Here is a 72089-nt window from a genome sequence, read left to right on the forward strand (position 1 = left end):
CCTTCTGTTCTGTTTGGACCAGACGGTACTAATCAAACGTTCGGTTGTAATCGAAGGTGGTGACCACCTATGTATCGATTTTATCTGTGATCGAATACTCACTCAACTCCAAATTATGCCCATTTTCCCACCAGTTAAGGTTAAGAAAGTAATCGAAAACTCACAATTTTGTTGAAATTTTGGTGCTCGAAATTTGATTGCTAATTGATAAGTGGTCGTTCAATTACTTCGATAATCGAATTTATTGATTAGTACCGTCTGGTTTGGAGACCCCAAAATCATTCCACCTAAAAAACCATTCCATAATAAAGTAGCTGAATAGCTGAAGTTAAAAAATGCATTAACAGAAGGGAGGATACCAATGGAGACTGTCCTGCCCTTAGTCCTAGCGTTTAATTAGAGACTTTTCTCCAATTTATTAGATCCAATGCATGAAACTATAGTACACTGAACGAACTTTCTAGCACAGCTTTTAAAAAAAATTGTGTATTGGTATTGGGGCTGACTGGCTGGGCTGCGGCATTCAGCAGAAGGTAGGCTGCTGCCAGCCTCCCCCCGTCCTCCCTCCCCATGCGTGCTGCCTGCCCTTGTTTGCGCCTTGGGCTTGGGAGAGTTTCCTCACTGCAATTTAATCTTTTACTCCAATAAAAGTAAATCAAAAAGACAATAGTGCACGAAGCATAAAAAGGAATCATCCCGCCACCAAGCCATTATCCAAAATAAAGAAGTCAGTCCACAACAGGAGCCTCCCTACAAGAACCCTTCTCACAGCAGCCAAATTCCTTACAGCCAGGCACATCCGTCCGCCATTTTGTGTGAGCTTCGCGGCATATTGTTTCACTTTCGATTTGATAAACTTTGGGCCAATCGGGTGCTTTCATTTCAAATATTACATCATCTTTTTACTCTTCGGAATAGGACCTTTCTTCCCCTCGAGGGAATACTATACATGGTCGGAAGTCCCAGCTCCGAGGTACCGAGGTTGAGATTTTTTTTATTTTGGTCACGTGATCGTTTCGTATGTCAGTCAGGGAAATCCCTCAATTGCGGTAGTAAATTTATACTGCAATTGCAGTATGAACGTCAATTTTACAATTTTCATATACCGCAATTGCAGTACATTCAATAATCAGAATTCAAGATTCAAGGAAAAAACAGGCAATTTTTGTACATAATTGATCATATCTTTTTAACGCACAGACAAAATATTTTTTCCGTAGATCAGATTCTTTTAATAAAGAAAAGCTTTCTTCTCGTACGATTTTTTATAGTCGATGTTTGTTTATCTTTGTCGACCAGCACTATATGTAGTCGTTATAAGCCTTTGTAGGCTAAACACGAATGAAAACTACCGCAATTGCAGTATACCGCAATTGAGGGATTTCCCTGACTGTATGTGCAGATTTCGGCGGGAAACGAGTTTGCTACTTCAGGACTGAGCAGAAAATAAAAACAAACTTCATTCTATCCTTGGAGATGAATCAAACAAGATGGCTGAACACTTTGAAACTGCTGAGATAGTCGAAACTGACTTTGAATTTGATGTTTTGGATCTCGAAGAAGATATTTCCATATTTTTTGAGGTAGTAGACGAAGCTTCAGCATCTAGGTTGTTGAGGGCATGGTGGATGAGATCTCAACGAGTGAAGTCGTAGAGAAAATGAAAAACCACCAGAATTTGTGTGTCAGTATTGTGAGAAGGTCACAAAATCCAAAGGCACATGCATGCACAATATCACTATGATAACTACTACAGCTCAAAGTACCTCAAAGTTAGATGCTAGCGCTTTGCATGACTTGGTCTAGAAGGCTATATCTGGCGGAAAACGTAAGATACAAACCTCCGAGATGTGATCCTTATCTCTGATCCCGTCTTTCTCTTTTCTGACTGCCTGAGTTTCTGAGTTTCTCATTTCTGACTGAGTTTTCATACCTGTCAATCATTTGACCATCAATTTCGACCAGTCTAATTTTCGCACCGAGTGGGTTTCGAACCACCACCAAAGAAAGACCTTCAGATCCGGAAGCTAGCGCCCTATCCCTCGAGCCATCGCCGCACAGCAAAATTACACAATTCATAACATTTTATACCAAACTGGCAAAATACGGGGGTAATGTTATTATAATATGGGTAAAAGTACCCATTTTTTAAACCTGACTGAAATTCGAGCCGTTACTAGCAACCCTGCGGGGCCCAAGGCGCCGAGTATGCACCCGGCACAGTGACAAGCCGTTACTAGCAACCCTGACCTAAACAATCCCAAACAGCAAAACCCCCGGAAAATTTAAAATGTCGGAATGAGCAATAGCCGATCACATTTTGGAGGTTTGTCTTTTATGTTTTCCATATCTGGCTGGGTCCCGGTCACCAATCCGTCCCAAGAAAATCTGAAATTTTTCTGAAAAAAAACTTAAAATTATGAAATAACTTTTGTATCAAAATGATCCCCTACCTATGGGTTATCAATGTCTAAGTTTGTCGGGCAATTGCTCAAACAGTGTAAAAGTCTTATGGAGTTTGAAGACCGGCTTACTTTTTTAAACCGTACGAAACACCGGCTATAGGTACCCTTATAACTTTATAAAAAAGAAGATTGGAAACTTTTTTTTGTTGCAGATATAAACCATACCATTAGTACCATCATATATAACTGTGAAATTCATGATTTAATTGCTAGTTCAGAAATATTTCTTGAATTTAATTCATAAAAATTGGAAAAATTGATATTACAAGTCTCGTAAATTTATTTAGTCTAATAAAACTAAAGATAACCGTACGAAACATTTTTTTTGTAAAACGCGCCAAAGGCAATGAAGATGAAAGAAGCTCTTCAGTCTTGATGTTTTCTGGGAAAATGAAAAGAATTTAAGGTGGAAAACTAGATTCAAATTCTGATAAATGAAATTATTTTTTATAGCTAAAATAAAAGAGATAATATCATGCTGCTAAAATATATTGCTGAAAAGAAATATGATTCCAAAATTTTTAAATTAAATCGAAAAAATTAAAATTCATCACAGTCAAATTCAAATAGACCTTTTTTCAAAGAGGCCACCCTGTTGAATAATTATGTAGTCCAGCAGAAAAAAAGTGATAAAACCATGCATAATTATTACAATATGCATGATACAGTAATTATGCATGGCTCTATCATTGTTGTTATGGCTGGACTACATAATTATTCAACAGGACGTCCTCTTTGAAAAAAGGTCTATTAATAGGAATGAATTGTTGTTTATTCAAATTTTATAGTTAATCAAGATCATAAAAAAGTCAATAGTTTTAGAGATGATCCTTGACCCCTCACTAAACTGTGTATATTGTTTTTTGTAGCAAACAATGAGAATTTTTCAAAAATAAAAGAATCAATCAACAAAAAGCACTTTTAAAGAAAGTCTGTGAGACAATCTCATTAAACTGCATTTGTTGTTAATTTTGAACATTAACAAAAATATCTAAGTAAGTAAGTAAGTATTTATTTACCATTTAACACTACAAAAAAAGATACAAGTGATTTAATGCACAAAAAATATATGGAGGGAGACCGCCTTATAGTCTAGCTAATCAAAAAGATGTGGCCACCTAAGTACAAATTGCATTTATAACACTTTCTTCAAATTTATATAATTTTTAAGAAAATTTTTAAGAAATTTGTTAATTAAAAAAATAATTAAAAGAAAGTTTGCTAAGGGGAGGGGTGTGCTCAGTATCTCCCAAGACAGTAAGTAAGGGCGAGAGATTTAACAAAACTGAAATCAGATGAGCTCAGAGTAATATTTGGGTAAGATCGCTGAATGCTATTCCAATGGGTTATACAAATCTTGGAGAAAGATTTGTTTCCAAATGTAATGGTGTTGTAGGATGGAACAAAAAGTAGTTTCATGCTCCTCTGGTACTTTGAGTGTTTTCATCTTCAGCATCAAGCTGAATAAAGTTAAAAAACTCCAGAAGGTCAAAGGGTAATTTGTTATTTAGGAATCTGTGGACAAAAGATATATTAAGACATTTGACAAGGTCAAAAATCTTGAGAATTTTGAGGTCAGAAAAGAGTGGAGAAGAAGGGCATCGAAAGTTGTTAAAAGTAATAAGACGTAAGGCTTTCTTTTGAAGGATAAATATAGGCTTAGAGGTGGTATTGTCAGTAAGACCCCAAAGTTGGCAACCATATTGAAGATGGGAATGAAAAAGAGCATAATAAATGTTAACTAAGGTTTTTGTTGAAACATAGTGCCTGAGCTTAGATATAATACCATTTGCTCTGGCAAGTTTAGCTGATAAAGATGTGGTGTGGGCTTTCCAGTTGAGGTGCATGTCAATCAAAACGCCAAGATATTTGATATTTGAACTTTGAAAAATTTTCTTACCTCCAATTTTAAGAAAAGGGACAAAAGGAAGTATTTTTCGACAGTGTCTGAAAATTAAAAATTCTGTTTTTCCAGCATTAAGGGATATTTTATTGGCTTTGAGCCAAGTTTGGAGGGATCTTAGGTCACGATTGACTCTGTTGCAAAGGGAAAGAAGATCATCATTAAAATGTAAAATATGGGTATCATCGGCGAAATGAAAAGTTTCACTTGAAAAGATTGCATTGTGAAGATCATTAATATAGATTAAAAATAAGAGAGGTCCTAGAACAGAGCCTTGTGGAACACCATGAGGGATTATTTTAATAGAAGATTTATTAGATGAAATAGAGACAAACTGGGATCTGTTTGATAAATATGATCTGAACCAGTCATTAGCCTTTCCTCTAACCCCATAGTGGTCGAGTTTTGAAATTAGAATAGAATGATCAACAGTATCGAAAGCCTTTTGCAAATCAACAAAAACACCACACACAAAGTTACCATCATCAAGAGATTTCCGAATACGTTCAACAATATTAAGTAAGGTATGGATGGTTGAGTGAGATCTACGAAAACCAAACTGGCGCTCAAGAAATACTCGATGAGAATCTAAGAAAGTAATAAGACGAGAGTACATAAGTTTCTCAAGAATTTTCTCTATGTTGGAAAGGAGAGATATAGGGCGATAATTGGATATTTCAAGTGGAGAGCCTTTGTTTTTGAAAACGGGAATAACTTTCGAGAGTTTGAGCATTGTGGGAAAACAACCAGATTCAAATGAAAGGTTAAAAAGAAAAGAAAGGGGTCCAGAGAGATCAAACTTTAGAAGACGAAGGATTTTTGGGGAAATGCTATTTGGGCCAGATGATTTGTTAAAGGGTAGGGAATTAATTATTAGTAAAACTTCAGCAGGGTTAACACGATCAAGAAAAATAGAGTTCCTTATGCGATTTTTAAGATAATGTGAGAAGCGACGATTAGTTGGACCAATTTTGGAGCGGACTGTATCTGCAATAGAAGTAAAAAAGTCATTGAAGCCATTAGCAACAACGTTTGGATCGGAACTGAGATGACCATTGACACGAATAGATGAAGGAGAAGATTTGGATTCAGATCCTATGATATCTCTGATCCCTTCCCAGACCTTCAAAATGTTTGTAGCATGAACAGAGAAAAAACGTGAATAATGATTATTCTTACTCTTACGTGTAAGAGTAACTATAAGATTTTTGTATGTTTTGTATCTTTGATGGTAAAAAGATTTCATAATAGGGTCCTTGGTTTGAATATATTTCCTAGAATAAAATTGACGTTGTGAGATCGATTTAACAATTCCAGGAGTGATCCATGGTTTAGCCCGAGTTTTTTGTTGGCGTTTAGTCACTATAACAGTTGGGACATGATGATCAATAAGGTCTTGAATAAGATCATAAAAGGTTTTGAAAGCTTGATCAACATCTGTTATATGATATAATTTATTTACCCAATCAATATTAAAAAAGTCTAAAATAAAATCGTCTTGCTTAAAGTTTTTCTAGTCTTTTCGGTAGATTTTTTCATCCTTTGGTTTTATAGAGGGGCCACATACAAGATGAAACTGAGGAAGGTGATCAGAGATAGAATAAAGTAAATTTCCTGAAAAGGTACGCTTTTCAGAAATCGAAGAAAAAATGTTATCAATAAGTGTCATTGAGTGGTCAGTAATTCGAGTCGGAAGAAAAATATTAGGTATAAGAAAGTGTGATCCAAGGTTGTTCAAATAAGATAAGATATTGGGGTCAGTAGAAGTATTCAAAAGATTAATGTTGAAATCCCCTAGTAGAAGAATTTGTTTATTTTCTTTGTTAATTTTATTCAAGAGTGGTTCAAGAAGCTTATTAAATTTGTCAAGTGAAAAAAGAGGGTGTTTATAAATGGATCCAACAATAGTATTAGGAGAATTTGGATGCAAGATTTCTGCAAAAGTAGATTCAAGAAAGGTTGAGCAATATAGCATAGAGTCAAGATCTTTCCGGGGTTCGAAAGTAAGATTGCTCGAAATGTAAAGCATAGTACCACCAACAGAGGCCTCTGTAGGTGTGTGAATTGGTTCTTGAAAATTTTCAAGATTAAAATTAAAAGATGGTTTTTTCCCCTTCAAAATACGGGTCTCAGTGATTGCCATAACATCAAAATTAAAATTAAGTTTAGAAAGAAGAGTGGTTAAATCATCTATGTGTAGAGCTAATGAAGCAATATTAAGGTGAAGAGACGAAAAAGAGAAAGGCCCACTTTCACGAGCAAGTTTCTGAAAGTCAGGAGTTTTGTAATACTTACAGTCAGCAGCCATGAGGTTATCAAGGTCGAGACAGTTGTTTTGGCAGTTCTCAGAAAATAGGTGGAGATTGCGAGCAACATCGATGAGTTTAGGGTTTAAAGCACCAGGGAGGGAAGGTTGAGTTTTGGGATTAAAAGGAAGGGCCCCAAGGAGACATTTGGGGCAGTACCAGTCATTAGAACTGGTAGATAAAAATTGAAATTCAGCAAGAGTTAATCCTGAGCATTTTAAGTGAGTCCAAAGTTTGCAGGAGTCACAGAATATAGAGTTGCCTTCTTCTTTAACTGTCTTAGAACATACTGAGCATGGAAATAATGAAGGCATAAAAGTTAAACTTACTTAATCATGGTGAGTTTTAAACGAAACAAAGGTAAAAAACACCAGCGCCAACAAACGAAAAAAACAGAACTGTATAAGAAAAACATGAATACGTAGCTAGGCTGCAATCTTGAAATGAGGAAACGAGAAAACGAAAGTGAATACGGGAAAAAGTCGAAAATAATCAAAACAAAATTGCGAGTTGGCTTCTAAACTAAAAAATGGGTAATCGCATCACAGAGCCAATAAATTTTCAACAGTTTTTTTTATCATTATTTTTCTTTAAGTTGTTTCGTAGACTCCCCTTTGATTTCTTGGCTTTCTCTTTTATTTTTTACTTTTGAATGATATCTTTAGCAAATGAAAATGAGCGCACTCTAACATACAACTCTATCAAACATTTGAGTAATTCTGTCAAAATCTCTTCAGGGACATTGTCAAAACTTGAGGTGATTTATAAAAATGGACAATCTTCTCACCTAACCTTGTTATCAAAAGAGTAACAGCAGGAAATGATAAGGATGGAAAGTAACTGCAAGAATCAAGGGCAAACGCATCAAAAAAGCTGTCGAGAAACTTATCAAGATTTCCAGATTTTTCAAGGATTTTGAAAATTTCTTTGGCTTCTTTAATGAGCGTTTCACAGACTTGGTTGTTATATAACACTTGAAATTATCTCGAACTTCTTTTGGATAGCAGAGGTCTTTTTCAAGCTCTGCTATGGCTTTCTTGATCAAGTCATGCAACGAGCCACCATCTAACTTAGATTGATAGTAATTTACATAGTTGTACTCTACATGCATGCAAGACATGTGCCTCGTTAACCCCCCTTTTGATTTTGTTATTTTACCACAATATTTACAAACAAACTGAGGTTTTTGATTCCCCCTTCTCTTCTGACGAAGAAGCTTGCTTCACTAGTGGAGACTTCTTCGACCATGCCCACAACAACCTCACCCAATTCGAGATCCTCATCTAAAACCTCAAAGAATGCAGAAATATCCTCATTGGGGTCCAGTAAGTCAAATTCTGTATCAGATTCAACCATTTCTTCAAAGATTTCAGTTCCAAGGTGCTCAGCCATCTTGTTTCCATGAAAAACAAAAGGTAATGTTTACTTTTTTGAACAGTCCTAAGGTAGCAGACTCGCCTCCGCCGAATTCTGCACATACGAATCGATCACGTGACCAAAATAAAAAAAAATCCAACCTCGAGTTCCGAACCAAGCCGACTTCCTGACCATGTATATTTCTAGTGACTATGTTTTGCAATCGAATCGAAGCTATGCTGGATGAACCTTATTTTCATATCACCTGATGCTCTGCTATTTTTCAATCAAAGAGCTTGGCTTTAAGAAGGACTCAACATCTACAGAAATAGAAGGGCAGTTTTAGTTAATGAAGTATAAGCCTGAAGGGCTAGAATTAAATCTTTAACCTTTCTCAGGCAAGAAAAAGTGAAGCCTAGGATAGGATTTAGTGATTTCTTTGTTTTCGATAAATATTCTTTTCGAGATTTACCGATAAATTTTAGTTTCTATCTGTTACTCCCGGGGGGGGGCAGCCAAGCAAAATGACTGACGGGTATGTGCGGGCACTAAGGGTGTATTTTTCAAGGCATCCGAAATGCACTGTAAGGGTGGGTTTTTTGCCGCCTGCGCTGTAAGGTTAGAAATTTCAGAAAATTTTTGAAAAATCTAAATATTTCAGACCTGCCAATGCTCACGGTTTACTCGTGAGGCTCACGGTTTTCGACCAAATCTCAAGGTCTCACGAGTGCCCTCGAAAACCTCACGGTTTTTTCCAGGTTTTCTGCCTGTCAAAAATGTTCACTACTTAGCCTACCATTTTGACTACAGAAGACTTGTTTTTACCCGCGGGCACTTTCCGTATATAAATAAGCCTTCGGAAACCCCCATAAATAGCGGAAATGATATAATTATTAGGGAGATAATTTGATGTTGTGTTCTCAAGACTCTCACGCTTACGATTTTATCCCCCTTATATTTCTTTTGATGAAAGAAAAGAATCGGAATTTTTTTTCAATGTAAACAAATATGGCGGAATCCGAACCAAGCAAGAATATTTTACCTAGTGCTCTTTTGTCTGAAACAGAAAAAAATCAAAAACGAAAATCTCACGGTTTTTGCCTGAATCTCAAGGTTTTCTGAGGAAAAAAATAAAAGTCTCAAGGTTTTGGCCTTTCACAGGTTGGCAGGTCTGATATTTTGACCAAAAATGCTAGAATTTTGACCATTTTTTGCACGAAAAGGATAGAAAATTTTGGGGAAAATGCACTCTAAGGGTATGATTTTCACTGATTTTTGCTGCACTGTAAGGGTGCAATTTTAAAAGCCAATTTTTGGCCCGCACATACCGTCAGTCCGCAAACCCAGTGCCCCCCCCCGGGCTGTTACTTTTAGAAAAACCAGGCGGATCGCTCAAAGCCGCGCAACTTTGGTGGGATTATTGGATGGCTTCAAATCCCACCAAGGAGATTCCATTCTAGCCCTTCAGGCTTATACTTCATTGGTTTTAGAACTTCATATTAAAAAAGGTTTATTGTCAAAATCAAGTAGTCAACTAACACAAATCGTTGAAGGGTGACTAGAATCATCAAGACAAAAGCTCTTAGGCGGCAATTGCAAATATCTTCGTTTCGCGTTGCCCGACACCGTACCTCTTGAAAATTGAGTAGAATTGAGTCGGTGAGTCGGCAAATTTGTCAGACTTTTCTGTCAATGACGTTTTCTTCGTTAAAAAATTTCATTTTTGCCAATTTTTTGCAAGTGTTTTCTAATGTAGCGCATTCGTGGCATTTTGACTTTGTTGTTGACACGCGGTTGTTTTGGCTGCTGGATGGCTACCGTCAACTGCTCTAACTTGGGATGAGTGGTCGCAACATCGGGATTGTTGATTTCTGGTCTGTATTTTAACAAACAAGTATGTTTTGATACTTCAAACAAGGCCTTCCTGGTGAGAGTAGCATATTCACATTATTTTCTATCTACAGATCTATGATTTGCGGTTATATTAATTAAATGACTTTAGAGGTTAGGTGAAATGAAGCCGAATTGCCATCCCATGTTGCAACCATTCATCCCAAGTTAGAGCAGTTGACCGGGTTTGTCTAAAAGGACTAGGAATGACAACAAAGTTACGTAAATTATGTTTTTGAATAGGGCCCCATATGCGTTTTAAATTTTCCAGCGCATAACAAGATTCTTGTTATGAAATATTGGAAGGTGATAAAAATTGACCGTCAGTCGAACATGGTTTTTTTTGTTATCTACGATTTTGTTTTTCCGGGGGTTTTGTTGTTTAGAATTGATTAACTAACAGTTAGGTAGGGTCAGGGTTGCTAGTAACGGCTTGTCACTGTGCCGGGTGCATACTCGGCGCCTTGGGCCCCGCAGGGTTGCTAGTAACGGCTCGAATTTCAGTCAGGTTAAAAAAGGGGTACTTTTACCCATATTATAATGACATTACCCCCGTCTTTTTTTGTCATTCTATAAGTATTTACAAATTTTGGATTTTGCTGTGCGAGTGTGGCTCAATGGATAGTGCGCTGGGTTTCTGATCATAGACTCTTTCATTTGGTGGTTCGAATCCCGGCAGGGTCGATATTTGAAGAAAGTTTGAAATTCATAGAAATCATAGAAAAGTTAGTAGAAATCAGAAAACAAGTCTCAGAAAGTCAGAAAATAGAAAAGGAGATAGAGAGATAGGAAGTAGAAAAACAGAGGGAGGATGTTCGGTTGACGGTCAATTTCTATCACCTTCCTGAAATATTTGGCGGGAGGACTATTTTCCTCAGATGTTTAATTTTCAAGTGCCTTCAGAGGTTTACCGTGCACGTAAGAAAATTATGAACATCTGTTATGAGGTTAGGAGGAGATCTATGCTATGATTTCTTTTTTGATATACTAGCGAGGTTAAGCAAGAAGATATCCTTTACGTATGGAATCTATTGTGAGATTTTAGATTGGACCAGAGGCGTTTTAGCCTGATTCCTAAAGCTTCACGACATAGAACTGTATCTCACTTTCGAGTCCAACTTTGAAAATCGAAAATGTTCTTTCCTTTTCCAGGCAGGTTTCTTATTGGTGTTTTTGGTCTAATCCCACTACTTTTCTTTTAATCTACCTTTTTTTCCCAAGACAACAATATAACAAAAAATCAAAACAGACAAGCATAGTCATCAGGCTATTCTATTACTTTTACTATTCATACGACCCTGCCGGTGCACCCAACAGTCGGGTGCTGTTGTCGGGTGTTCTAAGTTAGAAATTTAACACCCGACAGTCGGGTGCTCTTTGTCAGGTGCTACATCTTGGGCGCTTTTAACAGCACCCGACATATAACAAAGTTATAGGAATTTTAGCACCCGACTGTCGGGTGCGCTATTTTCGGGTGTTTTTGCAAATTTAGAAATCCAGCACCCGACAAACACCCGACAGCACCCGATTGTCGGTGCACTGGCAGGGTCGTCTATTCATTCAAAAATTTTAACGAACAAAAAAATTCTACATGACTTAGGAAGGGGAGGATTTGAAGGGGTTCCCGATTCTGCAATATCCAGGAGGTAAATTCCAATGTCCAGGGGTAATTTTTTGTGTCCATGGGGTTGATTTGATGTTTGTCCAGGGGTATAACCCGTGTCCAGGGGGTTAAAAATCAAAATGTCCAGGGGTAATTCATGAAAAAAATAATATATCCTCCACCCCCCATGAATGGATTTTTTCTGGAAGAGCCCAATGTGACGGAGCCCAATTTTCGAAAAAAAAAAATTTCCGGCCGGTAGAACCGGAAATGTCCCGAAAAAAGCGGTTTTTTGAGATTTTCTCGAGATTTTATCATTAGTTTTTTGCGATTTTTTGCACATAGATGCACATTAGTACTGCCAAAAAGGTGTCGAAAACCGTTTGCCGAAAAAAATTTTTTTCCGGTCTGTAGAACCGGAAATGTGCCGGAAATCGTCGTTTTTTCACATTTCCGTCACATTTTTTCAACTTATTTAATTGTTTCTTTACAGAAAAATGTTCTTTATGATGATGCCCAAAACTTAGCATCGTTTGATTTCCAAAAAAATCATCCTTTGAATCCGGAACTCCTTAAAAATCGCCGGAACAGCCGAAAACCGGCGTAAAACGGTTTTCCTTCATTTTTTCAACTTATACTCGACAGATTTTCATGATTTTTTGCACAATGATGTAAAATGGCAATGCCCAAAATGTGACAGAGCCCAATTTTCGAAAAAGAAATTTTTCCGGCCGCTAGAACCGGAAATGTCCCGAAAAAAGCGTTTTTTTGAGATTTTCTCTAGATTTTCTCATTAGTTTTTTGCGATTTTTTGCACATAGATGCACATTAGTACTGCCGAAAAGGTGTCGAAAACCGTTTGTCGAAAAAAAAAATTTTCCGGTACCTGTAGAACCGGAAATGTGCCGGAAATCGTCATTTTTTTCACATTTCCGTCACATTTTTTCAACTTATTTAATTGTTTCTTTACAGAAAAATGTTCTTTATGATGATGCCCAAAACTTAGCATTGTTTGATTTCCAAAAAAATCATCCTTTGAATCCGGAACTCCTTAAAAATCGCCGGGACAGGCGAAAACCGGCATAAAACGGTTTTCCTTCATTTTTTCAAGAAAATGTCACGGTAGAGTGCGACTGTTTGAGTTTTCTGGAAACCTTATTTATTAAGCTGTGTATTTTTCTCTCTGATAGTGGTTTTTATAAAGAAAAGCGTTTAATAGCTTTTTTATTTCTTTTTCAAAAATCTTTTTCAATAGTGTTGATAGTTTCTCTCAATAGATATGCTTTCATTTTCTTTATTTTTTGTATTTTGACCAGTTATGTCTTATGTGTTTCATTGTTTCAATGTTCACTGATCAGTAATCAATTAGTTTGATAACCAGGTAGGTCCATAAAAGTATCGCTTGTTTTCTTTCTGTTTACCTATACAAGTGTCCGAGCGGCAAGCTAAAAAGTACATTTACATTCATTAGGTTGCAAATTCCGAGACCAGATGATATATCTCAACTTTCTAGCTTGTCCCCCATGGGACTTATAGGTAACATCCGTACAGAAAAAAATCAGCGTGCATCGCTGTGCCCGATCATCTGCCTTACTGTAAGGTATTTTTCATTACGTAATGGACTGGGCTACTTTATTATGCAGCAGGATGTCCTTATTAAAAAAGTCTATGATATAAACAATACGTCAAAATACCACGAATGCGCTAGAACGCTAGAAATCGCTCTCAAAAATCAGCAATGATAAAGTTTTTGACCAAAGGAAACGTCATTGACAGAAAAAATCTGACAAATTTACCGACTCATCGACTCATAGAACTCAGTTTTCACAAAGAGTCGGTCGGGCAACACGAAATGAAGATATTTGTGCTTGCTGCCCAATCAAACTTATTAAACATAGCCTTAATCAAAATAATATTGAATATATTGACTATATTGAATATATTTTCGCTGCAACGCAGCAGGATAACCCCTAGAAAAAAATATTGATTACTCTAATACCATGGGTAACCTAAAAGAAACTGGAAATTTATTACAGAATTAAGGAGAGAAAAAAAATATTATGAATAATTAAAGTATTGAAGAATAAACAATTCAATAAATATAGAAATAATAAATATATCAAAATATTTTTTAGATTATAAACTTTATTTAACTTAAGCAAAAAAGTTCTTCCTAATACCGGGTGACCCACGAAAAAGTTCAGACGTTTCCCGACGTCTTGAGGCCGAACAAATGTCCCAAAGTGCTTGGAGTTTTGATATTTAGAAAGTAGATATCCTAACTTAAAATTTGAGCTATCACTTTTTAAGTTTGACTAACTTGTTCTCTGCTTATGAGCTTTTAAAGTCAAAATTCACTTTACGGAAAGTGTTAAAAACACGTAAAAAAGGGGTATCAAATTTTGTATTTTTAGACGTTTTTGATATACAGTTTTTGAAAAAAATCTATGAAAGCGCCAATTTTTATAAAAACTAGTCTTGTTTTAAACAAAAATTACTTTCAAAGGTGTTTTTATTAATTATTAATGTCATAAACTCGTTAAATAAGTCAATTTGTAAGTGATTTTCTAATTGATTGCATGAATTTAATACCTCTTTTTTTTGTGTTTTTTACACTTTTCGAAAAGTGAATTTTGACTTTAAAAGCTCATAAGTAGAGAACAAGTTGGTCAAATTTAAAAGGTGATGGCTCAAATTTTAAGTTAGGATATCTACTTTCTAAATATCAAAACTCCAAGCATTTTAGGACATTTGTTCGGCCTCAAGACGTCGGGAAACGTCTGAACTTTTTCGTGGGTCACCCGGTACATAATACCACTCTAATAAGTTTCCGGTTTCCGTGTTTTAAGATTCCTCAGCCAGTTTACAGCGGAAAACAGCTAAGTCCGGTTAGGCGAAAAAAGAAGGGTGGCAAAATTAGAAGACAAATATTGATATTATGTATATGATTAATATTTGATGCACAACCGAGCGCTTAACTTAAACTTAAGTACGACCCACTGCATGGCCACCGAGAATTCTCCAGATTCCAGTGAATTCCTAGAGTCCCAATCCACAATCCTGTATTTTCCACTCTCACAAAACCATTTGCTAAGAAGTTACAAAACATTAAATCCAAAATCAACAAAAATTGCATTTTTCTGTCATTCTTTTTTGAACAGAATCATATGATTGATGTTTTTTGCTCATGAAGGCTTACTTTTGAAGAATGTGTGTTTAGACACAAAATTTTGGTTGCTAGACGTCAGGTTTCTTTAGAAAAATGGGACTGATTCCATATTTTTATAAGCACACTATTTTCTTTTGAGATTGGCTCTTTCATTTTTGATTATTTTTTGTAAAAAGATGCATAACTATAAACCCTTTAATGTGACAGAGCCAATTAGAAAAATCTTTTGGTTAAATTTGAGCGCAAAATAGCAAAAAAGAGGGTTTTTTAAAGAAATGAACTGCTTAGAAAATTTTTCCAGTCAATGAATAATTATTTTTAGTCAATAAATAATAACAAAACAATAATGGATTTCACTTCAGAGATGCAGGTTTTAGCAATCGTCATACCTGTATTGGTATTATTTGGATTCGTCATTTGGATTTGCTACAAAGGGTAAGCCTAATGATATACCTTTAAGTGGAAATTTGCGAGGTTTCAAAATTTGATGCTTGCAAAAATTAGTCTCTCGTAGTTTGTCCATTTTAGAGTTTTTTTCATGATCGTGAACAAAAACTGTAAATATTTAAAATTCATTCTATGGATTTTTGAATTGGTATCATAAAGCACAAAAATATTTGATGCCATAATCCTACCTACAGTGGTTATTGTCATAATTTGTTTTAATGTTTTCAGTCCAATAGATTTAGAGGATCACAATGCAAATACAGCCCCAATGTAAGTGAAACTTGAGAAAAGCTGTACTTTCAACTTTTTATTGCTACCTTAAGGGGATTAATTTTGCGCGAGGATTAATTTTTGCAAGTTTTCTTCAAAAATTAATCCTCGCAAAAATGTGCAGCCAAAAAATTTGACATTTTGCCAAAGATTTTTCTTAATAACGCTCATTGAATTAGGAACTAACAATAATTTAGCCATTTCGCAGCATTTTATTCTCCAAAAATGATTTCTCATGAGAATTTTCTCGTGCTTGCATTACAATACAAAATGTTTAGAAGGTATTAGAAAAAGCTTTTCAAAGTCACTAAAGAATAAATAAAAAGTAATCATTTGCTTTTTATTTCATTATACAGATCAGAGGATCCAGTCCAGTGGAGCAGTGAAGTTTGATCTGTTTTATGTTTTTTTTTAATTTTCCTTTTTTATTTGATTTTTTACCAGTTTTTTATAAAAGAAGAAAAAAGTAAAAAGATTATAAATGTGTTTTGTGATGGAACCTTGCAAAGAAAGGAAAGTTCTACCTTTTGTTTTAGTTAAATCGCAGTCCTTAAAGTTTTCCAGTTTATAGTTTTATAGTTCGCAATTTTGCAATATTTATTATTAGCATGTTGATTTTCAACGTTTTGGGGCACTTTCTGAAAGCAACTTTTTTATTCAATGGGGTGATTTTCCCTAAATCTGTACCATCCCGTCCAAAATCATTTTTTGCATATATCTTATTAAAGCCAAGAGTTTATAATTTTTTCCTTTTTTAATCAGATACAGCTTGGTAATGATACAAAATTTCATATTTTAACTGTCTACCGTTTGTCTGCAGTCATAATAATTCTGTCAATTTTTCTTTATTTTGTTTTTCAGTAATCAAAATCATTTTTTGCAGCTGAAATATAAATTTGGAATTGAATGGAAAGGAATCAAAGTGGGACCGAGAAAATCATTTTTTAATAACCTTTATGGTTAAGAACTGATAGAAAAGCTTGATTCTGAACAAAATAACTCTAATTTCCATATTTCCATATTCAGATTTGTTGATTATTAGGCTCTCTGTCTGAATTTTAGATGTTTTTTTCTCTAGATTATATTATAAAATGAGCAGATTAAGATTAAAATCTAAACCAATACCACCTGACTTTTGTGGGACAGATGAAGACCCAGAAGGATTTAGTGTGGTACATATTTCAGATGAAATAGGTGAGATTCATCTCTTTTCTATGAAAGACGAAATCTGCTTTCCTCTGTAAGCAAAACTGTTTTTTGGAATTCAAAATTAAAATTTCATAAAAACAATTTCTAGGGGTGAGGACATAAGGTATATTTGCAAAAAATTGGTGAGAAATTTTTTGAAAAAAGAAATTTTAAAAACTTTCAAATGACCCTCAAATTTTTTTCAGTGCAAAGGATGATTAGCTTTTTCAACAAATGTCATGGAAACTTACTTATTTTGCCTTAAGTTCAAATGCTCCAGAAAAGTGCAAATTGTAATAATGGAAGTGACTTGAAATGTTCTATTAATCTATTTAAACTAAAATATCATCATTGATGAACTTCAAATTTACCAGATTGTAAATGTTTGTTATTGTAAATCATTGAAATAAAGGAATTGGAATTAAATGAAGTTACATTTCAGTATTTTGTATAATCAGCTAACCCTGAAATGCAATTAAAACATCAAATTTTTATGCTTTTTTGATTAGGTTAATGGTATAAAGGGATAATTTTGATTGCTTTTAACTTAATTTGGTAAAAAACAAAAAGAAAAATGTTAGCATGTTAAAGAATATACCTTAAGTGGATAAATTTTCGCGTGGATTAATTTTCGCGATTTTGGCCATTTTCGCGAAATTTTGTCCACGCGAAAAATTTAAAATTATGATTTTTGCCAAAACCCCTAGGAAAATGAAAGAAATTAGGTGAAAAAGAGGCTGATTCGCGAAATTTAGTCCACGCGAAAATTTTCGATTTTCGATTCGCGAAAAAAAGTCCACGCGAAAATTTATCCACTTTAGGTAATAATAAAGACAATTAAGATGTTGTGGTGTGGGTTGTGGGACAACCGAAGAGAGAGGCACTGCCAGTTCAGCAGTTAAATCTTTATTTATTTGAGAAAAAAACAATTTTGCAACCTTTTATTTAGACTTTTTACTCATCATATGAGTTATTTGAGTTGATCTCCATGGCCAAGAGAGAGTGTTGCAAAAAATCTTGAAAATTTTTGTCACGTATGGGACAGCGTCATGTATGGGAGATTTTGTACAATACGTCCATTAATTTGTTAACCTGAAAGAAAAATCTTCAAATCTGTTATTTTATTTCAACTTAGTCCTTATGACTAATGAGTGCTTTGGTATACAATTCAATCATCTAGGGCTTTTATATTTTTCTGAGGCTCTGAAAACACACAGTCACGTATGGGACGTTTTTGTATGAAATATTCAATGGAGCCCCAAAGATTATATAATTGTGGATTTCGTGTTTATCCTTGGCACTTAAAGTTTTGTTTATACTCAAGGTGGATAGTTAAACTGCTTTCACAACAAAAAAGATTGATGTTAAAGCGACTTGAGCTTTCCCAGCACTCTTGAAAATAAAACGTCACGTATGGGACATAAATCTTTAACCACAAAAATTTTGCGTCAGCCTAACCTCTGTTCAAATTTTGCAACCTTACAAGGAGTATTTTAAAGCTTATTTTATTCAATTTTATTGCTGATCAAATATGATTTGTTTAATTTCCCTTAGGGTTTGGAGTTATGACAACGAACAATTTCTATCACAGAGATTTTCTCCTGGAATATAAAGGTCAGTAAACAATCTGTATATTTTGTGTAGTTAAGCAAGATTCTTTCATTGTTCTTTTCTTGTGTTTTTTCCTTTGCCATAATAACCAAATTAATTGTTACTTAAATTTAAATTTATGGATTGTATTTCACAGGTCTATTGACCTCTGTGAAACAATTCAATTTATATACACTTTTAAACACCAGGGCCTGTAACTACTCACGTTCCAATTTCTATTTTGCTTTCAGTTTGTTTCTTCTTACAAATTTTCTTGAAGTATAGCTCAGCCCGAGTTTGTTTGTCAGGAAGATTCAAAGTTTAATATTCTAAAGACTTGCTTCAGTTGTATAAAAATACCACTTTAGGTGAAAGGATCTCAAAGGAGGAAGCTAGGTTGAGGGAGAAACAATACAAGGAGAAAGGAATTGGTTGTTATATTTTTGATATCGAAGGCATTACCAAGAAATTCTGGTAAATTGTTTTCAGAAAATTTATATTATCCTGGCCTAATAGCTGTTCCAAGCTCATAATAAACCAGCTGCGCTGGAAGGTTAGCCCAAAAGGATGAGATAGATTAAAAGATTAGCGAGAGTAGCAAAAAGTGTGATCACAGGATAAAGATGTCAACTATTCTTGGAGGTGGCTTAGGAAAAGTGGGTGAAAGAAATATGTTTCTGACATGAAAGAAGATAGAGAAACTGTTCCTTATGTTATCTTTTTTTAGCATTGATGCGACAGAGGACACACATTTTTGCCGGTGAGTGAAACAAACCCACATTTTTTAAGAGGTCAGAGTAAAATGAGCCACGAATGTGACTCCCTAAGTGATTTGGAGGAAATCAAAAAGTTAGCGCTAATAGCTTATAAACAAACGAATGAGGCAAATAGTAACCTAGATGATATCCGACATGAGCTTTATACTCCTATACTCTCACGGTCACAATTATTTATTCTTGAAATCGTAAATATTTCGCAGCTTTTCTAAATTATGTTAACCACCATTTATTGGAAATTCATCTTTGAAAAAGGGAAAATTTCTTTTTGTTGAGCTTACATGAGTACACAATTGCATTTGTTACCATAATTGCTTCTGATTTTTCTCAGTTATGTGAATGATTCGCCAAAAGATCTGGCTAATTGTGTCATGAAGAGGGAGGTGATCGATGGCGTTGTTTACCCTGTCTTGAGGGCCAATCAAGACATTCCTAAGGGAACTGAATTAAGGTACTTAGTTACTTTTTGTATGTTATACATCTCTTAATTCTAAAATAAGTTGTATAGCAAAATGCAAAACAAATATTTGAAACACAAAAAGAAACCATGGGACACATACTTTTTTTCTTGTGTTGGTGAGATGGAACATGTTACATTGCACCAACGCAAAAAAGAATTTCTTTTGTCCCAAGCCTTCAGCAGAAAATTTCAATCTGAATTGAAAATGCAAAAATCTTGTTTGAAAGTAATTTTGTTGCCCAAAAGGATCTACTAGTAGGACTTTTTTAAATTTAGATATGATTACGGTGACGACCAAGATGAAATGCCCTGGAGAGCTAAGGTAAATTTTGGTTTAAACTTTCAAACAACTTTGCAACTTTGCAATTATTAAAAAATCAAAGCATCCTTTTGATGTTTTAATGTTTACATTTCTTACTTATTCATCAAGATCTTTTTTTTTTCAGGAAGATTCGTTGAAGCCTCGTTACCAAGTCGATGGCGATGTCGTCCCCCCAACTCCTGTAAAAAAGGTATTTTATAAATGTCTAAATATTCGTAAGTCAGATCTGATTGTAATCAACGCTTTAAAAAAATTCTTGTTGACATTGACACTTTCCTTTTTTAGGGTGGCAAAGACAGTATTTTGAATTTGGAAAGGTAAAATGGAATTTCAGTTTTTATCTAAGTGAATTTATTGTAAGTTGCAAAAGTCTTAACTTTTAAAACTATAGCCCAATTAATTTACGAAATTTACGATTTACGAAATCATTTTTTCCTAGAGCAAATAATGAAAGTCCTGGGAACGTAAAGCAAAAGACCACATTAAAGGTATCTTTTGAAATTATAAATTTAAATACTCAGCATTAAAATCATAAATCTTGAAAATCATTATTACAATTAGCCGATTGCTAAAGGCAGAGTGATGTCAGAGTTAGGTTGACTGACTGGTTTTGGAGTTGCTTTCAAATATTATTTCAGATTAAGAGTCCAGAAATTTGCTAAACTTAATTATTGCATTTTACTGAGTTGATCTAGAATTCAAAGATTTGATTTTCAGACTGAAGATGACAAAGAAGGCTCCACATCTTCACAATCACAAGCTTCTCCAAAAAAGTATATTTAAAGTTATTTAAACTTGGGCGAGACTAGTTTGATTTTTCTTTAAGTCAAAGAGGTAACGTGAAATTCTTTTGATGGTCAGCTTTTTTTGCTTTTGTTTTTCGTTTACATCTTGGGGAATCTTTCTTGATGTCACAATAAATTAACATCACTAAAAATTAATGGCAGATTGTTGAAATCTCCAAATTCTTTCTAGGCCTGGTGTTTTCTTACTAATTTTGAGCAATGGTTTACAAATTTATGTTTATTTTACAGAAAATCACGGTAAACAATTGGTTTAAGTGATTTCAATTGTCTTAATTTTATTTTTATTTTTTGGTTGTGTGTACTAAGTTTCGGACTTTCATTTTATTTTTAGGATTTTGACTCGTAACCAGATGAGGTTCCAAATAATGGACTGTGGCGATACTATGGCTGCAGCAGTTCGACAATCAGAGCAAAAGTAAGTACTTTAAAGGAAGGAATTTCTTTTATTTTAATGTCTTTATATTTTTGAAAGAAAGATCAATAATCAAGTAGACTTATTTGATATTTTCTAATGGTTAATCCAGCTTCTTAAATGAAAAAGTCAAATTAACACCATGTTGTAAACAAAGAATACCTGAAAAACAATAATAATCTTCCATTATATCCGTAATTCCCCTTTATATGATTATAAAATGAAATGTCTGCTCGTTTTATCTTGATCAAATTTTAAAGTCACACATGCCTGATGAAAGGAGGATGAAATTATGATTGTCTTTATCCTTAGTCTCACTACTTCGTTGGAAGAATTTTTCAAAAATGCAAACCCTTTGTTGACAATGAAAAGCTACTATCAAAGTCCCAAGAAACTCACAAAAACATGCAGGTAATTTTTTTGTGAATTGTGTGTTTTGATTTTGTATCCATCAATATAAAACAAAAAATAAGTTAAAAAATTGGATAGTTCCGACAACGTTTTTTTTAATGTATTCACGCACAAGCAGTCGGCTTTGCTGAATCAAATATGAAAACGAAACGAAAAGCACCAGCTAGGCAGGAAGTTTGTTATTGTTCTAAATACATTGGCAGGAAACCCTAGATATCAGGAGACATCATTCCCTTAAGCTGATAAAAAACACGTGTATTGTCAGCAGTATAGGGGTCTTGAACTTTTGACAAGGAACCTGTACTTTCCACATATATCAATAATTTCTCTCTTACAGTCATGTCAATTATCTGGTATCAAACGGACTTAAACTCAAAGGCAAATCTAAAAAGGTACTTCAATACATCTTTTATTTTTTAAAGAACCGAAGAGCCAAAATAGTTAACAGTTTTAAACAAAACTTCCAAAAAGGAGACGAACTTCAACGAGATGATTACAAAATTATCAAAGGTCTAAACGTGATTTTGATTTAGCAAACATTCGTCTGATATGCGTTATTTGGGCCAGGTATTTCTGCAACTGTTTAGTTTTTTTACGTAATAGAATGATGACCCTTTGGAACTGGTGGAAGAAAACAATGAAGATGTGTCAAATTCCATCTCAGTAAGGACAATATATATATTTAATTTCCTAGGCTTCTGGCATCTCCCAATTAATTTTGATATAAGTGGATAGTTCAATCTCAAATCTAGTTTTGGTTATGCTTAAGCAAAGTTTGAATTCAGACTTAATAAGCTCATGATAATATGCTTTTAACAAGAGAAATTTGAATAGATGACGAAGTAGTCCAAGTAAGATGTTATTCTATCTCCTTGATAATAATTCACTAATCTAATATGATATTTCCTGAAAAATTCCTGTAAGGATTTATGTTTAACATTTGAAACAAAAAAAACTTAACCGTAAGTTCTAGCCAAATTAAGGGTTCATCAAGTGTATTCGAAATGTTCCAAAAAATATCTATTTTTTGTTCTAGACACTGTTTTATTCACTCGACTTTTTTAAAATATTTTGGCTCTTGTTCTGTTCTTCTTAAGTTCTTGGAAGTGATATCTTACCACGATTTGCATCCCCTATTTAAAGTCTGTCTATTCTTTTTTAAGGATATCTGTTGAACTTGATTTCAAGTTTTCTCAAACAATGGTTTTTCTTCATTTATTTTTCATTTATCTTGTCGTTCTAAATTCCAGGAACTATGTATTCCTATTGACATTGACACTGGCGTTGAAGTTGATGCTCTTTTTGAGGAGGATACATGCGATGAAGAACAAAAGGTTGAAAAGTTTAGATTATTTTTATTCTCTTCATAGTATGTCGGCATAAAACTTAAATAATTTTTTTCTATCCAGGATTGTGTATTATGTTATCTTTGTTTTCCCAAAGGAGAAGGCTGCTCGATGTACGATTTATGTCCTATTTTCATTTGAAATGAAAACACTTGGTATTTATCCAAATTTAAAAAGTAAAAAAAAAAAATTAAAAATAATATTCTGATAAGACAAATAAATTCGACCCAGATATTTACAGAATCAAATCATTTTAACATGACCATTCTTTGTTATATGCTCTTCAGAACAAACATTTCAGTACACCGACTGTCTCACCGAGTGACTCGCCGTTACAGTAGGTTTATTTTTACTAAATTTGAGTTTTATTTGTTGCTTTTTCATAGTTTGAATCCTTTTCATAAATGAGAATAAATACAAAAAAATCTTTTCGCACAACTTTGTAGGCAAAAGAGATTCATGCAACCAAGATGTATGTGATATAAACTAGGATTCCAATGAGGAGTTTATTATTAGGTTTTGAATCTTATCCTTTCTAGAAACTTCTTCGATCCTCCATCTTCAGCGTTGGAAATAAACGTTGATTTGTTGGGTGAATCACCTACCAAAACCGTTCGAGTCTTGTCATTGTCACCTGAGCCATTGGCCATTCCAGTTATTCCAGTTAATTTACTAACAGAATCTCCAGTCAAAATCTGGTGAGTTCACTTAAAAGTTGTATTCCTTGTAATTCACTAGTTTGTCCAACTGTATTAGGTTTTAGTTATTTAATTCATATTGAATTGTTGTATAGGTTAATTCCTATGAGTGATATAGGTTAATTCCCTGAAGAAATTTCTGGGAAATGTTTAATTCTTTATTTTAATTTCCCCATAAATCGATTTCATTTAGAGCATAAAGCTTGGATTAAGCCATCCTGACCCGTGATCATTACTTTGAAATACAAGCTTTTTTATAAGAATGGTTTAAATCCATTTTATCATGAATATTCTTAACTTTTTTTTAGGAAAATCATTCTTTAATATTCTCACATCAATCTTAGGTTAGGATCCTAATTCAGACTAGATTTGGCATTTAGTACATGCTTTTGATTGAAAAAACAACGAATTACTTTGTGTTTAGTTACTTCCAAACAAAAAAATCGATTTCTAAGCTTCTCTACCACTTTTCTCCATTTGTCATGAAACTTTTTGCTGAGTAAACGAATCCAACACGATCCAACACAAGAATCGAGAGAGAGACAAAGGGATGGATGTTGGACAAAATGTTTGATGGTGATCAAACTTCCATACCAACAGTTTTTTCCTTCTTCCAACATATTTTTTTCTTCTTCTCCGATTTTTGCATTCGTGTAAACGATTCCAACACTCCAACCAACAGAGAGAAAATGGCATGTTGGATGAAATGCTGGAATCGTTTACCTCGGCCTTAATAATGGCCACCCTTTTCATTGTAAACATTGATATACCTGATATATTTTTAAGAAAGGTTACCTCTCAATTGAGTCGAATTTATTTGTAGTATTCTGTGCTCATATTCTCTTTTCTACCCCTGCTGTCGTTTCAGTTTCACCCCTTCTTCCTAGGAAAATTGATGTTTGATATGTAGCTTTTAGGGGGCCCCAGCGGTTTGCATGAATGCGTGAATGCGTGAAAAATGAAAAAAAAAAAAAAATGCGTGAATGTGTCAATTGAACAAACTTGCGTGAACGTGAAAATCCATTTTTCTTTTGCCTTAATGTGTGATTCTGCCCTGTTTTTTTGCGTGAACACGTGAATTTTCCCTTTTTACCCAAAGTTGTACAAACTTCCCTGATTCTTAACAATTTACCCGATTTTTTCCAAAAATTTACCCGATTTCCCTAAAAATGGGGTTTGCTTGGAATTTGAGAAAAACTTGCGTGAATGCGTGAATTTTGGGTCCGCTGGGAGGCTTCTTTTAGCGATGACGCAATATTTTATCACCTGATTAAAAGTAGATAAAACTGAAGCTCAAAGGTACTAAATTGAATAACGAGGAAACAAGTTTATGTAATTTTGACTAACTTTTGCCACCTTTTTCGGACCTACTCCTTTAATCTTTGCTACGCTATGGGATAATTTTGCTATCCTTTTTTGGACTTACTCCTTTAAGCTTTGCTACGCTATGGGATAGTTTTGCTACCTTTTTGGACCTACTCCTTTAATCTTCGCTACGCTATGGGATAATTTTACTATCCTTTTTTGGACTTACTCCTTTAAGCTTTGCTACGCTATGGGATAGTTTTGCTACCTTTTTGGACCTACTGCTTTAAGCTTTGCTACACTATAGGATAGTTTTGCTACCTTTTTGGACCTACTGCTTTAAGCTTTGCTACGCTATGGGATAGTTTTGCTACCTTTTTCGGACCTACTCCTTTAATCTTTGATACGCTATGGGATAATTTTGCTATCCTTTTTTGAACTTACTCCTTTAAGCTTTGCTACGCTATGGGATATTTTTGCTACCTTTTTGGACCTACTCTTTTAATCTTTGCTACGCTATGGGATAATTTTACTATCCTTTTTTGGACTTACTCCTTTAAGCTTTGCTACGCTATGGGATAGTTTTGCTACCTTTTTGGACCTACTGCTTTAAGCTGTGCTACACTATAGGATAGTTTTGCTACCTTTTTGGACCTACTGCTTTAAGCTTTGCTACACTATAGGATAGTTTTGCTACCTTTTTGGACCTATTACTTAAAGCCTGCTACCTTGTTTGGACCTACTGCTTTGAGCTTTGTTACACTATATGATAGTTTTGCTACCTTTTTGTGGTTTTTGGACCTACTACTCAAAGCGTTGCTAAACTAGAGGATAGTTTTGCTACCTTTTTTGGACCTATTACTTAAAGCCTGCTACCTTTTTAGGATCTACTACTTTAAGCTTTGCTACACTATAGGATAGTTTTGCTACCTTTTTTGGATCTACTCCTTTAAGTTTTGCTAAACTATAGGATAGTTTTGCTACCTTTTTGGACCTACTGCTTTAAGCTTTGCTACACTATAGGATAGCTTTGCCACCTTTTTGGACCTACTGCTTTAAGCTTTGCTACGCTATAGGATAGTTTTGCTACCTTTTTGTGGTTTTTGGACCTACTACTTGAAGCGTTGCTAAACTATAGGATAGCTTAGCTGCCTTTTTTGGACCTACTCCCTTAAGCTTTGCTATATAATATTTTTGCTACCTTTTTTGGACCTATTACTTAAAGCCTGATTGTTTGGACCTTGTTTGGATCTACTGCTTTAAGCGTTGTTACACTATAGGATAGTTTTGCTACCTTAATGGATCTATTGCTTTAAGCATGCTACCTTTTTTGGACCTACTACTTTAAGCTTTGCTACAGTATAGGATAGTTTTGCTACCTTTTTGGATCTATTGCTTTAAGCATGCTACCTTTCTTGGACCTACTACTTTAAGCTTTGCTACACTATAGGATAGTTTTGCTACCTTTTTTGGAGCTATTACTTAAAGCCTGCTACCTTTTTTGGACCTACTACTTTAAGCTTGCTACAGTATAGGATAGTTTTGCTACCTTTTTGGATCTATTGCTTTAAGCATGCTACCTTTTTTGGACCTACTACTTTAAGCTTGCTACAGTATAGGATAGTTTTGCTACCTTTTTGGATATAATGCTTAAAGCCTGCTACCTTTTGTGGACCTACTACTTTAAGCTTTGCTACACTATAGGATAGTTTTGCTACCTTTTTGGGTCAATTGCTTAAAGCCTCCTACCTTTTTTGGACCTAATACTTTAAGCTTTGCTACACTATAGGATAGTTTTGCTACCTTTTTGTGGTTTTTGGACCTACTACTTGAAGCGTTGCTAAACTATAGGATAGCTTAGCTGCCTTTTTTGGACCTACTCCCTTAAGCTTTGCTATATAATATTTTTGCTACCTTTTTTGGACCTATTACTTAAAGCCTGATTGTTTGGACCTTGTTTGGATCTACTGCTTTAAGCGTTGTTACACTATAGGATAGTTTTGCTACCTTTTTGGATCTATTGCTTTAAGCATGCTACCTTTTTTGGACCTACTACTTTAAGCTTTGCTACAGTATAGGATAGTTTTGCTACCTTTTTGGATCTATTGCTTTAAGCATGCTACCTTTTTTGGACCTACTACTTTAAGCTTGCTACAGTATAGGATAGTTTTGCTACCTTTTTGGATATATTGCTTAAAGCATGCTACCTTTTTTGGACCTACTACTTTAAGCTTTGCTACACTATAGGATAGTTTTGCTACCTTTTTTGGAGCTATTACTTAAAGCCTGCTACCTTTTTTGGACCTACTACTTTAAGCTTGCTACAGTATAGGATAGTTTTGCTACCTTTTTGGATCTATTGCTTTAAGCATGCTACCTTTTTTGGACCTACTACTTTAAGCTTGCTACAGTATAGGATAGTTTTGCTACCTTTTTGGATATAATGCTTAAAGCCTGCTACCTTTTGTGGACCTACTACTTTAAGCTTTGCTACACTATAGGATAGTTTTGCTACCTTTTTGGGTACATTGCTTAAAGCCTGCTACCTTTTTTGGACCTACTACTTTAAGCTTTGCTACACTATAGGATAGTTTTGCTACCTTTTTGGGTCTATTGCTTAAAGCCTCCTACCTTTTTTGGACCTAATACTTTAAGCTTTGCTACACTATAGGATAGTTTTGCTACCTTTTTGGGTCTATTGCTTAAAGCCTGCTACCTTTTTTGGACCTACTACTTTAAGCTTTGCTACACTATAGGATAGTTTTGCTACCTTTTTGGGTCTATTGCTTAAAGCCTCCTACCTTTTTTGGACCTAATACTTTAAGCTTTGCTACACTATAGGATAGTTTTGCTACCTTTTTGGGTCTATTGCTTAAAGCCTGCTACCTTTTTTGGACCTACTACTTTAAGCTTTGCTACACTATAGGATAGTTTTGCTACCTTTTTGGGTCTATTGCTTAAAGCCTGCTACCTTTTTTGGACCTACTACTTTAAGCTTTGCTACACTATAGGATAGTTTTGCTACCTTTTTGGATCTATTGCTTTAAGCATGCTACCTTTTTTGGACCTACTACTTTAAGCTTTGCTACACTATAGGATAGTTTTGCTACCTTTTTGGGCCTACTGCTTTAAGCTGTGCTACACTATAAGTTAGTTTTTTACTTTTTTTTTTTTTCATTTTGGACTTATCTTTGCAGAATATATTGATCCTCCAACACCAGCAAACACTTAGTTTTTCATTCTTTGAAATATTTAAACATGAGAAGTTTTATCTATCGATGCTAAACATGGTTTATCAGATATGTTAATTTATATAATTTTTAATTTTAGTAATGTTTCAACTCTTCCACGCCACGAAATGGGAGACGAAAATCCTTCGGCGACTGACAAGTATGGTGCAGTCTTATTTTTTTCATTTATTTTTTTCATTTTGGACTCATCTTGTTTTTGCTCAATTTTATGTGAGCAAGTTGAATTGTTCCAAAATTGAAACGTTTTATCTTTGCAGAATATTTTTATCCTCCAACACCAGCCAACACTTAGATGTTCATTCCTTGAAATATTTAAACATAAAAAGTTGTCTATCGATGCTGAACATGGTTTATCCGATATGTTAATTTATACATTTTTTAATTTTAGTAATGTTTCAACTCTTCCACGCCACGAAATGGGAGACGAAAATCCTTCGGACAAGTATGATGCATTCTTAAATTTTGGACCCGTTCTACGAGATTTTCTATTGCCAAACATATTGTTTTCTTATTGAATACACGTTTTTTTTATAAGCATAGGGTAAATTTTTGTGAGCCTCATTATGCTTGGTAAAATTCTATTTTTGAGCCTCAAATATATGCTTAAGCTATGCTTACATATGTGATGGTGCAATTTGCACATTATGGGCGTTCTTTTGTAATTTGGGGATAAATGCTTCGAAATTTTGTAAAATTGAGGCTCAGCATATTATGCTTAGCCAATGCTTAAGTTTTTGCAAGATTTGAGATATGCTTATAAGCGTTATGCTTATAAAAAACGTGTAAACAATTTATATGACTTTCAGAAAATATTTACTTCATGGCTTTGCGAGCAAAAGTTGGCTTCAAAATTAAGAGAAAACTTTGAAATCATCAATTTTTTCAAAATCTCAAAAATTGTCTTAGACCCTTTTAAAATTAAGGCTCTCAGGACTTATACCCCTTTAAAAATAAGGTATATTTTTGGAACTTTCGCGCTTGACACCCACTTTTTGGCTTATTTCTACAACATTTCGTATTTTTTTAAATGGTAAAACATTTTTAAAATCGTGTTTTTTATGTAACTTTTCAACTTGCCAGCAACAGAAGGCAGTTTTTAATTAGTAATATAACTTAGTGAAATTTTGTTTAATTTTAGGCGAGTGGAAAAAAGTTGTCCTCTGTGTGGTGCGAATATTCAAAACCTTCCCCGCCATCTGAGGACCAAGAAGCATAAAAACCTTTCTCACGAGGAAAGTCTCAAAATTTCGCATTCGTTACGAAAAAGAAGATCTGATACACGCAAGGATACTAAGCACAAAAACTATCACAAAAGAAGGATTTGTGCTTTCCCGGGATGTGGTATCCAAATCGAAAACGTATCTCATCATCTCCGAAATACGCACAGGATGGAGCGAAATGACCACAACTACTTGACTTATTTAGCCGACTCCCGTCCAGTTGAAGGTAAGTTGAAAAACGATCTAATAATTTTCCCGGTAGCGCTCATTGTAAGAAATATTCATCCCACACTTTGAGAAGCGGATTAAATCTTACAAAATAACTTCTTTAATGTGAATTTTTTTAATTTGACTGGTTGATTGAGAAAGTTTTTCAAAGTGTATTAATAATCAGTTGTGTGATGGAAAATTTAATTCAACGGAAATTGAATTTAGCCATTTTTGTCTACTGCAAAGTTTGCTACGGTCAAAGTAGGCTTCAAACTTTTCTATTAGTTTGTGTGTAAAACAAAAGTCTATTCGTTTTATTTTTAATAACTCTAAAATTTGTGTTTTAGAAAGCCCTCAAGTTGAACAAGTTGAAGAGGAGCACGTCGAACGATCCTTTCAACTTAATCCCGCAAACAAAAATCAAGATTCAAATGGTATGATTTTATTGTCACTGGTTTTGCACTACGAATCAAGACATTGAGGACATTCCTTCCGTTTTCAGTCATAATAATGGCACAATAGTGGAATAATATTTCGTGAATGATATTTTATCCTATTTTTTCGCGAATATTTAACATGTTGTCCACGCTCCTGGAAAATCCCGAAATTAACTATCATCCGGTAAACCCCTTGAAACTACTGGAATTTGATATTTATTTTTCAAAATGTCCTGGAATATTAAAAAAATATAAAATTCCTGGATATCTTTTTGATATTGTTTTCGGTTCTAAAATGGTGGAAAAAAAAGTTTTAATATTTATGAGTTACTTTTAGAAAAGAAGCTGATTTCTGAGAAAAGTCAGTGTCTAAAATAGGGAGCAAATCAGAGGGTTAGGCAAATTTCTCTCCGATCGTCTTTGCAACCTTATGTTTTGACATAATTTCTTATGGTTTGTGTTTCTAAAAGTGGATAAATTTTGGCGTTGATTTGATATGGCGTTTGGCCAAAATGCGATCTTTGGCGAGGAATTAATTCTGCCAATTGGGATATAGAGAAACTGATATCGATGAATGTTATTTTAAATATATCAAATAGGTTTGATTATTCAAGTAATATTACTTTTGTGAATTTTGGCGGGGATTTAATTTAGCGAATTTTGTCGAAACTCGCCAAATTCGTCCCCTCCAAAACTTATCCAGTTAAGGTATTAAGTTTGGTCAATCTAAAAAACATGTCCGTAAACCGAAGGTGGACGTCTTCAATTGTAATAACTTACAATTTCATTTTTAGAAAGCCGTCAAGCTACAACCGGACTCGGTATTACAACCAGAAATCAAATAGCAAATGGTATGATTTTATTATCATTGATTTTGAATTCATTTTAATAATTTAGAAAGCTTTGGAAGAAATCGACCGGAAAAAGTTAAAGGAAGAATAAAATCTAACCTTGATGAACGACCGTTAAATGTTATCTGATTTTTGTGTTATATGTTCAATGGTTGAAATTATGTTTTAATTTAGTCACATTTGAGGAGATGATTCTGAAAGACAAATTCAAAGTAATTGTAATTTTTTTATAGCGCAAGACGATTCCCAGATAGAATTTGCAGAATCCTTTACAAGTATGCTTTTCTCCATATGTCAGCATTATTAGCACTTGATTGCCATTTTCAAATTTCTTTATAGTGAATCAAAAGGAAATGATGAAATTCATACATAACGTCGCAATTCGATATCTTATATAAAACACTACATAGAGCTACTCTACATTTCCCAAGCAACGTGAAGCAAAATTATGCGCTATCTTTGAAAAAAATGGATGACGTCAAAATGTATAGGCTCGCGCAAAATCATGACTTCACTTAATTAAAGATGGCGCATAATTTTGATTCAGCGGGGTTAAAAGAAGCTCCATCTAGTGTTTTATATAAGATATCTGTGTATTCGACAGATTATAATTATAGATTGCATTAATCTATTAATGACCGGTTAGTGAGGGCTACAACGAGAAATATTTTCCGAGCTTGCGAGTGTGTTGCTTTGACCGAGGGCAATATTTCTTTTTATTACCCGAACTTACCGGCAATGTAGACCCGTCATTATGCCAAAGAACCAATTGCCTTGCGCAAAACCCCTTGTAGCCCGCTTCCAAAAAGTATCAGGTTAGCAATAAATACACACTTTCTTTATTGGAACAGTGTACTTTAGATGAGGGTCAAGTATTCTAAGGAATTGTCAAGATTAAGAAAAATTCTCTCTCTTTTACACTTGACTTTTCTACAAACGAAGAACGGAGATTTTGAGAGTTTTGGACTTTGGAATGAACATTTAGAGCTAAAGTTACATTTCTGCCTCGAATTAAATTCAAGTCTAACGAAGAAAGCAGTTTTTTCTGTTCACCAAATACAAAATGACTTTATTCTTAGAAAATTCCGTTAAACTCAACCCTAGACAGTATTCTTAGGGTTATCTAAGGATTGGCCGATTTTCACCCTGATATTCTTATAGAAGATATTCTTATTAGAAAAAGCGTGTTGGTACGGTTGAATGAAATCTTGATATGCTTGAGGGGTACAAAATGTTGCTCCAAATTTTTATAACTGCCATTTTTATATTTTAGACGGTAAAAGATGGACAACTCAACTGCAAAATAATTTTTACCAATTTCTGTGTGGGCCAGATGGAGGAAGAAAGGACAAATTGACCGCCAAGCAGGCTGCAGATGACGTTGCGCGCATTGTAACCTGCATCAATGCTGAAAGTGACTTAAGCAGGCTCTTTGATGCTAACGTCGTCCGCGACGAATATCTCGCGAACAGCATCAAGATGAGAATGAAAGGGCCTGCTGATAAAGACTTGCGAGCAGCAACGATACGCAAGTATCTTCAGTCATTGGTTATGTTCTTGACCTATGTGATTATTGATAAAGTCCAAGTAATAAATGTTGAAGCGATGGATATCCTTAATTTAAAGATGAGAGTGGTATTGTGGAGAAAATCGTATCTTGGTGAGGAAAAAGAGCACATTCTCTCCAAAAATGCTGATGAAAGCGACTCACTTATCACAGAAGAGCAAGTAGCTCTTTATGAAGCAAGTAAGATCTTTTTTCTCGGTTTATTCGTCCGTTTACAAAACTTTGGCCAGCTCTATAGTATATATAGGTTTTATTTTTTAAAGGCTATTGTATTGCATTGATTTGACTAGTTTGAATTGCCAGAGGGTTCGTAATATTTTTCAAAAACTAATTAGTGCAGGGTTGAAATGAGAAAGTACAGAAAAGAAGGATTGTTTAGAAGCATTTTGAGAGACAAATTTTCGCAAAATCTAATAAGCGAATGGTCGGATAAAAATGCCCTTGGTGGAAAATTTTCCAAAACTTAATTAGCGGATTAGAATACTATCAGTGGCATTGGACTATAAGGACCTTTTTTCAAATTTAGTTGCTCAAAATTTTTTGATAAATAAGGACCCACATGAAGCCCAAATTTAACATATTTGTTTTTATTTTTGGCGCTTCCTGGCCTTTTTTATGCCCGAAATGTGTCAATTTTAAGCGAAATCTTTTGTGTTAGTGCAACAGCCCTCAATTGACTGAATACTGGAAAATTGGGTTTTGCCTTGATAAAAAATCTAAAATTTTATTTGGAGATTATATTACTGTTGACAAATTTCCAAACATGTTTTTGTTGGTGGAAACTTGTTTGTGTATTTTTTTCATATCATTGTCAATTTATTGACCCTATTATACAATAGCATTCATTTTGGATTTCTGTTGTTATACTCTCAGGTACCTAATATTCGGAGGGGGTGGAATAAGCGAGGGGGTTGGAAAAAATCTCAAAACTTAATAAGCGGGGGAGGGTGGTGGAATAAAAATGTTCAAAGTAGAAAATTTTCGAAAAATTGATTACCCCCGGCTATTAGATACGCGAGAGTAATTTTAAGCAAGATAAAGATAGTTAACTTCTTTCATATCATACACTTTATTTTTAAGGCGACGTTGCCAAGAATGCATCATACATTTTTGAGGACGTGAAGCAGCACACAAAGAAACGGCTAAGCCAAAACCAATATTGCGCTACTAGAGATCACCTGTTCACCCGGATACACTTCACTAATGCCTGTCGCTCTGGAGTAACGGCAAATATGACGGTTAACGAGTTTAATAGTGGTAAAATGTTAAATGATGGAAGGTACTTCTTACTCATATTCTGATCCGGATCTTCAGCTATTGCGTAATCTTTTATTAGGAGCTTAACTAATGGAGTTTGTTTATTCGAGATAAATTGAATGCAACGACTAGTAGTGTGTCATTACCAAATTTGTCGTGGAAATCACTGTCCATTTTTTCTCTGCCATGGTAAAAACGCAAAAACACCATCCCGTGGCGAAACTAAGATTAAGGGCTCTGACCATAGTGATTTTTTATATTTGCCATGTACAAAATATCAATTTCTGCCTGATATAACCAGAAAACTATGGCATATGCATTTTGTGTTAGACGAACTATTCAAGATTCTGAAAATAAAAAGTTTCATTGGGAAAACTTTATGAAGAAGAAAATGAAGATTTTTTGCGAATAAGAGTATTTCAACTTTGAAGAGCTTATTTTCGGTGGAGAAAAACATTTTGGAACTTTTTGCAGTAGATGGTGTATCTTTTACCAAACTAAAAATAAATGGCGGAAAATTTTTGTAATAGCGTCTTCGTCTCAAAACTCTTGAAAATAGTGGTTTTTGCTGGTTATTTCCACCGAATTTTATAATAAAATACTTATTATTTTTGATACTTAGAAAAAAAAGTTTAGAAAAGTTTCTGCAAAATTTCAAATAGTTCAATTCCTTGCGGACAATTTAAAAGAATAGAAAAGATTATTTACTCATTGAAGCATAGCATTTTTTGTAAAAGAGGGGTAGTATGACATTTTATGAACATCTTTTTAAAGTTCATAACGCCATTTTTGTGATTAAATTCTTAATAACTCTTGATAGAATGAATCAAAAAACTATTTGGAAAAGTAGTTTTTTTAAAGTGTCAGGGAGCGTGAAACGCTGAAACAAAAGTTTTATCTTCAAATAACATAACTGATTTTCTCTCTATGGTCAGAGCCCTTAAATGGTGCCGCTTTTTTTTTTAAACCAATTTTTTTCTCCTTCGCCGATACTTGTCAACATAGCCCCCGGGGGAGGGTACTACCCTTGCCGACTGACGGGGGTGCTCCGCTGAGGTTCGAAAAGCAGACCCTACGTGCGACTCGTTTTTTGCGAAAAAAGTGACCCTGAATGGGACTAAAATTCCCAAATTTTCTCAAAATTTTCTGATTTTGTCCAAAAATTTCCAAAATAGCTACCCTACGAGGAACCGATTTTTCTATTTTGGTGTTCTTGCGACCCTACGTGGGACTGGTGGAGGTGAAAAAGGTACCCTGACCAGCGGAGCCTCCCCGTACCTCTTTTTGGGCCATAGCCGTCGCACTCAACTTATCCCACTTACTAAAAACTATTTTCCTGTTTTATTTCAAAGTATTTAAAGTTCTTAAACTATTGTTTTTGAATCGAGTCTTTTTTTATTGGAATCCCTCATTTCACTATCAGGTATATGTTTCGCGTTGCAAAGCACAAGACTCGGAGGAAATATGGTCCTGCCAACGTAACACTTTCCAATCGAGACTACAATCTATTAAAGCTTTTTATCGATCATATTCGTGAACAGCTCCCGGTACAGTCTGATACAGTGTTTCTCTCTTGGAGTGGTCGGGATCAAAAGTCAGGTGATATCAGTGATCGGCTTCACAATCTCTGGCTAAAATCTGGTGTTTTCAGCGATGAACCTAACAGGTTAACCTCAAATAAAATCCGCAAGTCCGCTGCTACGGAGCTCAGACGAAAAAAAGATAACAGGCTGCAAGAAGCAGCTGATTGTATGGCCCATAGCGTTACAACAGCCGACAAACACTACTTTGTCCGCCAAATGGAAGAAAGTAGTGCCATTGGAAGTTCGGCAATCACTGATGTGTTCTACAAACCAAAAACACAGACAACACCTAAGAAAAAGACAAAGAAAACGTGGTCGCAAGGTGAAACCGAACAAATAATTACTCATTTTTCACCCTTAAAAGACGTTAGTATGGACGATGTCCGTAGTTCACACGCCAAGATCGGCAATGCTTCCGATAAAGAGGTAATTATGAGCTCTAAAATCTGATTGCATTTTGTCCAAAGCAAAGTTATATTTATATGATATTTGCTTTATGTTTGGTTTTATCTTTTCAGAGATAAAATTTCTTCCCGCCAAAATTAGTTTTGGTTGGCTGTCAAGAAGAAGTTTGCCAAAATGCTTGAATGGCGAATCGGTCACGTCATCTTTTTGTAGTGAATCCTTTATTAAAAAAGTACATTTCAAATTGCCTGGCAGTAAAATTTCAATTGCGTATAACTTTTGATAAATTTCGAATTATTTTCACTACTAAACTTAAGTATTTTTTCTGTTTTTTAGAAAAAACCGAGGGGTAACTTTATAATTTAACAGCAGTAGATAACCTATTTCGGAAAAAATACTAATGAACACGAGTTTTTCCAAAGTATAGAAAATAAATTTTATTCCCTAGGGAAAAACATTCCATTCATTACAAACAGTTGGTAATTTAAAAAAACAAACTCTTTAACTTCTAAAGTTTCTCAAGTCAAAAAATGATTGTTATAGCATTGCCAGATAAAAAGTTGATATTTTTCTTTTCGTTTTTCTTCTTCGTTTTTGACTATTCTGCAAAAGAATTATATGCATAACATTCCACTCCGGACTGTCTTAACAAAAAGTATTAAATGGCTATCTAATTCGAAATCTATCTTAAGTTATATGCATTGGAAAATTTACTGCCATCTAATCTGAAATTTGCTTTAAAAGATAAATTTTCCTCCTAGATTTACAACAAGATAAAGTCGCTCGAGAGACATAAAAATGGGAAGAAAAAGAAGGAGATGAAAAAGAAGGAGATGAAAAAGAAAAAGACTCAAAAACGGAAATGCCTTTTTTCGAGTAGAGAGCTCGAAATCATGCAATTAAAATGCCAGCCCATGATCAAAGGAGGATTGGCCATCAGTAAAGCAAATGTTAATTTCCATTTGGATGGGGAAGATATGCTACGAAAATATTCCTTCACACAACTGCGGACGAGAATTTCCTATGAACGGACGATGGCGTGAGTATTTCTTTATTTGCAAGATTAAGATACCACTAAATTTAAAGCTCCGTGAATCTTCTATCTTTCCCGAGCAAAACCAAATTTCTGCCCCAAAGTTTCAATATAAAAGGAGTTTTATAAATTAACCTTTGTTCGTTCGTCCGTTCGTCTGTTATCAACTTTTCTCAGGATTGAATCATAGGAATTTTTAGATTTTTGGTACAAAGGTGCACAATGATAGTGGGCAAAATATGACGGAGCCCGACTTTCAAAAAAATAATTTTGGGCCAAAAAGTGGCTAAAAATTGGGTTTTTTGGACAAATTGAAAAATTGGATCATTAATTTTTTCTATTTTTTTGCATGAAAGTAGAGTACCATCATACCTAAAAGATGCCTCAAGCAGATTATTCCAAAAAAAAATTTGTTGGCTCAAAAACGCATGTTTATCCATAAGAATCACCACTAATAAGCATGCATCAATGTTCTTAGCCAAATTACTCAATTTTTTATGAGGTAGATATTTTTTTTTTTGCTTATGAAGGCTTTCTTTTAAAAATATTGTGTTTTGTCATAGAAATTTGGTTGCTAGACGTGTTTTTAGAGAAAAATGGGCCAAATTCGATATTTTTCATAAGCACATCATCAATTAATTGGTTTTTAACTTCTGTTGTGATTTGCTCTTTTATTTTTTATGGTTTTTTGGACAATACTGTACTGCATAACGAAAACCCTCGTAAGTGACGGAGCTGATTTTCAAATAAGAAAATTTTGGGGTAAATTTGGGCAAAAAAAACGGTTAAAAAAGGTTTTTGGGACTTTGTGAAATAGTTGATCATTAATTTTTTCTAATTTTTTGCATGGAAGTAGGGCACCATCATAGGTAAAAGATGGCTCAAGTGGTTTTTTCAAAAATTATTCTTGGGTAAATTTCAGCCAAAAAACGGCTGAAAAGATGGTTTTTTTGGGCTGGGTCATCTATTGGATCATTGATTTTTTCTGAATTTTTGCATTAAAGAAGGTAAAAGACGGCTCAAGCAGTATTTTGCAAAAAGAAAAAAAAAAGATTTTTTTTCAATAATTATGACAGTTTCTCCCAATAAATTTGCTTTCATTATAACTTTTTATTTTGACCAGTTATGTCTTTTGTGTTTCATTGTTTCAATGTTCATTGATTAGTGTGATAAACAGGTAGGTCCATAAAAGTATCGCTTGTTTCTGTTAACGTAATACAAAATGACTTATTCTTATCAAATTCTGTCAAACACACCCGAGAGGGTATTCTTAAAGTATTCGTACGATTCGGTCAATTTTCAACCTGACATTCTCATAGAAGATATTCTCTTGTCCAAATTTTTTGCGTCTATTTAGTCGGATTTTCCACATGCCGAATCAAAAAGGACATTCTAAATGTAATTGACTTTGGCTTGTTAACTTTTATGTTATTGTAATCAGTTGTAATTCTTAAGTATCATATTCAACTTTTTTAATAGGGAAGACGAAGAAGATGAAAACTCCTTTTCGGAATCTGAAGAAGAAGAAGAAGAAGAAGAAGAATTAGAATTAGAAGATTGATAACGATTATGACGAAGATGATATGCTCAAGATCTAAAATATGTGTCTATTGGACTTTGAAAAACTCTAGAATTAATTATGTAGCCTTTGAATTATAGTTTTACAATACTATATTCTCATTCAACTCAGATGATAGCGAAAGCCTATGTATGCATTCAAAAACCTTTCGTCCGTGTACACTCACTTGCATTGAATTTACTGGCCAGCTAGACTCAATTTTCTGCTGTAAGGACTGATCAAGATAGGAGCGTATAAAAACTTAAAGCAAATCCCTTACAGATATATAAATGACCCCTCGGAATCTAGGAAGAGTCTATATGCTGCCTCAAGGGAAGAAATTTCGGCAGGAAGAAAGTTTGTTGACTTTGCCTCAAATCCGTCAAATTAAGTTTCAGCCAAATTTAATTTTATTCCCCATCCGCCAAATGATATTTTTGTCTGATTTTTCACAATTTATCCACTAAAAGTATGTAATATCAATGTTTTGACCTGAATATTTGACCTAAATCGCCGAATCAAATTCCTGCCAAAATTGATTTATTTCCTAATCCGCCAAATTAAATTCCTTACGAAATTTCTTCGAATAAAGTAACTTTAGGCCAGGTCTCCTTTAAAATATTTATTTGTTCATTTTGTTCGAAAACAGGAAACTTACGAATGGATTTGGCTTGAAGCATTGAAACCTTTTTTATCTAAGTATTGGCCTCCTAAAGCCGAGAACTCACGGAATAAAGGCCGATATGCCCTAGAGTATTTTGTTTTGTATGTCAGAGTGTTGTGGTTGTGTGCAACTGTGAGTTTTAATACGTCAAAGAAAGAGATTTTGATCAATTTAGTGAGAGGGAATTTGCGATCTAGCGTTTTTAATTTTAGTTTTGAGATTTGAGAGTAGGAGGGGAGGCTATTTATTTTGAAATTCTATTAGTGATTTTGATCAAATTTATTATAAAACCCAAACTTATTTTGAGATATGTTGTTTTTATTCCTTTTTTATTCCTTTTACAATGTTTGTAATTTGTTGTTTTTATTCCATTTTTATTCCTTTTACAATGTTTGTAATTTGTTGTTTTTATTCCATTTTTATTCCTTTTACAATGTTTGTAATTTGTTGTTTTTATTCCATTTTTATTCCTTTTACAATGTTTGTAATTTGTTGTTTTTATTCCATTTTTATTCCTTTTACAATGTTTGTAATTTGTTAGAGATAAACTTGAAGATCAGAAAACCATTTAGTACAAATAAGAAGGCTTTTTTTACTAACTTATTTAGCTTTATTTTGGATTTTGTCCCTACTTGGAAATAATTGAAAATGTTTATAAGACATCCATTTTGAAAACCAACTCCCGAATATCGCTTCAAAATATAGAAATAACCACTCTTCTCTCCCGAACAGACGTCTTCCCCTGCGATGATTGCTCAACGACAAAAACCCACCCTTTGCATCTATGATTTGAGACTTGGGACTTTCTCTCCCATTAAAGTAAGAGCTCCAGCTAATTAAATTTGATCAATTCAGCATCGTATTTATGCCATAGTGTTAAACTTTTAGACTTTTAATAATTAAAAGTATGCTTTATGAATTGATAAGAAAATTTTCCCTTCAAATCAACTACATCCGGCGTTTTGTCCAAACCCTGCTTATTATAACATTCCCACTTATCTGTTTTTAATCGGACTCCCGTCTACCTTAAGTGGATAAATTTTCGCGTGGACTAAATTTCGCGAATCAGCCTCTTTTTCACCTAATTTCTTTCATTTTCCTAGGGGTTTTGGCAAAAATCATAATTTTAAATTTTTCGCGTGGACAAAATTTCGCAAAAATGGCCAAAATACGCGAAAATCGCGAAAATTAATCCACGCGAAAATTTATCCACTTAAGGTACTTTAGGCGTACAAACTTTCGCAAGCAGAAACTTTCACACATTGAGCATAATGACATTTTTGACAGTAAGGTGTCACAAAAATTGACACATTTCCAATACAAGTTTATTTTTTATGTCACATGTATTGTTTAAATCGTGATTTCTTGAATATTTAGGATAAACCAAGCATTTTAATCTCAGGCAACTGTTTTCTAAGGCCTTTGTTAAAACAAAACAGCTATTTATAAGAACCAAGGAAATATTCGGTTTTGCTCACTTTGGGCATGATGAGTGACGTCATCACAAAAAATTTTGACAAAAGTTACCTTGCATGAAAAAGATCTTGTGTGCCAAATTTCATCCAAAAAGGCCCACTAGATCAAAAGTTAAGGGCTGGTACTGGAACAGCCCCCCTAGTGTGTTTTTCAGCGACAAAGACGGCAAGGTTCTAATTTGGCTAGATCCTGGCCAGCTGAGGATGACGGTAAATCAGCACTTTTGCCGTCCTCGATATTGCGGGGCAGAAATGCAGGTTATCCCAAATCGCTTCAGTCACTATACCGTCCTCAAAAGCGCAAATACATAACTCCATTGAGTTTCAAACCCGAAGGGCTAGAGGTGAATCTTTAACCCTTCTCAGGCAAGAGAAATTGAAGCCACTTATTTCCCATCCAAAACGCGCATAGAACGTGCCGTAATCATGACGACGGATTGTATCTAGTGTTTTTTATTCGGAGGACTAAATCTTTTGAAATCTAGCGATAGATTTTAGTTTCAATCCGGCGTTTGTGTCAAAACTACGCGCGGGCGTTTAGGATGGGAAATAAGTGGCTTCATTTCCCATCCAGAAGAGTCGCCTCTAGCCCTTTGGTAGAACTCAATGACAAACTCACTATTAGCTTGAAATTTGCAGTATGAAACTAGCCTATGTATTAGGATAAAATTAAATGTTTTCGAAAACAATTCTCAAAAGGGCATTTTAACTAACGCTTTGACTTAACATTTTTCTGTAATAATAAAACAATAGTAACACTAGAAAAAGAAGGGAGGTGCGTTTACACCGGATAAAATTGGGCAAGTGGTTCTTGGCATTGGTTTTTCTGATGAATCGAATCTTTAACCTTTTATGGTCAAGACGTGTTTTGGCGAGACGCGGATAAAATTTATTGATTTATTTGTTTTTGAATGGTATATTTTTTGAAAGCTAAGGTAAAATTTTTGTTTCTATCTGTTATTTGTAGAAAAATGAAAATTATAAACCAGGCGATCGCTCATTAGCCGCGTACTTTTGGTGGGATGGGAAGGCTTCAAATCCCACCTAGGAGATTCCAATTTAGCCCTTCGGGCTTGTACTTCATTGAGTTAAAGTATATTTTATTAGGGGGTTAAATCCACCTCAGCCCCCACTAAATTACTTTCAATAATGCAGGTATCGCAGTTCAGGATCATCAAAAACATCTTACCCAGTTAACACACGACATTGTTTCAATGTTCATCTAACGTCAACGTATATGGAAGTTATAAACGTTAGATAAACGTTAAAACAACGTTATGTGCCAGCCTGGTAGTCTCGTATTTGATCAAAAGCTGGCCTTTGACCGTCGCCTTGATGAAAAAAAAATAAAACAGCTGATCAAAAGATCCTACCAGGGAATTCTCTTGTCACTATATACAAAACCTATGTTAGACCATATGATTGTCCTGGTAATTCTTCATTCTCAAAAACTCGAGTCTGTTCTGTTCAATATGAAGGGGGTGGCGCACGGAATTTGCGATTTCCGAAATACCGAATAATTTTGCCAAAATTTCCGAAATTCCGTAAAAAAATACTTCTAATTCCGATACCGATTTTTTGGGGTATTTTTCCTCGTTTTTACTAATTTTTCATCAAATTTTCAATTTCAAAGGAAAGTTTCATGGATTTCCGATACCGAAGCAAATTCAGAATTCTGAAATACCGTAAAAATTTTGCCTGATTTCCGAAATTCCGAAGAAAAAAGGGTCGATTTCCGCAATTCCGGGAAAAAACGTACGCCCCCTATGAACAGCCCTGTGTCACAGCCCAAGTTGAACTTTTTTATCCAATGGGGATAAAAATCCTTATTGAAATCTCGACGGGGTAGACATTTTATTGTGTTCCAAGATTAAAAAATCCAGTGGGATGGTTTTTGAGTGCAACTTTAACCGTTGATTTTTGATCGGGGTTGAACCCAAAGTCAATACCCAATTGGGGCTGAATTTCAGGTTATGGGTCCCAGTGGGTCTGTTACACAGGACTGCAAGGCGAATGATAAAACTGGAGAACTGGAGGATGATACCACCACTCGAGGTACCTTATTTACCTTAATTGTAGAACCGAGCGCTTTTGCACCTTTTTTTGCTTTTCCTTTGTGCATAAATGAATGAATTTTCTCAATATTAAGTCTTTTAAGCAACCAATTCTCCAATTACTCAGACCCCCCAGTGCTAAATCAGTTTTCAGAGCTAGTGACAACGATGGCGTGTAACCGATTAAGGGTTGGTTTTAGTCATCATCGTGAGCATAAATTCAGGCATACTTAATTTCAAGGACACAGTAAACCTTATTTGAACTGTCGACAAAAAATCAATAGAAACAACAAAACGTTTTTAGGTTTTTAGGTGCATTGCAATTACTCTGACTGAAGACAGACTTTTGATGTTCGACAACCCTCCTGAACTTTGTGTAGCCTTGTTTCAATTTAATCAAGAACATTGTGTAGAATAGAATAATTGCGATAGCATTGTCCAAAATCATGATATATTGAGCATAACGATCAAATTCATATGTGATACTGGATGCTTTGGACCGTTGGCCATCTCATACTCTACTTTTTTTGTAATTATGTTTGTCAAAGATTCTTAATAAAAATGCGTTCACAGTGACAAGTCTTGTCCATAATTGATTGGCATTAGACTTGTGTTTAATATTAACTGTTGGTCATTTTTTTTTCTCAAAACATGTGTATAGTGCTCTTGGCTTATTGATTACCCGACATCACAAATTATTTACAAGATCATGGTCGTGTTCAGACCTGAAAGTTTAAGTTTAAGGTTTAAGTAATACTTTTTTGATATGGGAATTCAATTATAATCACTTTTCTTTTGTCATCATCGATTGGCGATCTCGAGGAATCTCCTTTCCTAACTTGAAATCATGTCATCTTCTCTCTTGAGATACTTTGAAACAAAAAAGATCTCAGGGAATCCCTCTGCAAAACACTAATTCGTGTTCGTTGAAGTCATTACTGCTAGAGATGCTCCGAGCGTCTCTAAGTCATAAATTTCACGTTCTTTTTTCTTCATTTAGAATATGAGCATGCTTTTCACTAGCGAATTCTGATTTCGTCTATTACACCCCTGTCTCAGTGCCCCGGTGGCATGATTTCAGTACATGATTTTTTTCAGTACATGGTTTCAGTACATGATTTTTTCCTACGTCACTGCAGTAATCAAATTTTTATTGCACTCATTTGTGAATTGAGATATAAATTGAATAAATACAGCGACAAAAAAAACAGTTCTTGAATTCCCAAGCCATTTAGGATGATTACAAATGAGTGCAATAAAAATTTGATTACTGCAGTGACGTAGGAAAAAATCATGTACTGAAACCATGTACTGAAAAAAATCATGTACTGAAATCATGCCACCGGGGCACTGAGACAGGGGTGTTCTATTCAGAAAACTGTAACGAAATCGTAAAAACTTTTTTTTTAAACCAGAGGGTGATTCCTTTTTAAACTTTGGTTTAACTAATGAGAAGCGTGCCGTTAAATACAAAAGGAATATAAAAGAAACATGTAGACCTAATTGCTTTAAACCTTGGTCTGAGCACGACCCATATGGCGTGAATGAATTGTTATTGATTTTTCTTTTATCACCAATAAATAATAGTATATTGAATTGGTTATTGTAGAAATCTCTGTGGGACTACCAATGAAATATAACACCGAAGGGCTAGAATAGAATCTCCTTGTTGGTATTTGAAGCCATCCCATCCCACTAAAGTTGCGCGGCCTAGAGCAACACCTTTCAAAAACAAAGAAATCACAAAACCCTATCCGCCTCGTCAAAATACGGCGTAAATTATAATACTTCACCTATTCTTGCCAGGGAAAGGTCTAATATCCGATTCTTGGATACCCTTGCTCGTCGACGGTAGTGCGCTAGGGGTCAAATAAGACTACGATGATTGGATGAGCTTAAAATTTTGCTTAAGTACCCACCCCGGGTAAAACTATCTTCTATGAGGAGTTTACATTATATGGATAAAAAAATTTGTCTGCTTTGTAGGTTGCAGAGGTAATTTAGATCAGATGGATTTATGAGCAGTGTAAGAAATCGATGCGTTTTCTATGGAATAGACTAAATACTTAGGTTCTTTTTTACTTTTTTTAGTTCTTTGTCAATTAAGTTCTTTCATTTTTGCTACAATTATCCGCAAGTTCAAAGTGTTGTAAACTGTTAAATGAAAACGTTTTGGGAATGTGTGGGAATCACTAATGTAAATTTGTCAGCTTTCTTTATTAGCAGTAATCGATTGTCGTATGATAAAGGTTATTTTATTTATTTTTATTTCACATGTATTTGGCTTCAATTTGTACAAATTGCTCTCTTTAAAAAGGATTATAACGACCCAGAGGCTAAACGAGGCTAGAATGAAGACTTGAGAGTAGTGAAACTACCGGAGTTGAGTAATGAGTATATTGAGTAAAATGGCAAAGAGTCTAAAGTGGTTGAAAAGGTCTAAATGTGTATATCTGCCTAAAGCAGCAAAAATTTTTGTGATAAAAAAAAATCAATCTATATATTAATACGCTTAAACGTGTGTGTTTACAACTTTACAACGTTTTGTAAAAAGTTTTCAAAAATCTAACATAGCTCTAAAAAAGCCTCCTCTTCATGGCGTTGAACCATCATCTTTTTGCACCTTAAGCAGATTTCCTACGACTAGACTAACTTTGAGACCCCGAGATACTATTTTCTATTCACCAAGTTTGGAGCTTGATGGGTTAAAATCAACCTTCTTCCCAATTTTGTTTCGTCATTTTAAAGAATTCTTATTCAGATGCTCTTTAAAACTTTCTGTTTACAATAGCCGCTCCCTATCTATCACTTTCAAAACTTTTCAAAGTCTTTCAAAGTCACCCTAGAACGTCCAACCCCGATGGCTAGCCACGATGGCTAAGAGGATTCAAAATATACTTTTGCTAAGCCATTTATTTAATTGTGGTTAAAAATAGCAATGCAATGTTATCTTTTTTCTCCCTTATTTCCTAAAATCAAAATCAAATCATCAATCGGCGGCTTTCTTTCTTCCGTTAGAATTTTTTAGATGTATAGTGATTCACTGGATTGGGACACGCAGCGTGCGACGCTGCGCATACGGCTAGTATTTAGTTAATCTAAGATCTAAAAAAATCAAAGGTCGAAGTGTTGTAATAGTGACAGAAATTGGTAGAAAAAAATTGAACCTAGAAAAAGGACAGAATTCTAAGCTAAAAAATATGATCATAGAGACAAAGAGCGAGCTAATGATTTGTCAAAATAAAATTTCTTTGCCTCTGAATTAAATTCATCTAGAGTTTCTAAAGATTTAATATTTTCCGGCAAATCATCATAACATCGTGCCTGACATTGGAAAGTGCCATCATTTACAACTTTGACCAAAGATTCTTTATCTGTGGATCGAAGACCCTTACTTTGATCACAAAACTCAACTTTCACGCAGATAATGTGGGTGGTTAGCATCACGACGGGATTTGTGAACAATTTTTGATGTGTTGAGCTCAAAATACTCTTTCACAGGTAACCATTTTAATTCAATCACATCGTGTAGGGTAGCATATCGCGATAGAACGTAACCAGCTGCTATGTTCTGAATTTTTTGTAGCCGATCAAGTTGGTATTTCGGAATCTGTGCAAAGACAACATTACTGTAATTCAGTTTTGATAGTATCAATGTTTCAGCAAGTGTTTTACGTACACTAAAGGGTGTGAAACGACTGAATTTTCGAAGAGAGCGTAGGGTGCCTTGAGATGATTTAATGATACCGTTTATGTGTGTCGACCAAGTAAGATTTTCGTCGAGTTGAACTCCAAGTAGTTTGACATTGACTTTGTGTTCGATGGATTTCCCAGACATCGAAAGAGTAGACTTTGATTCTTTGGGTAATTCCTTATACAATTTAAATGGAAGATGATAAGTTGCAGTTTATCACTGTTAAAAAGTAGATTACTATCCTTCGACCAGGATCGAAGATTTTTTCGACATCTTTCTCCATTTCCTTGATAGTCTGCAATAAGTCTCTAACTTTGCAGTGCCGATAGAGGGTGGTGTCGTCGGCATACTGAATGCTACTGGATAATATTTGGTCGGAAAGTTCAACGACATATAGATTGAATAACACAGGGCCTAGTATACTACCCTGTGGAACTCCGAAAAACATAGATTTAATTGATGAAGTTTTATCTTCGACTTGGACATATTGCTTTCTGTCTTTTAAATAGCTCGACAATAACTGCAGAGAATCAATGGAAAAATTCATGTCTCGTAATTTCAGAAGCAAATTGGTGTGATCAATAGTATCGAAAGCTTTTGAGTAGTCTATTAGGATATGGTAACTTCACTTTTCGCCACCGCTTTCTTGATATCATCCCTCAGTTTTACGAGTAAGGTTGTGGTGGAGTGACCTTTACGAAATCCAGACTGTGTTTGGTGGTAAAGTGCTTTGTCTTCGATGAATTTGCTAAGTTGGACTAAGATAACTCTCTCGAATACTTTAGAAAGTACAGGAAGTACGGATATAGGACGGTAATCTTTGATCTTTATAACTGAATCAATCTTTGGAATTGGACATACTCGAGCCACTTTCCATTGGCGAGGAAAGATTTTTTTGTCGATACAGTTATTAATAATGTGAACGAGTGGTGATGTGACGAACTCTGATATTGGTTTAACAAACTTGATAGATATGTTATCAGAGTCACAAGAGCAGTCATTCTTTATATTCTTTAGAATTTGGTTTACTTGATCATACGTGGTATGTTGGATTTTGAACGAGGTTTGGTCATTCAATGCCTCAAGGTTGGGCGGTAACGTTGCTTCTACATTAGGTTTACCAGTGAGTTCTGAAGCAAGTTTGCTATAATATTCATTCATCTCGGAGGGATGGTGGTTGATTCTTAACCTTTGGTTGTTCAGTACTCGATGGATGGTGTTCCATACAGCTTTAGGATCTTTAGACGATAAAGATTTCTTGAAGAAGCTATTTTTGGTTTGTTTCAGTGTCTTTTTATACTCAGTAAGCCTCTCTTTGTATAAAGCTTTGAGTCGTGGATCTATTCGAGCTTGCTGACGAATAAGTTCAAGTTTAGCTCGACAAGTTTCGATTGCTGGATCACGCATGGTGCGATTGGACGTGTTAATTTCATGCGTTTTAACGGGGCATGGGTTTCGATGCAGCTGAGGATCAGATTATTAAGGATATCAATTTGGTCTTCAGGGTCATCAAAAGCATATACGATACTGAATGGTAGATTAGAAATCTCATTGACGTAGGAGTTCATGTCAAGATTCCTGACGTCACGAATGAATTTGTAACGAGGTTCAAAACGTTCTTTCTTGATATTAAGTAGAATGTAGGGGGTGTCGTGATCACTTACTTCATCTGTAGATAATACGTCGGTGAAGCTGACTTTACTTGGTATGTTGGTGATCACATGGTCGATGAGGGTTTGTGTTTTGGGTCTCGTTGGTTTCGTTACATGTTGAAATAGATTGTATGATGACAGAAGCCATTGTAACTTTTCCTTTTCTTTGAAATTTGGTTGGTATACGGTAACAAGAAGATACGGTGTATTTTTATTTCGGCCACGGAATTCAGCAGCGAGAATTTCTAGCGTCGAATTTTTGGTTAAGTCCTTACGAGGTTGGTAATGGAGGTGATCTTTGCGTAGATACCGACACCGCCTCCTCGACTTCCTCGGTGTCTGAAGATAGGAGTGTAACCGGCGATTTCAACGTATTCTAGCTGTTGTTTGCTGTCGGTTAATTCATCATTCTCAACTAATCCTTCTTGTCAGAGAAATGATAGTAAGATAAATGTCCCGGGGGGGGGGCACTGACCTTGACGACCGACAGGGACGTGCCGCTGGAGTTTCAAAAAGCGACCCTGTCAGAAATTAAATTTGATGAAAAATAGAACCCGAGCAGGGTTATGGCATGTCTTAAAATTACCATAAAAAAAATTATTTCGAAATTCTGATTACGTCAGCAAAAAATAAGATTTTTTCTTTTTTCCTAATTTCTGCTGACGACATCAAAATTTCGGAAAATTTTATGTTTCAAATGATCGACTTTGGTAAGATACATCTTTGGTGAAAGTTTGAAGACGATTGGATAGACCATTCTTGAGAAATTTAATTTTTAGTTTTATGACGTCATCGATTATGACGTCATAATCAGTTTTTTACGGTTTTTCGCGTAAATTAGCGAAAAAAATTAGGTTACACATCAGGTTAGAAACTTCATCATCATAGTACCCTTCATGTTCAGTCATTTTTTTGGTCATTTTCTGTCGACTAATGCGATCTAAAAATTATGGTAATTTCAGTTTTTGAGACATGCCATAACTTACTCGAGTGTCAGAAGAAAAATTTGATAGAAAACCTACCCTGTCAGATTCTACTCTGAAAAATTTAATGTTTATACCATCTGTCAAACTGGAGTTATTCAAAAAACAAGTTTTGCTGACGTCATCAATTTTAAGTTATTGCCTAATATTTTTTTTGGCTAAAAAAAATTAATTAAATTACAACCAGTCCGCTGATCTACGTTCTAATACGCTTCTTTTGTTGTATGAAGTGATATTATAGTTGATAAATGGAAACGGTGGAAAAAAATTAGAGTGAATTTGAAAAATTTTGGACGTGCCTTAATTTGCCTAAGTCAGGTATTCACCCAAAGAATAAGCGTGTAAATTTTCAACCAAATCCAACCATTTTTGAAGTATCTAGGCCCTTTCAATGTTTAAGAGGCGCGCGCAAAAATTTGTTGTGACATTTTGCTATTATCGATGTTTTGTTATGGCGTTTGTTATGTCAGACACAAGTTTTTACATATTTTGCTGTACAAAAATATGGTTTGCAAAACATTTGCATATCCAATCCTGTAAAGGATTGTGTTTTCGACCAAAATAAAAAAATTCAAGTTGCCAGAAAGCGTGACTAGCTTGTTATAGCTTCATGAAATTTATGCTGTTTCACACGCTTTTCAGGCTAAAAATTGACAAAATTGCACGACAGAGATACACCAAAACTTCCGAAATTTCAGAAAAATCCTTAATTTGTATAAAAACATTATTTGGGTTCACTGGAAGGTCGGCCGCATGACTTTTGATACATGTCGCAAAACTAACCCAGAATCATTTTTCCAATAAAAATAACAATAATAATAATAATGGTTTTATTCGAATAAGGCTTTGAATTTTATTTGAATTGCATCATGGTCTGAAAAATATATACTATGTATGGAAGTTCGAGTTCCAAATTCTGTTTTTAAATCTTTATGGACGTAAACATGGTCGATCAATGAACCGGAAATATGAGTAGGTTCTTTAACAATCATCTCGTACTCTTCTTCTAGGTATTCTTTTAAAAAGCTACTTTCCGCAGTATAATAGTTTTTGTTAAAGTCTCCGAGAATGATATGGGTTTTTCAACTATGTCCCGCAAATGCCGAATTTTGTAAAGAAAAAGATCATTTTCAAGATTTTGTTGACGATATAGAAGGATAATATTAAGTGGAAAATTTACCATAGAATGTTTAAAACTGTATAAAGTGGCACCAGGGATGATGTGGGCATCTAGTAACTGGATTTGATTTTCATTGTATGCAGCAGCAGTATTAGAATATATGTTCATCTGAATTGTTTGTATGTAATGATAAGGGTGTTAATATATTTTCAACTTCTTCGGAGTTATTTGCTAGTTGAGTTTCTGTCATAAATATTAAACCACTTTCAGAATAAATTGATTATCATGCTTTATATCAATGGCATGTTTCTTTAGTGAGCGTACATTCAAAAGTGAAATCTTGAGTTCATTCTCATTAAGCAGTTCTTCATCAGTTGTAGTTTTCAAACTCAAATTTTCTCTCATGTAGTTATATTCCTCTGTGGCTTCAGTGTCACATCTTATTGCTTTTGTATTAAATTTTCCCATTAGGTATAAACCCTGCAATGAATAACAAACGGCTTAAGGCTACATAAACTTGACCAGCATTAAAATATCTTTGGCCGTATAAATCAAAATTGAAAACAATTTTTGAAAACGTCTGTCCTTGAACTTTATGTACGGTACATGCCCACGCTAGCATTAGTGGAAATTGAATTCGTTTGATTGAAGGGCGATGTCTACCTGGTTTAACACCAAACTCTTTCTCTATTTTTTCTATCGGCACTAGGTATTCTCGCGTCCATAAGTATCGTTATTATTTTTCGCTTTTGTACCTATATCATCTTCATCCATTCTTAGATAAATGTGTGTCACTTTCCTCTCGAGGTTTAACTTTATATATTCTATAGTACCCATTTGACCATTGCAAAGCTTATCCTCAACATCGATATTTGAAGTTATCATTACCTTTGCACCAAGTTTGAAAGTGAACTTATGGGCTAGACCTCCAGTTTGCATTTGACTTCGTTTTAATGCATTAGCTTTATCTTCTGGGCTTATTTTGTCGGGAAATTTATCTATTGAGTCTACTTTTACTTCTTCGCCAGGTAACTCACTCAATTTTAGCATGTTGTGATCATGAACTGGTTGGTTTTCAGCCCACAAATGTACGGCATCCTTAGGGTATTCAGGATGGTCTTTATTAACGATTCTTTCCTTTAAGATATCAATATTGTTTTCATCGACGACGCCTATTCTAATGTTATTGAGTATATCTATAAAAACCTGGTCGCCTCGTTGTCTCATAACCTCCGTGAGCTCGGCTATTTTGAAATGTCTCCAGCAATGATCAATATTCAAAAGGGCATCCGGAAAAAGTGAAAATATTGTACCACCTTTGATTGGAGGTAATTGATAAAAATCTCCACAAGTTATTATCGAAATACCAGCAAATGGAACGTTCTCAGTGCATTCAAAGATATTGCAAAGTCTTTGATGAATATGTAATAGACGATACTTTGAAACCATTGAAATTTCATCAATAATAATGACCTGTAGTTCTGAAAGCCGCTTTTGAAGGCTTGAACGGACACTGTCGTGGAGTTTATTTATATGTTTACTAAACTCATAGCCAGGGGGTAAGCTAAATACAGAATTAATAGTTGAACGGCTACATTCACCGCCGCCACACCCGTCGGTGCCATGGTAAGTAACCGCTCTTTTGAGGCATCTCTTGATCCATAAGATAACGCTTTTTGTAAATAATACTTGATCGTATTTAAAGTGTACGATTTACCACAACCTGCACTACCAGTTAGAAAGATATAAAACGGATCGGGCTTCGTAGCAGTACTTGTTCGTAAGTTTTGCGAGGTCTTTTTAGACCATTTTACAATGTAGTCAAATATTTCCCGCTGTTTTTCATTGAGGGATCGTATTCTCCTACTTAGTTCATTATCAGATATTAAAGGTTCTATTGGCTGAATAGGTGCTTCACCACTATAAACATTTTCACTGTTCTCTTCATTATCCAATTCTTCTTCACTTGCATAATTTCTTTCTTCCTCTCTTACGTCATCATTTTCCTGCTCACCGTAAATGTCAAATCCTCTAACATTTTCGCGAAAATTTAGCATGGCACCATCTACGGCATCGGCATAGGGTTCAAAAATTGCTTTATTTCTGTTGACAACTTCAATAACTTCGGGTGAGAACAATTTCTCAGTAAATGTTCCTGAAGGTGTATTTTTGAGCTCTTCTTCGTTTCTAAAAGAAAAAAAACATGAGTAGATGATGCGCGTGATGTTCGGGTTTTTTCTCTTTACTTGGTACATGATACCGTAAAACAGATTTATTTTTTCGTAATTTCAATCGCTCTTTACTTGACATCAAAGGTACCGAGTTGGGTAGTGCTAGGTCTACAGCTTCAGCTGGGTCTAATTCGTCGAGAATTTCAGGTTGATAGTCATTCTCAATTTCTTTCTTTTTAGGTTCTAAATAGTAGTTCGACAAAAATTGAGCATAACATAAGGCGTCCATTGCAGCATATCTACCATTTTTGAAAGCTCTGTTCGGTCTATCTATATATCGGTCCAGCGTATTCTTTTTAAAAACATTTGTATCATCAACATCCATATTTAAAATTTCTTCTTCGCTTTTACATACACGATAACGATTTTCTGGCAAGTTACTGTTTGCAAAAATTACACCTGGTGAGGTTTTTCTCAGCCAAATTTCTGGAAGTATTATTGCCACAGCTTCTTGAATTGACATTTCTCTTGACGTTCGGTATGCTCTTGACACAGATTTCATTTTTTCTCTGAGGGTTTGATTTGAATTCATAGCCTCCTTTGCCGCCTGCTTCATAGCTTCAGTAGTTTGATCTTCAGATTTCGATATATAAGCACACATGTAAGATACTGCTTTATGATAATCCATGACAGGCTGTATATCTAGATTTCCTCTCCATGCTAGTAAACCTTCTTCGAAGTAGTTATTTATGAAACATGCAGCTGGGGCGCTTGTAGTGTATTTGAAATCCCGTATCAGTTGAAATAGCCAGATTTTTGTAATAAACATCCTTCGGTATTTCTAGCTCATTTAATATTTCATCGATTGATTTCGGTTCTTCGTAGTTATCCTTTAAAGGATCAAGTGTGTTATTGTATCTTGGGTCAAAATGATCGTCAATGTATTTTTTAACCGGGGACAAAATAGTTTTTCTTTCTTTTAATATCTCATCTCTGTTGCTAACGCTAGGGTCAATAGGCTTGGCAATGATAGTTTCTTTCAGTAAAAAACCTTCCAAAGTGATACCTGCATGGTTGGTTTTTGTATTTCCGACAGGATTTCGAATGTCTATGAACTTGATATGTTGTCACTAATTTATATAACTCACTCTCCTTATCCTCTGGTAGATCACATTTAACAACTCTGTCAACAAAATCTCGATATTCATCTATATTTTCGTGTGTTAATGTTGGAGCTCCTTCTATCCATGCAAGACAGTGAATATGGGGACTACCACGAGCTTGAAATTCTACTCTGATAGAATAATGTTTAAGTGTACCTCCCAGAGTGTCTTTCGCCAATATAGTTTTGAAAAAACATTCAACGCGATATTGGAAATGTCTCGCCATTAAAACGGGATTAGACTGAAGAATTTCTGTTCGGTCCTTGTAGGTCAAGTTTTTTATTTCTTCCTCTGTCATTTCATTACCCTTTATCTTTTGAATGATCTCAATTATTTCGGGCCATCTCAAATCAGCGCAAGAAAAGCTCATGAACCAGGTTGGTAGACCTAATTGTTTTACCATAGCAAGCGTTTCATATAAAAATCTTTTCCAGTAAGCTGGAGTTCCTTTCAAATTATTCATGAATCTAAAAGCGTCATCATTAGCTATTAAATTAGATATTGTTTCTTTGAAATTCTGTGACAAACGACCAGCAGTTAATCCCTCAGTTTGAATTTTCTTCAAGGCTGTGTTTATGCTGCTATTCAAATTCAAATGTTGCATTACAGACTGTGCGTAAAATATATAGTCCGAATCCGAGGAGAACTTTTGAGTATAATTTAGTAACCTCTGATTAAAATACCTGCATGGAGTTAACTTGATATCGCGTTTATAGGTATATCCAAATTTCCCTGTAGGAAATAAATAAGGATGTGCAAGTATTTCACATTGTTCATCGCAAATAATTGGCAAAGGTTCTTTATCTTCCCCAGGCGCTATGGTGACATTTGAGTCATCAATAATATGATGAGCTAATTCTGGCACAAAAACAGTTTCGGAAGCTGGAATTCGAAAACGATCTAATGGGTTATCATTCTCTTCGTCATTATCATTTTGTCTACGTGCTCTGAATCTTCTTCATTAACGAAATCAATGTCATTACTTTGGTCATCATCTTCATTATTGATCATATTTATCCAAAATCTTGGAATATCGTCGACATTTATCTCAATGTCAGAATACAAAGGATTGTTATTTTTTAAGTACGTCAAAATTTCTCTTATGAATTGGGGTCTAACTGGTTCAAAATACACATTCGATTTGAAGCTCAATTTCTTTTTTAAAGCAACTCGCACTACACCGTTATTATCCATACCACGTGGTAGAATGTTACAAATATCATCAGCTTTAATAGGTACATTACAGATAGCTCCTTTCATTTTTGGCGCTTGACCTTTACTCATTATTGTTATTCTTTTAAACAAAAGGCGTTTTGCTATGATGACACGTTCCAGTTTTCTGATATCCGAGAATCTTTCTGGTAGATCAATAATTTGCAAGTCGTTAACCACAGCTTGACAAGGAATGTTATTTTTAGTTAGCTTTTTATTACATGTGTTACAAATGTATTCTTTCCCATCAAAACTAAGAACGCGATATTGAAAAACCTCTCCGTCTACACCGCGATATTTGTTCTCGTCAAATAAATTGACCGTTACTTTATACAGGAGTCTGTTGCAAATGACGCAAATATAAAACGGGCCTTGTCGTATTTCCGTTCTAAATTTTTCTATTTTAGTCGCACTTGTCGTACCTCTTGCTCTGTTAGCGGATCTTCGTGCCCTCTGTCTTTTCTGGTTAACTGATTTTTTCTCAGGTGTGAGATTTGCGCGCGTTTTGCCATTCTTTCACGTTCTTTTTCATTGATGACTGATTTTTTCTCAGGTGTGAGATTTGCACGCATATTGGCCATACTTTCACGAGATTTTTCATTGATGACTGATTTTTTCTCAGGTGTAAGATTTGCGCGCATATCGGCCATTTTTTCTCGAGAATTTTCATTATTTAGAGTTATTTTCTCGGGTGAGAGGTTTGCGCGAAATTTAGACATTCTTGATCTGCTATGTTCATTTATCTTAGCTTTTTTTTCAGGAGTCTGGTATGCACTAGGAATGCTTGAGGCTGTGCGTTTCCTAAACTTAATCACGTTACGAAAAAATGTTCTCAGATTTTGAAGAGAATTAGCGGTAACGTTAACCTTTACATATTGAATTTCAATACCTTCAAACTCCTTGGAAAACTGATCAACATGGTACGCCGTTAAGTAGTTTTCAAGGTCAAATTTAGTCTGGAATACAAGCAAAACCGCCGTCCCTGTGCTTCCACCAAACATACCTTCCTCGTTTCGACTATGGGAATCAAATAGATAGTAAGAAGATTTATAGAATATGAAAGCCCTACTCGTTGAGCCGCTAATATTATCCCGCTGTTGTAGCCAGCCGGTATATCAATGAAATTTCGACTTTCCGAAGACAAAGAGGAAACATTAGGAACTGTTCGTTCAAACTCGATTTTTGTATTTTCTATCTGAATTTGAAGGGGCAGCTCACGGAGATCTAAAAATGTATCGACATATCCGAAACTAGAGTACAAATCATTACGGTATTAAGAATAGCGTCTAAATCGTTTTGTGTCCAGTAAGTGAGCGATTTTACGTTTGAATAAACAATTGCTGAGAGAGACATAAATGTACATTGAGAGCCTGCAGTCCTACCAAAAATAACGGCATTGCCTTGGTGGGTCGATGCTTTTACTACCTTAAATAGTGTAAACTGGGCCTGGATTATGTTCTACATCACCCGATCGAAGAAGCATAATGGAAATGTATAAAGCAATGGCTAAAAAAGGTAAAGGCTTAAATAATCGTGAAACCCCGTGGCTTGAAATAGAAGAGTTGACTATTAAATGACGATAAATTGAGCGGAGATCATATTGCCTTGTCCCGTTAAAGTTGCCGATTGAACTACGGTATGCTTCGATTGATATCATGTTTTGAAAAGGGGAATATAAAAAAATGATAAATACGTCAGTTTCAAATAATAATGTATATTTATTTCGAGTACTATCAAGTTAGCCGAGTAATATCAAGTTAGCTGAGTAATATCAAGTTAGCTGAGTAATATCAAGTTAGCTGAGTAGTGCCAAGTTAGCCGAGTAATATCAAGTTAGCCGAGTAATATCAAGTTAGCTGAGTAGTATCAAGTTAGCTGAGTAGTATCAAGTTAGCTGAGTAATATCAAGTTAGCCGAGTAGTATCAAGTTAGCCGAGTAGTATCAAGTTAGCCGAGTAGTATCAAGTTAGCCGAGTAGTATCAAGTTAGCCGAGTAGTATCAAGTTAGCCGAGTAGTATCAAGTTAGCCGAGTAATATCAAGTGAGCCGAGTATTATCAAGTTAGCCGAGTAATATCAAGTGAGCCGAGTAATATCAAGTGAGCCGTGTAAAACCAAATAAACTGGGTAAAACAAAGTATTCCAAGTGTATTCTGGTGAACCAAGTGAATCCAATGTAAATCCAGATTGACCAAAGTAGCTATACACTGAATGATGTGGACTTGATGAACCCTGAAAAATAAAAACAAAAACGAAATTACCCAAACAGTCGCGTTCAACTGGAGTATACTACCATCATGTTCATAAATCGTAAAGCTCAGGTGCAGCCTAAGCTTGTTCCAAGTTCTGAAAGACTTTCATAATTATGTCCACCCGTTAGGAAGACACTTGCTTTTTGTTGAAAATTGAGGCGTGCAAGCATTTATAGGTCACAATTTTTTCGCACAACATAAAGAACCCGATATGAAATCTGATCATGATGTTTTACAAATACAAGTGAAAATCTCATTTCCAGGGCCGCTAACTTAAAAGTTTCAAACAAAAAGGACAAAAAATTACGAATCAAAAACAATCTTTCTCTAGACTATAACCAACAATGGCCTTCTCTTTACCACGCTGTCCCCCAACCTCACAAAGATTTTGCAGTAAATGGTAATACACAACTTGATTTTTCACTTAAGTCAAAAGGTTACCAAGCCTTTTAATGATGAATCCTGAAGAAAATCAAATTCAAACTCACCTTAAGATTGGGTATCAATCAATCAGTGGGAACCAATCAGTCTGGATATGATGTACGATAACAGTCTTGATGTATATGGATGATAGATGGTCCAAAACTGTACAAAAAGAAAAACAAATATGATTCTTATTAACAAAAGTACAATCATTAGGCATGACCTGGAGTAATACCTTTAAGGAAACATTTTTTGGCGAGAACTTATTTGGGCAAAACAACTAAGTAAAGTCAGCAAAAATCTTCATCGACGTGAGGCAATTACTATTTTATTTTCTGGTTTCCGGATTCGCCGACATTTTTTTTGTAAAAATAAAACAAAAATAAAATTGAAATTCACAAAAATTTTATACATAACATTAAATTCCATCGGCCTAATATTCGATTGAGATTCGATTGCGTTCAACAATGGAGTTTTAATTGTTCGCTTGCATTTGATCCAGACCCGATCAATCGAACTTGTCGAACCAATTGCACCAAAATTTTATACATAACATTAAATTCCATCGGCCTAATATTCGATTGAGATTCGATTGCGTTCAACAATGGAGTTTTGATTGTTCGCTTGCATTTGATCCAGACCCGATCAATCGAACTTGTCGAACCAATTGCACGATTAAAGTTCAATTAAAAAGATTAATCAAACTTAATCGAACACTCACAATTTTACCCAAAATTGAAGTACGATTAGTCTGGTATCGCCACTTCTTGGACCTTTGTAAAGCTGCCATCTAGCCAAGTCCCAGATATTTTGCTCTCCCAGATATTTAGTTTACCGAGCCGAATATTTAGTACGCACGACTGCCCATGGAAAGTTCGATTAATATTTTTAATCAAACTTTAATTGTTTTTTTTTTTTTTTTTTTTTTTTTTATCTATAGTATAGTCCCACGAACAAATAGTACAAATCTAAAGGTTCCTATCCTCCCGCAAAAGGACCACCAGATCATACCGCCAGGAGGAAGGAACCCCAAATGAGCTTACAAAATGAGCAATAATGACTAAGAAATGAAAATATATATAAAAAGAAAATATATATAAAAAGAAAAGAAAAAAACAACAAAAACTAACTACAGAAAATAATTGATAACAAAAATAAAAATAAACAGAAAGAGCTAGGAGAGCACTTGGAGCATAAGACTAGAATAACGGTCCCCCAAAACGTCCAGTATAGCAGATGAATTTTATCGTTATGCTCAATATATCATGATTTTGGACAACGCTAAATTCGGGGTCACCATAAAGAAGTATTCTACACAATGTTCTGGGATTAAATGGAAACAAAGTTATGTCAAGTTGAAGAAGGCTGTCAAACATAACAAGTCTGTCGTTAGAGTAATCAGAGCAATGCACCAAAAAATGCTGTGTTGTTTCGACTGAATTTTGTCGACAGTTGCAAAAAGGGTCGACTGTGTCAGCAAAATTGTGCCTGAACTTATGCTCACGAAGATGACTGAAACCAACCCTTAATCGGTTAAGGAGAACCACGCCCTTGTTGTCACTAGCTTTGAAAACTGAGTTAGCACTGGGTCTGAGGAATTGGAGAATTGCTTGCTTAAAGGACTTAATAGTTGGAAGATTCCGTATATGATCTCCGAGGTTATTCCATTCATTTATGCAAAAAGGAAAGAAAGAGGCACGATAGCGCTCGGTTCTACAGAAAGGTGCCTCGAGTGGTGGTTTTATCCTTCGCCCTGCATTGCGCTCTTCCTCTCCTCTCTGGGGAGGAAGAATATTCGTAAGATAAGCAGGAGCAAAGCCATTGATTATTTTATAAAAAAATACGAGTCTTCTAGTTAACCGCCTGTTTGCCAGGCTTTCAAATCCTAGCTCAAGGTAGATTTTTTCTCTGGATGTTCCTCTGAAGCATCCGGTTATTGCAAGACAAGCATCATATTGAACAGACTCGAGTTTTTCAGAGAATGAGGAATTACCAGGACGATCATATACGATATCTACATAATCTAAGTGTGGTCTAACATAGGTTTATTTTATTTTTTTTATTTTTTTTATTTTTCGATTTATTTAATGTTGGTCTTACATAGTAATAATGAAACACTAATTTATACCAACTGTAGAAAAAAAATTATATAAAGTGAAAAATATAGTTTCTAAAATGACATAATTAAATTTTTTTTAGGTACATATTTTACAAAGGCAAATATTTGATAAGTTTAATTTTTTAAGTGAGGATTTAAAAGATTCAATGGAAGACTCAAGTTTCTTATTTTCAGGAATTTGATTCCAAAGTAAGCTTCCACGGAATAAAAAAGATTGAGTTCCAAAACGTTGAGAAGTTGCCTTGGGTATTGACATCAAGACTTTATTTCGCAAATTATAAGTAATTTTCTTCGATGAATAAACTTGCTGCATGAATTCAGGATTTAATTTTTTCTCGGATTTGAAAACCTCACAGAGTAGAAAGCGAAGATGGATTTCATGGACCGTTTTACATTCGGCGTTCTGTAAGAGGACTTCGTAGATATTTTGAAAATCACAGAGTAAAGCTCTCAAAGCCCGCTTGTGGACTTTTGTGATTTCTTCATATGTGGTCTTTTTACAGAACATCCAAATGATCGGTGCATGGTTAAAAATAGACATGACATAAGCGTTAAAGATTAATTTCCGTTGGTCAAATGTGAGAAGGCTACGAATTCTGTTTAGGCTCCAAATTCTTGATCTAGCTTTAGAGCAAAGTGAATTGATATGTGCGCTAAAAGATAGGTTATTGTCAATGGTGATACCTAAGAGCTCAACAGAATCCGTTGATGAAATTGTCACACGTCCAACAGAAATATTTACAACAGTGTTTTTATTTCCTAATACCAACATTTGAAATTTTCCAGGATTTGCTTCAAGATAGTTATTTGAGAACCACTCTAGCATTATTTCTAAGTCAAACTCAAGGTTTGAGATGACTTCCACAAGAGTTTCAGCACAAGAGTGTAAAGTATTATCATCTGCAAAATTGCAAATGCTGGCTTTTACGATGAAAAGAAATAAATCATTTATAAAAATATTAAATAAAAGGGGTCCAAGTATTGAACCCTGAGGAACACCTAGATTAATTTCCAACCATTCGCTATATTGAGAACCTATTTTTGTTCTTTGATAGCGATTACTGAGATAGCATTTCAGAAGGTCAAGACTTTTTGAATCGAGTCCATAGGCCTTGAGCTTGGCTACAAGAAGTTTGTGGTCTATGCAATCAAAAGCCTTGGATAAGTCCATCAAAACTGCCCCAACCTTTCCGGACATATCCAAGCTTTGATGCCATTGACCAATCATTTTGATTAAAGCGTGCTGAGTGCTGTGTTTAGCTCTGAACCCGCAGAGTCTTGAATCAAAAATGCTATCAAAGTAAGATGAAAGTTGGTCATGCATAATTCTCTCATAAATTTTAGAAAAAACTGGTAATATGCTAATTGGCCTATAGTTTTTCTTCAGAAATTTGTCTTCTTTTTTGAAGACAGGCGTAACTCTTGCCTTCTTAAGACTTTGAGGAAATGTAGAAGATGTGAAGGCAAGATTTATGAGTTTCGACAAGGTTTTGTATATAGTGACAAGAGAATCCCTGGGTAGAAACTTGCGAAGTCTGCGAATAAGACCAATACCTTGATTAGCCTTTTTTATTTTTTCATCAAGGTGACGGTCAAAGGCCAGCTTTTGATCGAGTATGAGACCAAGATGTTTTCGATGATCCTGAACTGCAATGGCTGCATTATTGAATGTAATTTCTGGGGGGTCAGGTGGATTTAGCCTCCTGGTAAAGTACACTTCAACTGCCTGTTTAGAAGGATCAGGGTTGAAGGACATTTTCCATTGATGAGCCCACTCACTTATCTTCTGCATGTCACTGTTCAACTCTTGAGAACAGCGAATATGATCTAGGATGAGTGAAAACAGGGACGAGTCATCAGCAAAAATTTTGATTATGGAAAGGATTGCCTCAGGGAGGTCGTTAATGTAAATCAAAAAAAAGAGGGGTCCGAGAATAGATCCCTGGGGTACACCGGCCAAGATTTCTGTCCAATCAGAAGCCTGACCATCAAGAACCACCCGCTGCGATCTCCCATAAAGAAAATTCTGGATTAATGAAAGAAGGGGGCCAGAAACACCATATGACTTGAGTTTGAATAACAAACCATTGTGCCAAACTCTGTCAAAAGCTTTGTTTCTAAAATTAAAAAAAAGACAGCTGCTTTAAACTCATGAAGAGAAAAGTGTGATATATCTCTAACTTTATTTTATAGAAGTCTGGATCCCTTACAAAATATGGTTGAAAGGTTAAATATAGCTCATTGCAACAATTGTTGGTACGTAAATTGGGAAATTGTGGTAAATCCTATCATTGAACTTATATGAAAGATAGCTTCGAGGCAACAAAACAAGATTTGGATAGATAATTCAGAACAGGGTTCCCTGCAGTTCCCCAGAAGTATTTTCCCTGACAAAAGTACTGAAAAAGTGTAGTTTTTCCTGACATCAAGGTGAAAATAGACTTTTTTCTTTGACCGATATCAGTAATATTTATACTATTTGAGGGCCAACCATCATGGTTAAGCCTGACAAGGAAAATTTAAAAAAAAATAGGGATTCCAAGATTGGCAACAAACCGTCAATTTCAAAGGATTCTGGAAAGAAATTCCCTGAACTTTCGTGAAAATAACCCTCTTTCCTGGTTTTCCCTGACTGTTGGCACTATGAAATTAAAAAGTGGTCACTTTCAGAAAGAATCACTTTTTTCACAAAAAGTGCAAAAAGAATAACATAAAAAGAATAACTTTTCAAAAAAGTGCCAAAAGAAACACTTTTTGATTTCATAAGAGTGGGAACCCTACAGAAAATCCACTGAAACCTTAGTTTACTAGCAACAGAAATAAAACATGTTATAACTAAATGGGTTTACTAGGATCAAACGATTATCAGTGAAAGTAATCTTAGAAAAAGTAATTGAAAGATAATTACCGATTGATTTCTCTGACTTTGCATTCGTAGTTTGTGAGTGAAAGGCCATTTGATCCACGGGAATCCTTTCATATCTCGAAATTTGGCGTTGGGCACATTTGATATCAGGTACATCACGCCCGCTACGCAATGGGCGTGCGGCGGATGGATGGCGGGCGTAAAATAGTGGTGCGAGCGCCGGGCGGCAGGACACGCTACCTGAGGATTCATGCTGATAAATTGTTAATACTAGCAAGTAGCTTTCACTATGATAATTTAAGTCGTTATATTAATGAGCCAGAAATATGAGTAGAGGTGGTGGTGGGTTGGTTAGAGAAACTCCGTAATAATGAAAATTCAAGGAATACTCCACGAGTGTCTAGAGGTGGATCAACATCAAAACCATTCAGAATGTCGTGTGTTATAGATAACAGCTGAGACACACAAGAGTCACCCTTGCGGAACCCAGACTGGGAATTTGTGAAAAGATTGTTGTTTTCGAAATAGGTGTAGACGGAGTCAAAGATACACTTTTCAAAGATTTTCCAAAATAGGCAGGAGAGACACTGGTCTATAGTTTTTTACTACACTCTTGTCCCCTTTATTTTTGAATATAGGAACAACATTAGCCTTTTTCCAGTTTGATGGAAAAATGCATGAATCTAAAGAATATTGATAGATCTTCATAAGAGGTTTAACCAAGGATTCGTCACAGATCTTAACCATCTGTATAGAGATGTCATCCCAACCATGCGCTTTGTTAGTTTTAAGTCCGCGAATGAGGGCTAAAATTTTGACTTGATCTAGAGGTATATTGTTTATTCTGAGATTAGTTACATAGTTTTGTTGCGGCAATACACTATCAGTGTCTATGAGAGAGCACTGATTTGCAAAGAATTGATTAAAAATATTTGTTTTCGTTGGAACATCAGCAATAAGATTATTGCTGGCATCTCGAACAGGTGGAATCCTTGGTGACTTCCTCCTATGAAGAAATTGATTTAATAGACCAGTATTTCTTAGAACCCAAGTTTGGATCATTGAAGTTATTTGCTAAGCGAGAGAAATAAAATTCTTTAGCATCTTTGACAGCCCTTCTACACCTAGATTGATGTTCTTGGAGGATTCTGAGGTCTTCTTTTCTCCTCCCATTTTTTACATACCGCTCATAAACTTTAGATTTTTCAAGTAGGGCTCTCTTTATCTCAGCTGTCATCCATACTGCATCCTTATTCCTGATGGTAATGACTTTATTAGGCACAAAGTTTGACATGATATTAATGATGGTTTCAGTCAAGAAGGAGACCCGGCCATCCATATCAGTACCCTCAAAAAACCTATCCCAGTCAACCATGTCCACCGCCCTTCGAATAAGATTGGGATTTGCTTTGGAAAAGTCCCAAACCTTTCGTTTGTAAGATGGAGGGAAGGGGATTTTAAAATTTAGTTTACAAAAGGTTATCTGGTGATGGCACTTAGGGTTCAAGGATGGAAAGATACCACTATCCAGAATCAAATGATCAGCTGATGAAAAAATTAGATCAATGCAAGAAGTTGAATTATCAAGGAGATGAGTAGGCCCATCAATTAATTGTTGCAGACCATGCTGGGTAGCTAAGTTTTGAATTTCTCTACCTCTAGGATCAGTGACGTCGCCGCTCCACCAATCAGAATTCTTAACATTGAAATCCCCAAGAAAAAGTGTAGCAGTAGGAGAAAAATTTTGGATATTTATTATAGTCTCCTCCCATTTACGAGAGAAAACATCGAATTCGTCAGAAGTCTGACTGGGGGAACGGTAACAGACACAAAGAAAAAACCGGTTCGCACCGGTTTTCATCTCAGCTACAAGACATTCGTCCAAAGTAGTGAGTTGTGGTTTTACGTCAAGACCTAGGTGGTCTCGATGATAAATACAAACACCGCCTCTCTTATTGTTAGAGGGATGGTCGCATCTTTTGATCTCATAATTTTCAATAACCAGCCTAGGATCGTCATCTTTTATCTCAGAGTTAAGAAAAGTTTCACCCAAGCAGACTATGTCGAACTTATGAATGTTTAGAAATGCAGAAAGTTGTTTAATCTTAATAAAATCTCCCATAGAATCTTCAACCCAAACGCTATTCAGATTCCAATGACAAACACTAAGCGTGGTTTCCCTCTCCGGCCCAGGATTAACCTCAATATCTCCGGACAAAAGAAGGCATAGAAGCATAAGTGTAAAAAGAAAATTTTGTAGGATGGAAAAACTAAAGGAGTGGTTAGGCTCACGATATTTCAAACATAAAATATTGAAAAATCCGATGCATGCTCTGTATTGACTAAGACTTACCCCCATGACAAACTCTTATTTTCAACAACCATCAAACAACATGACATAGGAAATTTGCTCTCGATGCTCTCTAAGCCGAAAAAGTAAAAACAAAAAAACAAAAAGATAATTCCGAAAAAAGTTGTAAAACAAGAAAAGAAGTGTATAATGCGTAAAGAACCATTATTGAGATAAAAGCTCAATACACTAATTATATTCAAACATAAAAAGATGACAAAAACAATTGAAAAGCAAATCATCTCAGAAAAGATGATTTGCAAAAAACACGAAAAATGTATCAAACAAAGGACTCGAAACGTTGTTACAAGTCGTTAAGAATAGGGAAAAAAAAGGCGATTAATTATATCAAGTTAAGTTTGCTAAAAAGAAAAAAAAAACTGATTTTTACGAGATTTCAAAGGTTAAAGAGTGTTTATTTAAGTGAAAGAAGAAAAAAAAAAAAAGCATAAGGCGTAAAGGCGTATATTTACTCAATCATTTTATCAAACTTTTCTTCGCTGTCAAAGAATCGGAACCCACCATCTTTCATTTTAGCCACAGTGTTGCAGTTTATATCTGCGAAAACAAATTCAACATTACAATCTGGCGTGATTTTTTCACGAGCCTTGTCAAGAAGATTTAACCTTTTAGTTGTCAAATCTAAGTACACCTTCACTTTATCACCACCATTTTTTCTTGCTCTATAGATATTACTGCGTTTACCAAAAGAAAAAAAATTCACAATCATAGTTTTTCGTTCTTTGCCAACTCTATGAGCCCTGTCAATATCTTCTTTCTTGATTTCAATTTTCAAAGATTCTTTACATACCTCGATTACCTTATCAACACATTGCTTACTAGATTCCTCTCTGGCTTTTGGTATACCATTAATTCGAAGACACTGCCTTCTTGAATATTGTTCGTTATTGTCAGCATGAGATTTTAATGCTTCAACAGAAGCTTCCAGAACAGCCACTTTGTCCTCAAGTTGGGAGATTTTCAGATCATTTCTAGTCACTTTAACATTAAGATTATCAATTTCCAACTTTTGATCAGATAGAGTTTTACATAGATTTTGAAACATTTCTTTCAAGTCGTTAAAACCTTCCTCTACAGCCAAGGATTTACCAAATTCTGTTAATTTCTTTTCCATAACTTCTTCAAATTTGGCCATTTCAGTGTTAGATCTTGAATTCCTTTGGTTGCTCATTATTAAAATCAAACCAATAATCCAAGCAAAACAAAGTTCAAATCATGAGCATAAATCAAACAATCAAAGTTTATATCAACATAAAAACAAAGTTTGAATCAGCAATCTATCATAACATAAGCAAAAAATTTCAAACGCCCTTTTTCAGAAACGAAATTCTAGAGCATGACCGTTCTCATTGAAGGTCGCGTACGTATTGTTTAATTGTTCGATGAAGTTCGATTAGTTTGATGGTTCGATTGGTTCGACAAGTTCTACCTAACACCCTTAATTTGAGAATTAACCTTGCAGATTTTTTGTAGTTCGCAGATTGCAAAGGGCCAATCAATTTTAATCGTTCGATTGCATTCAATCTGGTTCGATCATTGGTTCCGTTCGATTGAGATCGTCTGGTACTGGTTTCGAGTATTGACCGAACGACCGACCGACCGACGGCATAATCGATAGAATACCTGTTTTCAAAATAAAAGCAGAAGCCAAACGACCCAATAGTGACCTGCGCTGCATTTTTTGTACAAGTGGAATTAATTGCCTGATTCTTACCCTCCTACCTAGCCCTTAATTTGATAATTAAACCTTGCAGATTTTTTGTATTTCCCAGAGTTTCTTGTTGCAAAAGGCCAATATTCTTATGATACTACTGGAGCACACAATAGAAATTTACCTTTATGAATGGCAGCAGCAGTCAGTGACAGTAAAATCTTTATTTATCTTCTTTACTTCTTGGACTCTTCACTTCTCAGTCTTTGAGAGAAAAAGAGATCACGTTGAACGCTCCACGTTGAGTTGAAGATAGTCTATGTAGGTGGTAGACTATACGAAATACAGACAATAACAAGATATGGTCTTTAGCCATATGTCAACATATGGCTTTGCTCGGCTTTGCTAGAGGATAGGTAATTGTACGCTAGCCGACAGACAACATTGACTATGACGATCCCTGTCGATCCCTCTACATTATAGCGCTATGACGATCCCTCTACATTTTAGCGCTGAGTTGAGTCAAATAGCCTGGAAAATGTACATTCTCGCGGAACACCGCCTAATTGCTTTGCGTAACTAACAAACGTACGGGCACTGCGCAGATGAAAGGCCCACTACGCTGCGCTGCTGGGCCAAATATAAAAAACTAATTGACAAATGACTTCATAATGACCTATGCGTATAATAATTTATTTTTTTTTAATTGCTTTTCTTATAAATAAATAATATCTTTTGCACGTTCGTGCTACATTCCCCCAACGTGGAAAAGTGAAATGTCCATCCAGATACAGTTCAGTTCTTGAACATTTTATTGAGTTCTTGCAAAACGTCCATTTCATCAACATGATGAATTACAACTAAATCTCTGACACATCTGGTAGTTTTACGTTTTGCAGTTTCATTTGAATTGACATACTCAACATCAACTTTACGAATTTTACCATCTTTACTAACATGAACAGTTTTTATTCTTCCAAGATGATATGAAGAATTGCAATGGAAGAATCATTCTTAAGGAAAAGGACAATATCACCCTTTTTCAAGTGCTTGTCGTTCTTAAACCACTTTGGTTGTGAAATAAGCTTTGGAACATGTGAAATCAACCAATTTTCAAACCACGTGTTAAAGATGTTGATATTCGTTTGGATGATTTTGTTGAATGTTGATGGAACGTTGACTGGACCAATGGGACCTCTCTCGTTGTTGCGTCCGAGAAGAAGTCTGTTGGGTGTAATAAGGTCCATGCTTTCGAAATCAGATGTGATGGAACCAAGTGCGATAGGCATGTTATTGAGACTGTTCGAAATCTCTGATTTCACCGTTTCCCATTGAAGGATTGATAGTCGTGATTGAGAAATCGTCCTCTCGATCGATCTTGAAATCTCCTTGATTTTGCGTTCAACCTTTCCTTGGTAGTTGTGTGCACCAACTGGACTGATGTCGAATTCAATGGAGTAGTTGTGATGAAGCCTGGCTCGTAAGTCGTGGAAGTCGATTTTGACGTCTTCACATCCTTTGATGAGTTGGCTACCAGAGTCGATGAAGAGCTTCTGAGGATAACCATGGTGAGATGAAAATCGTACGAACGCTTGGATGAAGGCGACAGTGCTGTAGTCGTCAATGATCTTGATTGATGTAGCTGAAGTGGTCATGCAGCAGAAGACCGTCAACCAAAGTTTGATTGTTGATCGTCTGTGGTGATTGCAGTATGCCTTTACAGGCCCTGCAAGATCAATCTGAGAATAATAAAATACAGGGGCAATTGTTAATTGAGGAGACGAGAGCTTGCCCATTTCAATGCTCACAGTCTTCTTCTCGATGTACCGACATCGAGTACAGTTTCGTTTGATACGTTTGACAATTTCACGTCCTTAAAGAATGTAAGCTCTCTTAAGGACAAAACGTAGAATTGATTCGGTACCACTGTGTTTCACTGTTTCGTCATAACAGTGAACCTCGTTGATGATGCTGTATGCTAAAGGCGAGTGTTTGTCGACGAGTGGAACGAAGAAGCTTGTTGATTGCAAGTCGTGCATTGATGATGCCATTGGAGTGACGATGTTGATGGCTTCTGTTGGTAGAAACCGTCCTGAGTAGTAAAGGATGCCACTGACTTCTTGGCTGATTTTGTTGTAGACAGATGGCTTGTTGAAATGTTTGACCTCCATCGTTGATTTGCGAAAGAAATAATCTTCCGCTTGCTTGATGTCGTCTTTGGATGGACCATTGCTTGATTGATCGAACTTTGCTGTGGCCGATCTCGTCTTTTTCTTGTTGTTTCTCATCCATCTCATCTTCCTGATGCTCTTGATAACTATTGCTAAAACTCTAACAACAGTCTTGAATCGAAATTTGTTTGGATCAATTAAATAATCCGAGAAAATGTATTTTGCTTTTACTTCCGATGGAACAACAAAGTTGACGTTGCATGTAACATCAAGAGGTGCCTTTAAATCTATCGACTTTAATGCCTGTGTTTCTTTGTGAAACTCTTGAAGATCTTTAGAGGTAAGAATAATTTCGCTTACCTTTTTAACAGGCAACTTGGATTCATCTTGGTGCATCCAGTCTTGGCCGACGAACCATTCTGAGTTTCGTTGGACCTCTGATAACTGGACACCTCTCCTTGTTGCTAAGTCAGCCATCATTTGATTTGAGTCGATGAATCACCAGTCTTCGATGTTTGTGAGTCGATGTACTTCGATTACTCTGTTTCGAACCCACTGCTTGAGTTGAAGCTCAGTGTTTGATATCCAATGAAGCACGATGGTGTTGTCTGTGATTTTCAAGCATCCCTTGTGATGTTGTTGGAATGCTCTCTTGACAACTTCACCAGTGTGTACGTTTATCAATGCTGCAAACATCTCTGCTCGAGGTTGTGTTGATGGTTGAGGAACGAGTTTTGATCGTGCAAATACAAGTTGTGACGAATACGTACCATTTCTCCTTTGAATACGGGTGTAGATGGCAGCACAAGCTAGTGATGGGCTTGCATCGCCGAAGTCGAGGGTTGAGATGTCGAGATTGAGTGCATCTTCAGGAATGATTGTGCGGTGAAATTTGATGTCCTTGATTTCTTGGATCATGTCGAAGTGGGATGTCCATAGTGAGCGAAGTGAGTCTGGAAGGATGTCATCCCATTGAAGTTTGTGATTGACTAGTTCATGCAGATCGAGTTTGAGACCAGCAGTGATTGGAGTCATCTTTCCAGTTGGGTCGAAGATTTCAGATACTTTGGAAACGCAGTGTCTTCTTGTGAGTCGAGATGAAATTGTACCTAATGATTCTGTCGGTTTCTTCCCATTTTGCTTTCGAGCAAAATTCATTTCGGAGATGTCAAGTGATAGTTTGTCGATCTTTGGGTACCAGACCATTCCCCCAACAGAAATAGACTTGCCATCGTGTGAGAGAGCTTCAGGTGGGTCACTGCCACTGAAGGTAAATCCTTTGAGTCGAAACCCACCTTTGTTGACGACGATTTCTAAGCTGTCGGCGGTTTCCATGGCTTCCTGTAATGAATCTTCACCTGAAATGCAGTCGTCGACGTAAACGTCCTTGTTGACAACTTCGTTGACGCGAGGGTACTTGTCCTTTGAGTGGTCAGCTGTCTTTCGTAGGGCAAGTTCAGCCTGGTTTCCACTTGACTTTACCCATAGATCAAGGTTTTGATGATCTTCTCTTGAGGTGGTTGTTTGGATTGAGATCGGTTGACCAAAAATACCTCTGGAGGCACCAATGGTCTTCGTTCAATTTAACCGTATTATACATTTTACTTACATCTGTATGATAACCAATGCGTCTGATACTCCAACGGATGAGGATTTCGATCATCTTATTCATGTTGTTGCGACCCTTGGCACAGATGTTGTTGAGGCTATATCCACTGCTAGTAGGCTGGGAGGCGTCAAACACTACTTGACAGGGTGTTGAGATGGAATTGGTCTTCCAAACTGCCCTCCATGGAATGAAGTTCTGGATTTGGTTGTTACATAATTTGATTTGTTGTTCGTTAGATAGATTTTTGACAAAATCGACATGTCCTAACCCTATTCAACCTAGGCTTTTAGGGGCGGTTCAGAACTAGGGGGGGGGGGGGCTTTTCCTGTACCACCCCTTAACTTTTGATCTAGTGGGTCTTTTTGGATGAAATTTTGCACACAAGATCCTTGTCACGTAAAGTAACTTTCAATGACGTCACTCATCATGCCCAAAGTGAGCAAAAACCAAAAATTTCCTTTGTTCTTATAAATAGCTATTGTATTCTACCAAAAGCTTTAGAAAAAAGTTGCCTGAGTTTAAAATGCTTATTTTATCCTAAATATTCAATAAATTACGGTTTAAACGATATATTTGACATTAAAAATAAATTTGTATTGGAAAAGTGTCAATTTTTGTATCACCTTACTGTCAGAAATGTCATCATGCTGAAGGTGTGAAAATCTTTAGGTGTCAATTTTTTTTTTTATTTTGAAGCTAAATAAAAGTTAGGAATTTACAAAAAATTTAAAGGCAAAAGCTCTATTATTTCAGGAGCTATTACCAATAGTTTGACCTCCGAACAGAAAGAGCCCCCCCCCCCTAGGCCGAATAGGGCTAAGTCGTGGAGCTTTTGCTCGGAGGCGATGACGTCATTCTTGTCGATTGGAAATTTTGAAAACTTCTTCACTTGTTGCTCGTAGACTTTGAGTGCTTTCCATCGATTGGGATTGATTTTGACTGTCGGGTTGTGTAACAAAGGAAGAGATGCGATGGTCTGTGACGGATTGATCGATAAGACTTTGTTCGACTTCCTCTTGGATGCTTATGGATTCGATGGTTTCATGATTTTTGCAATCTTCGCACGATCGACATTTGATGCAACGATAACTCACTTCGGAACCGGCAGATTCGACCTCGTGGAATCTCTTCTCTGCCTTGGAGACGAAGATTTGATCATTGTGGACGTGGTAGGTGTCTATCACCGAGTCTTTAAAGCCGGATAATGATACATCTGGGTTGATTCGATAGCCAGCTTGATACGCTCTGAGCTGACTGGAGATGAAGCTTGTTCGATTTGTGATACCAACGTGGGCAGCAATTTGATTGAAGACACGATGTGGACCACCGATTACACCACGAGATCCATCACTGTTTTTGAAGAATGAACGATAGATTGTTAAACCTGATGGAAGTTGGAAGATTATCTCTGGGTGGTAACGTAGATACTTGATTCCGATGATAAAATCGACATCACCTCCAATGGATCTTGGAAGTTTTGGTAGTAAGCTGGCGTCTTGGTTGGTTTTTCTAAATTCGTCTTGGATATCTTTTTCTAAATTCGTCTTGGATATCTTTTTCGACTTCTTCCAATTGATGAGTTGGGAAGGTAGCTGTTAGTCGTTCCAAGCAGACGCCAGTGAATGATGCAACGGTTTGGTTGTCGAACATTGGGATGGATACGGTATACATACCATAAGGAGATTCAGTAGTGCTGTCATCGATTCCACCAAGTTGAATTGGACCAGCGTATTCTTGTGTACAGTTGCTTGGGGGTAGTCGTTGGATGGCGTTGAATTTTGAGACGAAGTCACTACATCCTGAATCGTAGAAGAGCAGGAATTGTTGGTTGTTGATTGTGATCGTTTGAAGTTGATAGATGGCATTGTCATTGTTGGTGGACGAATGATGGCATTCTTGTCGATTGAAGTGAAGTCCCATGTCTTTGACGAATGGTGGAAGCTGTTCTCGTTTTCTCAAGAGCATATCCTTGTATTGAGTGAGAAGTTGGTCGTTTTCATGCTTGTGATCCTCACATACGAGTACGTGCTTTCTGGTTGGGTACCTGCTATTGTTGTGAACTGGATTTTGACATGTAAAATTTCGTTGACAACGACCTTCCTTATGCTTGGGATGGGACAAAGACGCTCCAGGGAACAAACATTGGTAGCAAAGTCCTTTAGCCTTTAACTCGTTGAATCTTTCACGGGGGGGGGGGGGGTAAGATTGACAAATTTTTCACAAACGAAGTACTGGATGAGTCTAGAACCTCCTGGGCCACTTGTAACGACGTAATCGGTGGCACCACAGATATAACATAAATTTGGATCTCTTACCCCTCCTCCTGAGTGGTGTCCACTTTGACG

General features: G+C 35.5%; 1 protein-coding gene and 1 long non-coding RNA gene across 3 annotated transcripts; both read left to right on the forward strand.

The window, feature by feature from the left end:
• The first annotated feature begins 15018 nt into the window (after positions 1-15018).
• Positions 15019-15983, forward strand: LOC136810868 (uncharacterized). The gene is made up of 3 exons (XR_010847167.1): positions 15019-15127; positions 15368-15409; positions 15766-15983. It is a non-coding gene; the product is annotated as an uncharacterized lncRNA (long non-coding RNA).
• Positions 15984-16342: 359 nt separating this feature from the next.
• Positions 16343-39209, forward strand: LOC136811666 (uncharacterized). 2 transcript variants are annotated; one of them, XM_067068295.1, is made up of 27 exons: positions 16343-16603; positions 18152-18211; positions 18915-18947; positions 19295-19414; positions 19700-19745; positions 19870-19935; positions 20031-20062; positions 20185-20233; positions 20463-20518; positions 20883-20966; positions 21276-21374; positions 21712-21766; positions 21978-22037; positions 22625-22708; positions 23008-23057; positions 23260-23418; positions 28054-28113; positions 28363-28416; positions 29113-29420; positions 29752-29838; positions 30636-30692; positions 30926-30967; positions 31966-32439; positions 33340-33538; positions 34940-35525; positions 36266-36543; positions 38017-39209. In XM_067068295.1, the coding sequence occupies exons 4-27, from the start codon at positions 19335-19337 to the stop codon at positions 38096-38098; spliced, it is 3147 nt and encodes a 1048-aa protein (XP_066924396.1). In that variant the 5' UTR covers positions 16343-16603; positions 18152-18211; positions 18915-18947; positions 19295-19334; the 3' UTR covers positions 38099-39209. The 2 variants fall into 2 exon arrangements, with proteins under 2 accessions (XP_066924396.1, XP_066924402.1); XM_067068301.1 differs by having other exon boundaries at positions 19870-19926.
• Positions 39210-72089: the final 32880 nt, after the last annotated feature.

This window comes from Clytia hemisphaerica, unplaced genomic scaffold (assembly GCF_902728285.1).
Source record: "Clytia hemisphaerica strain Z4C2 unplaced genomic scaffold, Clytia hemisphaerica genome assembly, whole genome shotgun sequence".
In the NCBI taxonomy this organism is placed as follows: Eukaryota; Metazoa; Cnidaria; class Hydrozoa; order Leptothecata; family Clytiidae; genus Clytia; species Clytia hemisphaerica.

Excerpts from the sequence above, each read along its gene's own strand:
- LOC136811666 (XM_067068295.1), top strand. The coding sequence starts at position 19,335 with ATGAAGAGGGAGGTGATCGATGGCGTTGTTTACCCTGTCTTGAGGGCC. Across the intron at positions 19,746-19,869 it reads AAATGCCCTGGAGAGCTAAG|GAAGATTCGTTGAAGCCTCG; the intron begins GTAAATTTTGGT and ends TTTTTTTTTCAG. Across the intron at positions 30,693-30,925 it reads CAGAAATCAAATAGCAAATG|CGCAAGACGATTCCCAGATA; the intron begins GTATGATTTTAT and ends ATTTTTTTATAG.